General features: G+C 40.1%; 4 protein-coding genes and 1 long non-coding RNA gene across 8 annotated transcripts in view; 4 read left to right on the top strand and 1 right to left on the bottom strand.

The window, feature by feature from the left end:
• Window positions 1–1,390, top strand: part of LOC126586683 (transcription factor VOZ1-like) — a 3,002-nt gene extending 1,612 nt beyond the window's left edge. For both annotated transcript variants that reach the window (XM_050251612.1, XM_050251611.1), the window contains exons 4-5: window positions 1–297; window positions 406–1,390. The exon at window positions 1–297 is cut by the window's left edge and continues 226 nt beyond it. In XM_050251612.1, coding sequence (XP_050107569.1) covers window positions 1–297; window positions 406–959 — 851 coding nt within the window. In that variant the 3' untranslated portion in view covers window positions 960–1,390. The remainder of the gene's footprint in view (window positions 298–405) is intronic.
• A 196-nt stretch (window positions 1,391–1,586) lies between these two features.
• On the bottom strand, window positions 1,587–3,833 carry LOC126586684 (uncharacterized). The gene is made up of 2 exons (XR_007610874.1): window positions 3,729–3,833; window positions 1,587–2,662 (listed from the first exon to the last, which is right to left on the bottom strand). It is a non-coding gene; the product is annotated as an uncharacterized LOC126586684 (long non-coding RNA).
• An 8,580-nt stretch (window positions 3,834–12,413) lies between these two features.
• Window positions 12,414–71,194, top strand: LOC126585813 (cyanidin 3-O-galactoside 2''-O-xylosyltransferase FGGT1-like). 3 transcript variants are annotated; one of them, XM_050250360.1, is made up of 3 exons: window positions 12,414–13,921; window positions 54,780–55,006; window positions 71,044–71,194. In XM_050250360.1, the coding sequence occupies exon 1, from the start codon at window positions 12,477–12,479 to the stop codon at window positions 13,893–13,895; it is 1,419 nt and encodes a 472-aa protein (XP_050106317.1). In that variant the 5' UTR covers window positions 12,414–12,476; the 3' UTR covers window positions 13,896–13,921; window positions 54,780–55,006; window positions 71,044–71,194. The 3 variants fall into 3 exon arrangements, with proteins under 3 accessions (XP_050106317.1, XP_050106318.1, XP_050106316.1); XM_050250361.1 differs by lacking the exon at window positions 71,044–71,194 and adding an exon at window positions 55,495–56,309 and having other exon boundaries at window positions 54,780–55,002; XM_050250359.1 differs by lacking the exon at window positions 71,044–71,194 and adding an exon at window positions 55,495–56,309.
• On the top strand, window positions 28,297–54,937 carry LOC126585814 (cyanidin 3-O-galactoside 2''-O-xylosyltransferase FGGT1-like). The gene is made up of 2 exons (XM_050250362.1): window positions 28,297–29,825; window positions 54,773–54,937. Exon 1 carries the CDS (start codon window positions 28,388–28,390, stop codon window positions 29,804–29,806), a length of 1,419 nt encoding a protein of 472 aa, XP_050106319.1. The 5' UTR covers window positions 28,297–28,387; the 3' UTR covers window positions 29,807–29,825; window positions 54,773–54,937.
• On the top strand, window positions 68,895–71,194 carry LOC126585817 (uncharacterized). Its single transcript, XM_050250364.1, has 8 exons — window positions 68,895–69,267; window positions 69,673–69,710; window positions 69,799–69,885; window positions 70,012–70,095; window positions 70,182–70,216; window positions 70,306–70,391; window positions 70,746–70,811; window positions 70,943–71,194. The coding sequence occupies exons 1-8, from the start codon at window positions 69,201–69,203 to the stop codon at window positions 70,975–70,977; spliced, it is 498 nt and encodes a 165-aa protein (XP_050106321.1). The 5' UTR covers window positions 68,895–69,200; the 3' UTR covers window positions 70,978–71,194.
• Window positions 71,195–72,089: the final 895 nt, after the last annotated feature.

Below are 72,089 nucleotides of genomic sequence, written 5' to 3'. Positions count from 1 at the left end.
ATCTACCGAGTATTTTTACTCCGCCATCTGCTTTCTTGGGCCCAAAGTGTGCACTTTGGGATTGCCCTAGGCCTGCTCAAGGGATGGACTGGTGGCTAGACTACTGCAGTAGCTTTCATGCTGCTTTGGCATTGAATGAAGGACCACCAGGCATGGGTCCGGTCCTTAGACCTGGGGGCATAGGCCTGAAGGACGGCCTACTTTTTGCTGCTCTTAGTGCAAAGGCACAAGGAAAAAGTGTTGGTATCCCTGAGTGCGAGGGAGCGGCTACTGCCAAGTCTCCATGGAATGCACGTGGTAAGTGCATGTTAGCTGTTTTTATCCTCGTTTTGTTGTAAAATTTATTTAGAAGTCATGAGTGACTTTTGTTGTGAATTTGATCTGATCAAGTCCTTGTGATTCCAGAACTCTTTGATCTTTCGGTGCTTGAGGGTGAGGTAATCAGGGAGTGGCTCTTTTTCGATAAGCCTCGAAGAGCTTTTGAGAGCGGTAACAGAAAACAGAGGTCATTGCCAGATTACAACGGACGAGGTTGGCATGAGTCGAGGAAGCAAGTGATGAATGAGTATGGAGGGCTGAAGAGGTCTTACTATATGGATCCTCAACCATCGAACCATTTTGAGTGGCACCTTTACGAGTACGAGATCAACAAGTGCGATGCTTGTGCCTTGTACAGATTGGAGCTGAAACTTGTTGATGGGAAGAAAAATTCCAAGGGCAAACTAACCAACGATTCAGTTGCTGATCTGCAGAAGCAGATGGGAAGGCTTTCCGCCGAGTTCCCCATCGATAACAAGCGCATTGTCAAGGGCAGGGCCAAAGTTAACGCAAAGGTTGGTGTCGGAAATGTCTACCACTCTCCAAATCGAGGGGCAACCACAAATGCGACTTTTGACTACGGATCAGGTGCACCGTACGACTACCTTCTCGACGACGTCAACGGCTATTACATAACCTAACCGAAAGAACTTTGATGGGCTGGAGTAAGGAGCATGCCCATCCTTGATCTTTAGTTTCCATTACGTAGTGTGGCGGGGGTCATGCATTTCTACTATGAAGTCAAGCACATTTTTGGCTCTATAGACACAGCGCGAATAGCTCGTCGCACGGAATGCCGCCGACGCTCGAGCATACTCTAACTTCGTCACTTCGTCACTTCGTCGCACTGCATTTTTATTAGCTAATTGTGATATGATGAAGGGTGGTATTGGATGGATGAAATGAACACCATTGCCGCCAATTATACTGTGTTTGGGCTTTAAACTTTTGTTTAGACGGCATGTCGTCTTGTTGGGTACATAATATATCTATCTTATTATGCAGTTTCTATGTTGTTTGTATGTGTTTAAAACCATCCCTCAGAAATTTGTAAATGCTGATTTTACAATAATTCATTAGGCAATTACTTCCAGATAATTTTCACCTTAAACTTCCAGATAATATTTACCTTTACTTTAAATAAGACAGAGGAAATCAGAATTAGATTAAAGCAATAAAAGAAAGGAAAACTAACGAAAAGTTCAAAAAAACTTATTTTTTAATTAAAAGTCTTTTTTAAAGGTATAGTGAATAGTACCAGGAAAAAGTATAAATGTGATTTTTCGTTAAAAATAAACAGTACCGGCCAGAAATGTTTTGTTTAAACTTCCATAAAAGAAAGGCACAAATTCCTGAGAAATGACATTTTCATAACAACCTAATTTCGAGGGCAGATGAAGAGTTGAAGACTATCACAAGCGAATCAGCGTTCAAAAGCGGTCAAACCATCCTGTAACTTCGTTCCTACGTTAATATTTTTTTCTCACTAACCTGAATCTCCATTGTCAAATGTCATCCAGTTAAAATTCAACTCCCAAGTCTCTAGACCTGTAAACGGGTTGGGTTTATTGCGTTTGGGTCGGGTTGAACCCGACCCATTAAGTTAACTAGTCATCCGAACTCAACCCGTTAAGCTAACGGGTCATCCAAACCCAACCCGTTAAGCTAATGGGTCATCCGTTTTACCCATTAACACCCGTTAAGAATTATTATTATTTTTTTGCATAAAGTTTATTTTTTGTTATTAAGACTTTACTAAAATTACTAAAATATCTTCAACTAACGGGTGTTAACGGGTTTAACAGGTTGACCCAAAGTGACCCGTTATTTAACGGATTGTTAACAAGTTCACCCATTAACGACCCGACCCGTTAAGCATCTACCCAAATACAAATATTAAAGGGTTGGGTCCAAAATGGCAGGCTAAGTCTCGAACGAAAGGGGATATAAGTTTCAAATCAAGGGACTGCGTTTTGCACAGATCTGTGATGGTGGTGCTGAAGCTTTCTTGGCATATTCTACAAGAAGCTTCCCCAATCAAGTTTTTCATGTCGCTGAAGTGAAGATAAACGATAAAAGCGAGTTACAAGACTAAAAAAACTGCAGAACCTAACATTCAATAAGGTCTCCTAGAACCAGTTCCGGGTTATGGATTCCTCTTCAGGTGGTTAAGAGAACTCAAAATACCAGACACGAAATCAAACAGAGGCACTCACATGCGGCATTCAACGCTGGTGCTGTGGCCGCAGAAGGGACAGCTGAAGATGGTGTCAAGCTTGTCATTCCGCTTCTTAGGAGGCGGTTTTGCCGATGACTTCCTCTTCCCCATTGCTCAAAATGTTTTCTGCAACATCAGTATCTCGTCATTAAAGGTACCAACAAGAATGTTCCCGAATAGCAAATTTCGTTCTGAATAAAAGGAATTTGGGATTCACAAACAAGCATCTCAGCATTGTACAATGGCAAAGCATAATCCCATTCAAATAATTAAATATAAAATAAACAAATAAAGAGAATATCATAAATTATGAACAAATAATCAAATTCCACACTAAATTATATGTGCAATCTGCTATTTGCTGGCAAAAACATGCACGCAAAAATCCACCACAACAAGAACAAAAACCAAGTTTTGTCCCGCTTTGTGGAGTTTGCTGTATAAATTTTAGAACAACACTGCACTTGGTTTTGCGTCAAGTATTCCGTTAGCTTCACATACCCCATATCTTTTCTTAAAATCTCTTTCCACGCAAAAATCCCCCATTAAAAAAAAAATCAAAGCATTGGTAATAAACCAAATGTGATGCGCCATATTCCTAAACACATTTTAACCTAGACTACCAGATTTACCGTTTAGGAAAAAAAATAACAACAACAACAATAAAACATTTTCTCACTAAATAGGTCGGCTGTATGAATCCTAGAACGCCATTGTGCTCGGATTTGTACCACTTTTTTCGTTAGATCCAAGTACTCTAAGTCTTTTTTTAAAGTCTCTTTCAAAAGTTTTCCTATTCGTTTAAGATTTATTATCATAAGGATTCGACATAAGGATTCGACGTAAGATGAGAGTACTGGCTGTCGACTAAATGACAGTCTCCCCCTCCTCCTTCATCCGGGCTGGCACCGGCAATGTAAGATAAGTGTTTCAAAAAAGTTACGATCATTCTCAAAATTAATTTATTTTTCTAGTTTTATTCACAGCCGAACAAGAATCTGATAAATTTTCCATTTTCAAAATTTGAATAATATTTACCCAAAATTTATAGGATACGTAAGAAAATTATATTTTCTTTTTCCTCTTCGTTTTCTCGGGAACCAAACAGGTGTAATTTGTAAACATGCAGAAGCTAACATCAATCAAATCCCAGAAAAACGATGAAATATAATAGAGAAAGGCGAAATCTTACGGAAATCGGTGAAGAACGAGCCGACTTGGAAACTTGTTCTCTCTCTGCAGATTTCGGATTTATTGCTAAAAATAGTGTTCTTCCGACCAGACTGATAAGGGACGCTTTAATTGTGCCAAGAGAACGAAGCGGTTCAAGCGGGAATCAAAACGATGCCGTGTGGTGTTTCTTTAGTTTGGGTCCAATCGGCAGTGGGCCGCCTACCAGGCCCAATCACTACTAACTTAGAGAATATTTTTGTTCACCATCTTATTTATTACCGTTAATGAGTTTAAATTTTGAAATTTGTATGGTAGATAGACACAAATCTCAAAAGTTAAACACATTCAAATAATAATACGTAGGTTGATGAACATTAGGACCACTTGAGAGTGATGAGTAAAAATGCACCCAATAAGTAACAGATAATGTCATGTTAGCCATGAAAGACAAGCTATTTCTATTAAATTTTTCTTTCAACATAATTGAATTTTTCCTTGCAGATCTTGTTTTATATGAACCGACAAATAAAAAGAATTTTTTTGCAAAAATCAAATGGTTATTGACATCATAAGACTTATATGGTAAAACAGAAGGTTAGTTATAAGGCTTAGAAAGTTAGAAATAAAAAAAAAATAGTTTCATCAACAACTTTCAAACCCATTACATGCTAGAAACTTTAAACTCAAATTACAAATAAATAGGTGAATTTCCAAGATGGACCCTGGCCTGCCTGGATAATCCGGATAGACCGAACCCCCGTAACATTGTCTAGACTAGACCTATAAACGGGTCGGGTTTATTGGGTTTGGATCGGGTTCAACCCAACCCGTTAAGTTAACGGGTCACCGGAACCTAACTCGTTAAGCTAACGGGTCATCCGAACCCGACCCATTTCATCCGTTAACAATTATTATTATTATTATTTTGCATAAAGTTTATTTTTTGTTATTAAGACTTTACTAAAATTACTAAAATATCCTCAACTAACGGGTGCTAACGGGTCCTAACGGGTCTAACGGGTTGACCCAAAGTGACCCATTATTTAACGGGTTGTTAACGGGTTCACCAGTTAGCGACCCGACCTGTTAAGCATCCACCCAAATACAAATATTAACGGGTTGAGTCGGGTCGGATTAATGTGTTGGGTCCAAAATGCCAAGCCTAGTCTAGACCTCACTAGTGAGTACGTAATACGCATCCAATTTGTGTTTGTATTAGAAAGCATGTAACTTTGATATAGTTGTGAATGTAATTGAGAATTAGAACTAGGGTTGTTTAGAAATAGGCCTTTGAACTCCTAATTTCCAACAAAAAAACCCGTTAAATTTTACACATTCAAATAAAACTCAAATTTCAAATAATAGACTACCATGTAGACAAATATATAACCAATTATTATAATATATTTACAACTTATGCCACAAAATTTTAATTATTTAAGTAAATCTTAATACTCATTCTAACTACGATGAGCAATTAAACCCGTATTTATAGATTTCCGAATCTTCTTGAGTGTTTGAGAGTTTGGGGAGTTTGAGTGCTTGAGAGGTTTAGAGTTTCAAAGTTTCAGCGTCTGGGCGTGAAATGATTTTTGGATCATTTCTTTATCTTGGAACCTCATATTTATAGACTTTCTAAATCTTGCCTACATATGGATTTGACCTTGATTGTGGGCTGGATTAATTGACGAAAGAACCAAGACTCGATTTGTGACCCGGTTCGTAATTTGACTTCATCAATCAACCTTTGATTAAATTAAATTAAAATCAAATAATTCATTTCCACCAAGTGTTGACACATGTCCTTGATAACTCGTCCGATTTTGATGAGTCACATTCATGTGTACAAGTTGTGTACACATGGTGTATACCACGTATGCCTTGGCATGTCAAAACTTTAATGTATTGGTGAACATTTATTTCACCGAAATTTTGATGTCTAAAAAAATATAATACAAAAATGAAAGTTATCTATATTTTGTTAAAGTGAAAGTCGTGATCTAGGTGGATTAGGCGGACGCCTAGGAGGTTTAAGCGGGCGCCTAAATAGGTTTAGGTGTCATTTTTTAATTTACAATTGCTTACAAATTAATCAGATCGGTGATCAGCAGCCTATCGCATCGACATAAGTTTTTAGAGCAATGATTAAATAGATAAATGCATGATTTTGATAGATGAGAAACCTATGACATCCATATTTAATATAGGGACTATACTCATTGTAGTGCCTACATCAAGGTGGCTGCTTTGCTTTGGCCAGGCCAGTTCGATAATTGCTTTGCTTTGGCCAGGCCAGTTCGATAATTGCTTACGGCTATCGAAGAGAATCAATGCACATCTTGGCGATGCCACTGGCATTCGGCACTCCATGCGGTTCTGCACCTGTGGTTTAGAGTTTTAAGGGTTTACAGTAAAAGTTATGTTACATTGCCTATCAACTTTCGTCTGGTTTGTATTTTTGTTGCAATATAATTGCAAGATGTCAAGTAAAAAAAACAATTAACTTGCTAAAGCTCAATAGAAAAAAAAAATCAGTTGTACAAGAGAGAAATTTGGCGGGCCAACTTTGCATTCCCTTTAAGTTTGCTGACCAACTGTATTTGAAAGCCTTTACGAACTTTCATATTTATGTAACGCTTCTGAATTTGGAGGAGCCTCCGCCGTCTTCTCCGTCCGTCTGCCATCAGCCTCTGCCTTCTTCTCCCTCCGTCTGCCATGGGTATCTGAAAAACAGGTTTCTCCAGTTCTGGGAAAGTCTTACGAGAAATCTTTAGGCCATCTTCAACCAAAAGGGCTTAGCCTCGTCTAGAATTATAACCTTGCAAAATATTATTTTTAAATGAACAGTGTCAGATCATACTCATATTATCTCTAACCGAAGAGACTAAATATAGCCCCCTCAATAATTTATTAGTTTCAATTTTATAATTATTAGGTAATTTAATTAAATTACATTTGAATGTTTTTAAATCTAGCTGTTGAATTTAAATCAAGGAAAATTTTATTTGAACCCATACAACCTCACTTTACACCCAACTTAAATCTTAATTGTGAACTGTCTTCTTAGCCATACTGTGTAATTACCATCAAGTACAAGATGAAATAAACACAAAAATCAAAATTTACCAATAAACCCACATTCAATAATCACACTCTTACAATCACGCAATAATTCTTTTACGTTCTGTTTTGGTTAAAACCCTAAGATGTTGTCAAAGAGAAAAATAAGTTATGGATGATAATTTTGAAGTTTTAGATTCTTCAAATAAAGTATGAATCAATTTATGTTAATTTTTTATTTGATTTCAATGCTTTATTTTTAGGCTTTAGTGGCAGTTTTATACTGCCAGCAAATAGGCTTGAAATCAAGGATAATAAAGATGGATGATGTATTTTCTGGTATTTTGTTTCTCATGATCTAGTTTTTTCAAAGATCCATATATATGGCTAATCATCTTTACCAAGGATCACCTTGGAGACAAGTTTTAGTGGTAGTGTCACAATAAATATATGTCAGAACTGAATCTTTCTTGTTAAGAAAGAATAGCCATCACTCCAAGAGAAAATTGAAATCAAGGATTATTGAAATCAAATAATTGAACTGGGTAATTATACTTGATAAAATCTCATTGAAACAATAACTTCTTCAGAGCATCAAGTATGAAAGAAACCCACACGATAACCCAATCCAATTTTTTTGTAGTTCTCCACTAATTCAACATCTAAATCACTACACTCTGTACGATTGGAAAATGCTAAATTTATGCAAACTAAAAAATATTTTGAATACCTCAACGCTTGGGTTGGTTAGGTGAAGAAAACGAGCAATGCGAAATATGCAACAAAAAAAAAAGGATTAAACACTAGACAAATATGTAAGATATATTGTTCTCTTTACGTTTGAATGAGTTGTAGAAAACTGATTTTGTGTTTTTATTTTATCAATGGATGTAAAGATAAACTTACATATTGATTGGGTTTGTAAGGATAGTTTAGGTAGTAAATTTGGGTTTAGAGAGATGTTGATGGTTTAATTAAAATTGATATGAGTGTAGAGAGTAAATTGGGTGTAGAAATAAGTCATATGGGTTCAAATAAAATTTCCCTTAAATCAATTATTGCAACTGATGAGCTGAGGTCAAAAAAAGAGACTAAGAGGGGAGTTACATTTGGTCAGCCCGATGCTCATTTGGCCAAATAATAGCCTAGTGGGCTCCATAGGTTCGTCTGCGGTTGGAGATGAGTTTTTGAACAAATCATGCTATTTTTTTTTGCTTTTGGATCTTTAACCCTCTGCATTAGAGATGTGGGGTCCTTTGTGATGCATTGTGGTTTGGGGTCTTTATCGAAGTCGCTAGTAAATGAGTGCCAATTAGTGCTGCTTCCAATTGTAGTAAGAAACAAATTTCAACGGTAGAAATATTTTACTTTGTATAATTTGCTACAAAAATGTTATTTATATCATCTATTTGTACTAATGCTAGCTACCTTTCTCATTTTCCTTTTCCAGCTTGTCTTTTCCACTCAATTCATGCCATGTGAAATCAACTTACACATACATTTATGTATTTAATGTGTAGAGAATTTTTATTTTCTCTTTCCTAATATGCCCCTAATTAATATTTCAGATTTTAACTAAAGAATTGTTGCTTCTCATTTTTATTAAAACATTACTTTTTAAACATTTCTAATATTTTATTGTTTTTTTTGTTTAAATAATTTTTGTTTTGAAGCTCTCGCTGGAGTTGTCTTTCAATTTTATTTTCTCAAAAAAAAAAAAAGTTGTCCTTGTTCTTTTTTCAAATGCATTATTCTGTTCTTAGAATTTTTTCCCCTATAAAAAGAATATAGGAGGCCAAAGTTAACCGAGAATTGGTATAAAAAAAGAAGAAGAAAAGAAAATAGGGGAAGAAACTAAAGGATATTAAAGTGGATGATTGATTTATTACTTAAATGTTGATAAACGTACTCATTCCCAGTGGCGGATTTGCAGAGGGACCTGGGAGGTCCCAGGACCCCTTGACGACCCTAAATCGGTGCTAGAAATTTTCGGGAGACCCCTTGTACTCGAACACGAGGTCTATGCTGCTGTCCAAAAAAGGGCAGTGTTTTGGCCAATTGTTTTAAGTTTTTTTTTAAATTTTTTTTAAAGGGAGACAAAACGCCGTTGTTTGTCCATGACTGATGACTCCATATTGTTTTAATTTTAAAGCCCAGCCCCACATCTTTCCCCAGAGTTCCCTCTTTCCCCGCTGCTTTTCCCCCAATTCCCCATTCTTTGGTTCCCTCTTTCCCCCCATTTCAAAACCCTAAATTTCTAATCCCACCCAATCCCATATTATAATTACATTACTCCAATATCATACCTCCACTTGTTTCAATTCTCCACTCCACCACTATTTGGTATTCTAATATAATCTCAATTAAATTATATTAGATATTGATGGAGATTTTTAGTCTACTATTTATATGTTTTATGTTTGCATACTCATTTTATATACCGAATTGCTTATTTGCTTAGCATGTTTGAGTCCGAATGATTCATTTGTAGCTTTTGATAAAGAAAAGATGGTTCGCCTTGCTCAGATGTATCCTACAGATTTCACGGATCGAGATAAATCGGCACGTCAAGATCAACTTGATATTTATATTCATTTTGTGCGTTCTGATAATGATTTTTCTCAATTGCGGGGGATTAATGATCTTGTTAAGAAAATGGTGGAGAAAGGGTTGCATCAAACATTTGCATATGTATATTTGCTTGTTCAGTTGGTTTTGATTTTACTGGTTTCAACCGCTTCAGTGGAGAAGACATTTTCCGCTATGAATATCATTAAGGGTCAACTTCGCAACAAAATGGGAGATTAGTGGTTGAGTGACAACTTAGTTCTTTACATTGAGAAATATGTTTTTTCATGTATTGGTAATGAGGCTATCATGGAACATTTTCAGACTATGAAACCTTGTTGTGGATGCTTGAATTAGGATTTTATAGCTTGTAATGTTGTTTTGCGTATGATTTTTGAATGAAATGTATTATATTTAACTTTTCAATGTTACTTTTGTCTATAAATTTTTTGACCTTTATTATTGGGATCCCCGGAGTTTAAAATCTTAGATCCGCCAATGCTTATTCTTATTGGTGACACATCATTTAATTTGCAAATTTAGTCTTCTTAGCATTACTCAATACATAAATGTAGTGTCAAAGGCAAATGTGTGAGGAAGACAAAAAAAAAAAAAAATGCAAATGAAAATGTTACTTAGTATTCATCGTTTGATATATCCAAATATTTTTTTTTAATAAAAGAAAATGATATTATCTATACTAAGGAAGAGGGTTGGGTTTAGCCTCACAATGAGCTAGTAAAAATGTGATTCAAACTTGTATTTGACGAGAATTGAACCTAAAACATCTTACTTACAAATGAAGAAAAATATCACTACACTGTAATACTAAATGACGATATATCCAACTAATTGAATCGACAACACCATGCAAGACCGGGGACCGCTTAGAACCACTAGCTTTTTACTCCGCATCTTCTTCTGCAAGTATGCAGCTGGAACGACAGGTGCATGCGGTCCTTCATGTCCTTCAACCTCATTTAAGTCATTTAGATGCAATCATTCAATTATTAATCAAACACAATTTTTGGGATTTTTCTCAATTTTTTTGGTGGATTTCAAACTTTTTTCCACAAAAAGTTACGTCGGTAATCCTTTAATTGATTCGCGTCAGATCTCAAGTATTATTACAAACCCTAGCCCTTGCCTTTTGCTGCAAGTATGAGTAATTACCAGCCCCTTCATCGAGAAACATACTTTCGATGACATTTAATTAGGCAAGTAGTGTTATATCTGCTTTGGATTCGAACCTTTTAAGCAGTGTGGCTGTGAACCACTGGGCTGGCAATCCCATAGCAAAAGAGTTGTGCTAGCTGCTTTTGTTATCTGTTAATGTTATATTATGATAGCTGCCACTTAACTTCGTGATTTTCTCATATAGGTTTGACTGAACCCGGTCTTAAGGTCCAGCGTTCGAACGAGATCTGACGCAGGAACAACTAAGGAATTCAAGGAGACGGGGATAGAATATGAGAATCACTCAATCAAAAGTAACAGATTCCTTCGATATCGCTAATTGTGGATTCATTCAAAACAGTTAAGTCTAGCACTTGATGTAAGGAGGAGAAAACTCACTCTCTAATTGGATTAATTATAATTCACTAAATTCACTACTTCATCTTAATTAAAATCAAGGTTCTAAAAGACGTTAGATGTTAATCGGGCGGTAAGTTGGAGCCTAGCATCTAAATGGCTAGGTGGTGTAGGCGGATTTAAGTAATTAATTAATTATATATCATAGAAATAAGTATCTGTTTATACTTAAAAATATATATAATTTCATTAGTATACATAAATTGCAAAATAAAATGATATATAAATGATAAAGTATTAGAATATAAGACAAAATGTAAGGTTATCTATTTCTGTCTAAGTGAGCATCGCAACTTAAGTGAGTTTGGGCGGGCTAGGCGGATGTCTACGCGGTCTATTTTCAAACGCCTAGAAACTAATCGGGATGGTAACCAGCCGTTCAACGCCTGGATGGAGATTTTTAGAATAGTGATTAAAATAGATAAACGCATGATTTTGATATATGAGAAGCCACCCACATCCATATTTTATATCAAGACCATACTTATTCCCATGTATTACCTATAATTCAATTATCAACAACTACATGATTTGGTTTACAAAATTTTATTTAAAATTTTAATCTTCCTACCATTACTCTAGTTTGATATATCCAATAATTCACAGGAGGATATGAGGATCATCCAATCACATCCGTTTACCATACATCGTGCGGTAAAAAATTATTGTAAATGTTTTATTTAAAATTGAATATAAACAGTACTTGACAAAAATTAACTGCATGATGTACGATGAACGAATGTGATTGGAGGATTTCCGGGATTCTCTCCTCTCTCCAATAATTGAACCGACACACCCCATAGACAGGGGTCCACTAGCTATAAGCTTAGGAGATATTTTTCAATGGGACCGGTACACAAGGTGGTACACGACCACGTGTCACTAAACAAATAGTGGGATATGTGTGCTAAAAAGTTAATAACTTAAAAAATAAAAATTCCCACCATTCCTATTAAAACACTTGTGTTCTCATCACAACTAAAAATTTCTCATAAGCTTAGCTTTTGGCACTACGTCTTCTTCTGCTAGTGGTGTGTAGCTGTCGATCGGTGCATGCAGTGCTTCATGTTCTTCATTTGATTTCTGTCTAAGTGAGCGTTGCGACTTAAGTAGGTCTAGCCGGGGTAGGCTGACGCCAAGACAGTTTATTTTCAAAAGCCAAAAGATTAATCCGGACGATGACCAGCCACTTATGGCTAAACAAAGATTTTTAGAACAATGATTTAAATAGATAAATACATGATTTTGATAAATAAGAAGCCATCCATATTTTATACAAGGACCATATTTATTCCCTTGCATTATCTATAATTCAATTATCAACAACTACATGGTTTGGTTTAAAATTTTAATCTCCCTTCCATTACCCTAATTTAATATATCCAATAATTGTACCACGTCGTCTTCTGCAAGTGGTGTGCAGTTGTCGATCGGTGCATGCACAGTGCTTCATGTCCTCCATTTAAAGTGACCTGGGAAACAAATCAAAACCACAATCGATCTCAAGTATCACTACAAACCGTAGCCTTTGTCCTTTGCTTCAAGTATGAGTAATTACCAGCCATTGCCATCCCTTCACATTGCAATGTATCCATGGTTTGCCATGGGACACTTAACCCCCTACCTCCACCTCTCCAACAAGCTAGCTGAAAGAGGCCACAGAATCTCCTTCTTCGTACCAACCAAAACCCAGCAAAAATTACAAGCTTTAAACCTCCACCCTCATCTCATATCCTTCATCCCCATCACCGTCCCTCATGTCGACGGCCTTCCGCCGGGCGCCGAAACCACAAACGATGTCCCTTTCCCTTCCTACTCTCTCCTCATGACCGCCATGGACCTCACTCAACCAGCAATCCTGCAAGCAATCTGTGAACTAAACCCTGATTTTGTTTTTTTCGACTTCACGCCATGGTTGCCAAAATTATTACGTGAGCTAGGTACAGGCATTAAATCTATAAACTACATCATTATTACTCCTGCACTTGTGGGTTATGTGAGAAGCCCAGAAAGAAAAGTACTAATGGAGAAATCGGTGTTGCCGGAAGATGATCTTATCAACGATCTTATCAACCCGCCACCATCTTTTCCACCATCTTCAATCAAGCTACCAGCACACGAAGCTCGAATGCTGGCGCCATTCCTGCTGAAGGAGTTCGGCAGTGGGACGAAATTAATCGAGCGCCTAATCATCTCCTTGAACGACTGTGACGCGGTGGCTTTCAGGACTTGTAGGGAGATGGAAGGGAAGTACTGCGATTATCTTGAAACCCAATTGAGAAAGCCGGTGCTTCTCGCAGGGCCGGTGGTGCCAGAGACTCCGACTACAGAGTTGGACGAGAAGTGGGCAAAATGGCTTGAAAGTTTTGAAGCGAAAAGTGTGATATACTGTGCATTTGGAACTGAATGCGTTCTGAAAATTGATCAGCTTCAAGAATTGTTGTTGGGTTTTGAGCTCACGGGTTTACCCTTCTTCGCTGCACTGAAGCCGCCGATGGGAGTTGAAGCGGTCGAGTCAGCGTTGCCGGAAGGGTTTGAAGGGAGGGTAAAAGGAAGAGGGGTTGTGAGTTGGGGTTGGGTGCAGCAGCCATTGATATTGAAGCACCCTTCTGTGGGGTGCTTCGTGACGCATTGCGGTCCATCGTCGTTGATGGAGGGGCTGGTGAGCGATTGCCAGCTTGTTCTACTGCCGAACGTGGCGGATCAGCTAGCCATTGCAAGAGTGATGGGTCGTGATCTGAGAGTTGGAGTGGAGGTTGAGAAAGGAGAGGAAGATGGGGTTTTTACGAAGGAGGGTGTTTGCAAGGCTGTGAGAGATGTGATGGATGAGGAGAGCGAGGTGGGGAAGGAAGTGAGGAGAAACCATACAAAGTGGAGGGAGTTTCTTTCCAGTAAAGGCCTTGAGAACTCCTACATTGACAGTTTTGTGGAGAAGCTGCATGCGCTGCTTGGCTTAAATAAGTAAAGTTTGATAGAGTATAAGTATTGAAGGTTAAGAGTGTGCCCCCTTGTACTGAGATTATAAGCTTTTGATTGGTTAGGTGGTTAGATAAGTTTGTTCTAAGAGAAGTATAAACACTACATCCCATGTATTACTTGGTTGTTAAGAAAACATAATAAGAATATTCAGTTCCCTCAATTTCCCTGTCTTTTTCTCTCTAAAGTTCTGAGCTCTTTCTCTCTCTGTGTTCATCAAGATCTTCATCATATATTGGTTAACATGGTATTGATTGCCTTCGTAGCTTACGAGTGATCTTTCGAACCTTTTCTCTGCTTCCGCTCACCAAGATTTGGTATTAATCGCGGCTTTTGCCACTGCAATTCAGCTCGTCTTCTTGAAACCCTCTCAATCTAGGGTATGGTTGATCTTGATATTTGTGGAATTTGATACTTAAATTTGTTGTATATTTCTTTTGTTGTAATTACAAAGGAAACTGATACATATAACAGCAAGGTAAAGGAATGGCACACATGCCACCTTTGGCCCGAGTATTAAGGCTGAATAAACAAAGGAACACTCTTCCTCAAAGGAAGGTTACAGCAGGCTGAGGTAAACAACACTCTTCCTCAAAATAAGGAAGATTACAGCAGGCTGGGGTTACATGAAAGATACAACAAATTAAACACAATGGTTTCAAGGGGTCGTAACCTCCTGGAATTAAGGGTTGACTTTGCACTTCATTAACACTGATTTATATTTCCAATACTCCCCCTCAAGCTGGATCAAGGGGATTGATTGATCCAAGCTTGCACAATAAACGTTGAAACTGAGCAGTGCCCAATGCCTTAGTAAAAAGATCCGCTTGTTGATCATGGCTTCGTGTAAAAACAGTCTGAATAACCTTGGATTGGACTTGAGCTTGAACATAATGACAGTCCACCCCGATGTCTTTAGTGCGTTCATGGAAGATGGGGTTGGATGTAATATGCATTGCTGCTTGATTGTCGCACATGAGAGACATCGGTGTGCTGTTAGAGATTCCCAAATCACCAAGGAGACCTTTTAGCAATATGAGTTCACATGCAGATGATGCCATGGCTCTGTATTCAGCCTCGGCACTCGAGCGAGCGATGACTGACTGTTTTTTGCTCTTCCAAGTGACGAGGTTTCCTCCTGTAAACGTACAATAACCTGTGGTTGTTTTGCGATCCAAGGCATTTCCTGCCCAATCAACGTCAGTGTAGGCTTGAATATTTGTGGAACCATTTTTCTCCATGAGGATACCACGTCCAATTGAACCCTTAATATATCGTAATATGCACTTGATAACATTAAGGTGTTTGACAGTAGGAGAATGCATAAATTTGCTCACTAAACTCACTACATGGGTGATGTCAAGACGAGTAATGGTGAGATAAATTAACTTGCCCATCAACCTCTGATAATAGCTAACATTTGTGAGCAGCTCACCTCCCATATCTACCTTAAACTTGCAATCCAAGGGAGTAAAGGCTGGTTTACAGTCAAGCATATTTGAGTCATGGAGAAAATCCATCACATACTTCCGTTGATTTAAGAAAAAACCCTTGGAAAAGGTAGCCATCTCGATACCAAGGAAATATTTCAACCTACCAAGATCCTTGATGGCAAACTGTTTATGGAGGGCCTTTTTTAGAGAAGTAATCTCATCCATATTATCACCTGTGATAATTAGATTGTCAACATAAATCAAGACGACCAATATTCCAGCTAACCTAATGCGAACAAATAGTGAAGAGTCGGTAGTGAAGAGTCGGCATTGCTGCTTGTGAATCCCACTTTCTCCAACACTGAACTTAGTTTTGAATACCAAGCACGCGGGGACTATTTTAAACCATATATCGTTTTGTGCAGTTTGCAAACAACCCATTCAGTGGAGGCTTGAGGATGGCCTAAAGGCAATTGCATGTAGACCTCATCTTCAAGTTCTCCATGTAGAAACGCATTTTTAACATCCATTTGAAATAGAGACCATCCAAAGTTAACTGCCACAGAGAGAAGAACTTGCACAGTGTTCATCTTGGCTACTGGAGCAAACGTTTCTTTGTAGTCCACCCCAAACGTTTGGGTGAAGCCGCGAGCCACTAATCTGGCTTTATGTCTCTCGAATGACCCATCTGAATTGAACTTATCTTTGTAGATCCAATGACATCCAACGACTTTCTTACCTTAGGGAAGGTTAACAATGCTCCAACTATGATTTTCATGTAGTGCTTTTAACTCTTCAGCCATAGCTTGTTGCCATTCTTGGTGCATGTTTGCTTCTTGAAAATTTGTAGGCTCACGGTGTATAGAGATAACACCAAGGAAAGCAACATGTGATGGTGAGTATTTATGATATGTTAGGATATCAGAGATTGGATGACGCACATCAAAGGTCACATAGTCAATAAATTTGGCAGGAGGTTGTCGAGTACGTGAAGGATTTCGTCAAATGTAAGGTTGTGATGCAGGGACTCCAGCAACATCATGTGACTCATAAGAGTCATGATTTTGATCAGAGAAGTGAGGTAAGTCACTAAACTCAGGCAGTGACTTAGTCGAAAGACATGTCGGTGCTACTGAATGTATGATGGGCTGTGAGTCAGAATCACACTTGGTGGCATCATATTCTTCAGAGCTAGGAGTTGGCAGCGGAAAAATATCAAGCAATAACTCCCCCTGACATGAACTTTTATCCTTTGTGAAGTAAGGAGAGTCCTCTTCAAACTTGACATCTCTTGACATAACAACTTTGTTAGTAATAGGATTAAAACATTCGTAACCTCTTTTAGTGGAAGAATAACCCATAAAAATACATTTAACAACCCTAGGGTCCAACTTATCACGATGAGGAGTTTGTATGTGAACAAAACAAATACTCCCAAATACCCTTAAATGTGATAGATCAATAGGATGCCTCTTGAGAATTTCATAAGGAGATTTGAACTCCAAAACTCAACTAGGAAGTCGATTAATAAGATAAGTTGCAGTGAGAACACCTTGAGACCAAAAACGTTTGGGAATGTTCATATGAATCATGAGTGCACGAGTTTTCTCGAGAAGATCTCTATTTTTTCTTTCGGCCACCCCATTTTGTTGAGGTGTGCCAACACAACTAGTTTGGTGAAGAATGCCATGAGTGCTCAAGTATTGAGTCATGATGCTAGATATGTATTCGGTGCCATTATCCGATCTTAGTATTTGAATTTTTGAATCAAATTGAGCGATGACAAATTTGTGAAAATCTTGAAACATGTTAGCAACCTCACTTTTAAACTTCAATAATATAGCCAAGTGGTTCTAGTGAAATTATCAACAAACGTCACAAAATATTTATTGCCATTAAAGGATTCGAGAATAGGACCCCAAACATCCGAGAATTTCAAAAGGCTTACTAGCTCTAGACAAAGAAGAACTAAAAAGCAACCTAGCAAATTTTGAAAAATGACAAGTATCACACTTGATATGTGTTTGACACAAGCAAGGGAATAACTTACACAAAATAGGCTCGGATGGGTGTGCTAAACGTTGATGCCACAATTGAGGGTCTTGAGGATGGCTTGAACTAACTTGTAACCCCCCTGAGAGGCCATTTAGAAAAAAACCTTCACCAATCGTCTTCTTGGTGGCTATGTCCTAAAATATCACATTTTGAGGTGAGAAAATTGCACGACAATTTAGGGCTTTGGTGATTTTTCCTACAGACATAAGTTGAAATAGGAATGAGGGTACAAAAAGTGCAGTGGACTCAACTTTGTTGGAGATTAAATGAACTTTCCCACTACCTAGTACAAATACCCATTTCCCATTAGCCACAGACACCTTGGATGACATGTTTTTAAACTCACTCAAGTTTTCAATTTGATTTTTCATGTGATCGGTGGCACCGGAGTTTATAATCCAACAATCATGCACAAAACTAGTACTTAGAGCAGTTGTAAAGGCATTGAGAGTACTTGAAGAGTTTTCATGTGGAACACCCTTGGCTAGAAAACCAGCAAATTTCCTGAAGAGGGCAGTGTGCTTCTCGGTTCCTCCTTTTGAAGCTTCTTCACTTTCACCATTCTCATTTTTCCTTGAAAGATATGTTGCAAATTTGTTCAACAACGTGGTTAGATTGGAAGTGAAATCCAACACATTATTAGTGGAAATGGAGGCAGCATTTGCAGCATGATTGGCTATGTAAGGTGAGCTTTGAGATGCCTTGAAAAATCCCTTGTTGTCCTTGTTGAATTTAGGTTTCAACTCAGGATGAAGGACCTAACATCTATCCTTGGTATGTCATATTCCCAGAAGCCCAATGGTAACACAATGTTCACATTTCAAATCCGAATGTTTTCCTTTGTAACTTTTGGCCTCAACTGACCAGTGGCTCGAAGCAAAGGCTCGAGACTCCTGCATGGATGCTTTTGTGTCCAACTTCATGACTCGTCTCTTAACCTCTTCACGTTGGATTATGGCACACACGTTGGAAAAAGAAGGAAGTTCTGGATTCATCAAGATGTGACTTCTAAGATCTTCATAGTCTGGGCTCAAACTAACAAGCAGCTGGAAGATTTTATCTTCCTCAGCTCATTTTACTAACACAACAACGTCTGTGGTATGAGGACGATAGACGTCAAGTTCATTCCACATTGTGGTGAGATCACCAAGGTGTTGCACAAATGATTTGGCCTTCTGTTTGTGACTTTCAACATCTCTTTTGAGCTGGAAGATTCGGGATGAATTGTTTTGATTCCCGTACATCTCTTTTACTTGCTTCCACAAATGTTGCGAAGAATCTAAGTAACCGAAGATTTCTGCAATCTTCCTCTCCATCGAGTTTAGCAACCATGACATGACCAATTGGTCTTTGCATAACTAAGCTTCATAAGTTGCAGACGTGATCTTAGGAGCTTGAATGACTCCATTGATGTAACCGAGCTTAGCCCTTCCACTTAAAGCCAAAGTGACTGCTCATGATCACGAAAGATAATTAAACTCGTTCAACAAGATTGAACTAAGCCTTTGATTTGGGTTGATATCAACCTTTGAAAAACTTGTTGTAGGAGAAGAAAGTGAGCTTTCTACCTTTTGAGTTACTGAAGTATCTTCCGCCATTTTTGTTGGCTGAGGATATCAGAAGAACAGATATACAGAGACATGCCTTAACAAGGACACTGCTATAATACCATGTGGAATTTAATACTTAAATTTGTTGTATATTTCTTGTGTTGTAATTACAAAGGAAACTAATACATATAACAACAAGGGAAAGGAATGGCACACACGCCACCTTTGGCCCGAGAATTAAGGCTGAATAAACAAGGGAACACTCTTCCTCAAAATAAGGAAGGTTACAGCAGGTTGGGGTAAACAACACTCTTCCTCAAAATAAGGAAATTTACAGCAAGCTGGGGTTACATGAAAGATACAACAGATTAAACACAATGGTTTATAGGGGTCGTAACCTCCTGGAATTAAGTAGACCTGGTATTCGTGTCGTGTTTTCCGTGTTCGTGTCGTTTTCGTGTCATATCCAATATCTTAACGGGTCATGTCGTGTAACACCCGTTAAAATAAACGGGTAAATTGACCCGACCCGATAATATTAACAGGTAATATGACCCGAGCCGTTACCCGTTAAGGAAAAAATATTTTAAACCAATAAATAATCAAATGAAAAACATAATACTAAATAAGTATATACATACCATATTGTCACATCCAAAACATAAAAACGCATTTTTCTTTTAAGTATATTTTCACTTACCTAAAGTCTTTAATAGTTTTTAAATTAATGTAGAGGTGTAAAAAAATATAGAAAAAATATATAACGCTCGTAATGACAAGCTTTACAACTTTCATGAAGAGCTTAACTTTGAAATTCACCACTATAATCATATAAATCATAGATCAAAATTTAATCGTTGATTGTTGTTTACATTTACGCTTCATTGTTCTCATCAAATTTTATTTTTTCAGATTCTCTTTTTTGAAAACTTGATCCATTAAAGGATGCAGGAAGATGAATGGTTTAGATCGTTGATATTATATTCAGAGTTTTACCGTTAGTGAAAATATTGCTTGATGTTTATAAAGTTTCTACAAACTATACGACATCAACTTATATTTCAGTTAACCGTAAATATCGAAACGTGATATCAAAGATCTGAACCGTTCATCTTCTAACATCCGCCAGATGATCATGTTTTCAAAAAAGAAAAAATTTTAAAATGAAATTCAGTAAGATGAATAAAGCGTAAATGGCAATCGACGGTTAAATATAAATTTAAGGTTTATGAATTATAGTGTTGGATTTCAAAGCTGACCCTTTTATGAAAGTTGTAAAGTTTGTCATTATGAGTGATTGTATATTTTTTTTACATTTTTTATGAAACACCCCAACCCCATTTTTTATTTAAAAATGGTTTTTGGACCTAAATTGGTGAGCCCAAGGGGCCCACCCCTTTTATTTTGTCCCCCGTATCTCTTTCTGTCCTTTAGCTCTCTCCCTTCTTCTCTCCCTCTCGGCACATCTCTCTCCCTCTCACCTGTGTCCTTCCTCCCTGCAAACCCTCACTTCCACACCACATCAATGAAGACGACAGCACCCATCACCATCACTCAGATCCTCCCTTCTTTCTTGCCCCTCTCCGAGCTCACTCTCTCTCTTTTTCACACTGTGCATAGTCACGGTGCACTTGAATTTCGACGAGGTAAGTCGAAAACACCCTTCAATCTTCCTTCCTAGTAGTCTAGAAGGCTTAGTGGTTGTCAAAATGTGATTTTAATGAAGGTTTGGACACGAAAATACGTCGGGGAGACTTCCCCAGATTTCCGGCGAGGAACCCGCCACTTTTGAGGCAATTTCCGGTCAAACCACGGCGATTTGGCCAGCGTGCAAGGTATCAATCTCTTCCTCTCACTGAGAACTACAACTTTCCTTTTTGTTTCACTCAATTTCATTGAGTATTGAAGAAGTTATATCCATTTGAATCTTACCCAGTTTCCGGCGAGTCCGACAGATTTTGAGGTATTTTCCGGCCAAAACATGGTGATTTAGACGTCGTGTGAGGTACCATTCTCTTCGTCTCTTCAAGGGCTACAACTTTCGTTTTTGTCTCACTTAATTTCGTTGAGTAGTGATAAAGTTATGGCCGTTTAAAGTGGGGTGGTTTTCCGGCCGATTTTCCAGCTTTCTCTCCATTGGGTCCGGCGACCCACCAAACCGTCGCCCGGGACGGATCGGAATCTATCCCTACGTCCCGTAGCGGAAAGGACCACTAGGTAAGTACAAAACCATTAAACGTATATATATTGAAAAACAACTTCATAGTATAAAGTCATCCATCATCTATACTATAAAGAGGTGTTCGAAACATGTTCTAAATATCATATCGTCATCCATCAGATATTCTATAAGAACACGGGTTATAGGAAAAATAGTAATAATTCAAAGTAGCATCAGTAAGCATGTTATCTCACAAAACGTTTCATAAAACGTAATCATCAAATCATACCTTTCATGTATGCATTTCTACTATAAAACATGCATTTTAGAAGGGGTCCACTCACAGTACTTAGCCGCCGAAGAGCCACGCAAACTAACGAACAAGAAACGTCACCAATAATTGCCCCTAAGCACATAAAGGGTCCAATTAATAAAACTCTATTTTAACAATTGAATTTGGGAAAATAGACATTGGAAATGGATTTAGAACGTCGAATTACCCTAAGAAGGGTCCCGGACGAAAACCCGAAAAGTCAACCCTAAAGTCAACGTTGACCGGGGGTCAACGGTCAAATTAGGTCTAACAGGTTTTAGGCTTGAAATCTGGATTAAGGTTTAGGTTTAGGTTTAGGTTAAATAGGATTATGATCTATTGGGTTTTGGAATTCTAAAGTTTTTGGGTTAAAAGGGTTTAGGGTGAAGAAATGTGGTTTGGGCCTAAGCCCAAACACACACACGCACCACAACTACACACACACACGGCATGCATACACACACACACACCCACGACACATGCACAACACACTCACACACACCACACACATACACCACACAACCCACACACACACCTAGCCCAAAACACATACAACTAAAAGAGTTGGGCTCGGCAGGGAAGGCCCAAAGGGCTTGGGTTTGGTGGGTTGCCGGACCCAATGGGAGAGAAAACCGGAAAATCGGCCGGAAAACCACCCCACTTTAAACGGCCATAACTTTATCACTACTCAACGAAATTAAGCGAGACAAAAACGAAAGTTGTAGCCCTTGAAGAGAAAAAGAAAATGGTATCTCACACAACGTCTAAATCGCCGTGGTTTGGCCGGAAAATGCCTCGAAATATTTCTGACTCGCCGAAAACTGGGTAAGATTCAAATGGATATAACTTCTTCAATACTCAATGAAATTGAGTGAAACAAAAAAGAAAGTTGTAGTTCTCAGTGAGACGAAGAGATTGATACCTTGCACGACAGCCAACTTGCCGTATTTTGGCCGAAAATTGCCTCGAAAGTGGCGGGTTCCTCGCCGGAAATCTGGGGAAGTCTCCCGGACGTATTTTCGTGTCGAAACCTTCATCAAAATCACATTTTAACAACCACTAAGCCTTCTAGACTACTAGGAAGGAAGATTGAAGGGTGTTTTTGACTTACCTCGTCAGAATTCAAGTGCACCGTGACTGTGCACAGTGTGAAGAAAAGAGAGAGTGAGCTCGGAGAGAAGCAAGAGAGAAGGGAGGATCTGAGTGATGGTGATGGGTGCTGTTGTCTTCATTGATGTGGTGTGGAAGTGAGGGTTTGCAGGGAGGAAGGACACGGGTGAGAGAGAGAGATGTGCCGAGAGGGAGAGAAGAAGGGAGAGAGCTAAAGGAGAGAAAGAGATACCGGGGGACAAAATAAAAGGGGTGGGCCCCTTAGGCTCACCAATTTAGGTCCAAAAACCATTTTTAAATAAAAAATGAGGTTGGGGTGTTTCAATCTACCACCCTTATAAAAATATTTCGTCCCCGAAATTTAAAACAACTTGCTACACTGAAAAACTCGAAAATAGGGAAAATGATATATATATATATATATATATATATATACGTAATGAAGAAATCAAGTCAGAGCGGTTGCACAAAAGGGAAAAGGCCTTCTCGTTGCGATCGGGTTGCAATGATTCCATCTTTCGTGCCTCCAGGCTCATACCTTCTTTCCCCATCAGTGTAAAAATAGAAAACATACTTTAATAAAATATAAAGTCAAAAACGCAAAAGAGCTTAAGGCCAAAAGTAAGAACGTAAAATAAGATAACACCAAAATAGATGAGTACTAACATATAGATCGAAAGCTCGAGCTACACTTAAAAATTGAAAACGGAAATATTTCCCCCAAAACATTTGTAACTTCGAAAATAAATAACTAGTAACAGAAGTTAAAATATTTATACTGAAAATCCAAAACTGAAAAATGAGAGTGGGTCCCGCCTAAGCATACAAAACGTCACGCACTTCGAGAACAGATATGTCTTTGGGTCGAGTCCCAAGAATAGTGAATATGTAACAATTGCCGTAGACGGATCTTCCTGCCCACTTGCTTAACAAACCCAAAGAATAAGTTATCGATACAACAGTCGGCCGCCCGTGATATCGATCACACATTTGTTGTCTCGATAAGCAAGCAGTAATTTCCTAAGGGTGCACAATTTCACACATCGTATGTTCGATCCTCCGAATACCAGTTCACAAAATTCCTATCAACTAAGGTTGCCTGTAGAAGCTTTCGTACCATGTCGCAAAAGTGTCGTACCCAAACCAAACGAAACAAAAATTGTCGTCGTCAAAACTCTAATTAGCACCAAGGATTCTATTCTTCTCAGTTCCTCCAAATGTGACCAACTACTCCAGTGTTTCACCAGTAAAGAACCTTTTTGAAAACTGTACCTTGAGATTCAAGAGAAGTGGCTACCATGTTAGTAGTAGACCCAAAAGCTCGAGTCAAGCAAGTAGAAAACGAGAAGTCACCTTTCCCAACAAGCAGTATCTCTTGGGAACTGTTGTAATGCTCAATCCACCTCTCCATTTTTGCTGAGTTGCAGATTTCAAGTCAAACAAGATTAATGCTAGTGGAAAGAAGAATGATTCTCGAGTGATCAATCTAAAAACCTCGTCATAGTACACACATTTCAAAAGAAATGTAGAGATTATCTGATTCTCGCCTCGACCGTGCTGTAGTTCCATTCCAAAGTGCACCAAACAAATCTATTAGAAGTGTTTCGACAACCATGTACTCATAACAATAAGGTTAGGAAGTGAAGCAGTGGAAAGATGCGTTGAAATGAACACATATCGTTGGAAAATAACCGATGTGATGCCTATGAATTATAGTAAGATGGTGATACAATATGCTGACCTTATGTACTAAAACCTTCAACCAACTCTTACTAAAAGACTGCTCAAACCTCACGTCCACGTGCTCTTGAATTGAAGGATCCTGGTGAGAGATAGTGGAAAGCTACGTTGAGGCGAACACATCACATCATCGAAAAGGTCTACCAGAGTAAGATATGATGGTTATGAATTGTAGCAAGATAATGAGTGGTGACCATTCAATTCAGCGTGAAGATAGTGATGCAATCTGCTAATCATCTGTACCACAATCTTCACCGGTCTCTTACCAAAAGACAACTCAAACTTCACACCCACGAGGAACTCTTTCTGGTAAGTCTAGTAAGCTTGTGAAAACGTTATGCTCCTATCGTTCCTGTCCGAATTGACATGAACTGGGTGCACACTTTCGCCGAAATAATCGATCGTGAATTTTTCACTGATTGAGCGAGAAACAATGTCAAGAAGGCTGAAAGAACACTCAAGAATTTGAGGGCCAAAACAAGTCCATTAAAATCTAGAGTACAAGATATCGAGATTTGAACCAGAAACATTGCCAAAAACCTTTTTTTTTTTTTTTTTTTACACCCTCCGTGTAATGTCCCGGCATAATCCAGTTCTACCTTGAGAAACGAACAAATGAAGGAAGGTGAACATGCAGAAATAAAAAAAATCACTGTTTATGATTATTTGGTTAATCATCACAGTAAGATTGACGGGTTTCTTAGCCAACAAGGAAATAGATCTAAGCTCAAGAATAGTTAAAAACTGTTAATAAGATTTGACGAGGCCAAAGACATTTCGACATTCACAATGCTTTGTGAGAGCTGTTTCAAAGTTCAAAAATTAAACATAGAACCTCTGAATCAACAGAATGACGAAAAAGAAAGATACAAAACAGCCTGAGTACGCATGCAGTGACAGGATTGGCTGCCTTAAAATGATGCCCTTGAGCAAACTAAAGCTCAATGAGTCTAGAGAAGTTCAGAGCAAAGCTCAATCTTCGTACAATGATGAATATGGTAGAGTCTCAATCCATTACACTGAAAATTACAAGGCTGAACAGTTAATGTACAATAGCACTAGTCAGTTGATCTATAAGCAAGAGGCTAAATTCACCTTTACCGAAAAGTGCGTGGAAAAAGAGTTAGGGTTTACCATCGAGTATCAGACCCAAGTGAAATTCAAGAAGTTTGTTTATCCAAATAAGTCTGGATTTTCATCATCCAAGTCAAACTACAATAACAACAAGAATCGTAACTCCATTTTGGGAAATTGATGAGAACGTCTGTTACCGAGGAGTTTCCCAAGCAAAGCAATTAATGTGAACGAAGTCAACACTCGAAGAATTTGATGTATAGCTAACGGTCAAAGGTTAGTGAACTTGACTTCGTCGTTGGAATAAGCAAGAAGGTTATCGATAGAACAATCATTGAAGATTCATTCTAAAGATTCACACGAATATCCTCAGTGGAAACGAGTCCGAGAACATTGATTTGCTCCCACCAACTACCACCTACTAATCGTCGTCACCACTAGCACTTACTCGCTTATTTAACACGCACTTTGAATGTTTCGAGCAATTTCCAAGAGATATGACTCCGCCCGCCATTCCTAGGGAACGCATGGTGCAGAGTGATATCATTGCTTCAGATCTCCAGAGGTCTTAACCAATTCGTACCACCATGATTTTTCTGTTTCCCAAGATTTCGATGTAAAGCCGACTCCGCCCGCAATTCCTAGGGAATGCATGTTGTAAAGTGGCATCGCCATTTTGGATCTACAGTTGGTCTTGACCAGATTTCCTCAAACTGATATTTCTAAAACACACCGTTTCCAAGTAACACCGACTTTGCCTGTCATTCCCAGGTAATACACGTTGCAGAGTATCGATCCGAAGTTAAAAGTCGTCCAACAAATCAAACACGTCACCGATGAGGCACAATCCCGACACGAGTTCTTGTATTTCAACCAAAATGTGACAATTCAAATAGAGAAAGGTTCACACAACTGCGCCAAATGGCACCAAATCTAGAAGTCCTGACACCCAAATGATGTCAAAACTGACACTTTACGAGAATAGAAAAGAATCCTAAGTATGCTCTGAACAAATCACGCTCTGATACCAATCTGACACGTCCCGATCCCGATATTTCCCCGAGTATCAGGATAGGCACGTGCTGGCCGACACCCGAGGGTGACGAAAGCTATTTATTGAGTGCAATTGCTGAAAACAAGAAATAGATAAGGTATATAAATATAAAAGAATAAAGAATATGCATTTAAGGAACGTGTTCAGAGCATACGACTAACTAGAATACTAAAAGAAATAATATAAAATTGAATGAATAAAAGAATGGGTCCCACACCAAGAGGACTCGAATATGCCGATGCGGAAGTTCCTTGATGCCGGAATTGTATGCCTCGATTCTAAGTCCTAAAGGGGCCGCAAAACAAACATGAGTAGACCAAGTTGATATATATATAATAAAACAGTTATCAACGTACTAACCCCCATGTTTTATGAAAACACATATATAATGTTAAATATAGGTTTTCCGGAACCTAGCATGCCGTGCAATGTCTCAAATCATAACTCATATATAACAAGTTATGATTTGAGACATTACACGGCATGCTAGGTTTCGGAAAACCTATGTTTAACATTATATATGTGTTTTCATAAAACCTGGGGGTTAGTACGTTGATAACTGTTTTATTATATATATATCAACTTGGTCCACTCATGTTTGTTTTGCGCCCCCTTCAGGACTTAGAATCGAGGCATACAATTACGGCATAAAGGCACTTCCGCATCGGCATATTCGAGTCCTCTTGGTGTGGGACCCATTCTTTCATTCATTCAATTTTATATTATTTCTTTTAGTATTCTAGTTAGTCGTATGCTCTGAACACGTTCCTTAAATGCATATTCTTTATTCTTTTATATTTATATACCTTATTTATTCCTTGTTTTCAACAATTGCACTCAATAAATGGCTTTCGTCACCCTCGGGTGTCGGCCAGCACGTGCCTATCCTGATATTCGGGGAAATATCGGGATCGGGCGTGTCATTTTACATTTCTACAATAATTTTTATTAATTTTATTAATTTTTCCCTCAAATAAAAAACATTATTCATAAAGGTTTGGAAAATTTTAAAAATTTAAATGATAATGTAAGTGTAACTATTATCTACTTGTGGAGGAATAATGATGAATCACGAGTGTTTATATATTCTTTCACATTTTTTATACTTGTAAGTATGTCTTCTTAGTTCTTACCTATACAAATACTATATTAGTTTATTTTAATTTTGGACAACAACATGTTAAGTAAAATTTATCCTAGTAATGATAATAAGGAACTCTCATAATAAAAATAAATAATGACTTAAACTTTTTTTTTAAAACTTATATAGAATAATAATACAAAACTATAAATTTAATATAGAATATATTGTATATATTAAAATGGCTATTGTATTTTATAATAAATTTTTAGTAATTAAACTTTAAAATTATCAAAATAAATATTTTCTTAACGGGTCGAAACCGGTTACCCATGTGTTACATGCGTGTATACCCCGTTAAGAACCCGTTATTAACGGGTAACCCGATAATGATCCGATAAGTTATCGTATTGACCCGAAACTCGTTATTTTCGTGTCGTTTTCATGTCGTGTCAGAAACTGCCGGGTCTAGAATTAGGGTTGACTTAGCACTCGAATTACCTAAATTGACACTTCCAATTGCAGTTTCAACTTCAGGAAGATCCTGGGGATCATCCAATTACATCCATTTAAGATACATCGTACGATCAGAAATTATTATAATTTTTTTTATTTAAAATTAAATATAAACAGTACCCGACAAAAATACGATATACGATGATTGAATGATTTTCGGAATGCTGTCCACTCTCCAATAATTGAACCGACACATCCCATAGACGGGGTCCACTAGCTATAAGCTTAGCTTTTGGCACTACGTCTTCTTCTGCAAGTGGTGTGCAGCTGTCAATCGGTGCTTGCAGTGCTTCTTCATCTTCTTCATTTAAATTGACCTAGGAAACAAATCAAAACCACAATCGATCTCAAGTATTATCACAAACCGTAGCCTTTGTTTCCCTTTGCTGCAAGTATGAGTAGTTACCAGCCATTGCCATACCTTCACATTGCAATGTATCCATGGTTTGCCATGGGACACTTAACCTCCTACCTCCACCTCTCCAACAAGCTAGCTGAAAGAGGCCACAGAATCTCCTTCTTCGTACCAACCAAAACCCAGCAAAAATTACAAGCTTTAAACCTCCACCCTCATCTCATATCCTTCATCCCCATCACCGTCCCTCACGTCGACGGCCTTCCGCCGGGCGCTGAAACCACAAACGATGTCCCTATCCCTTCCTACTCTCTCATTATGGCCGCCATGGACCTCACACAGCCAGCAATCCTGCAAGCAATCTGTGAACTAAACCCTGATTTTGTTTTCTTCGACTTCACGCCATGGTTGCCAAAACTATTACGTGAGCTAGGTACAGGCATTAAATCTATAAACTACATCATTATTAGTCCTGCATTTGTGGGTTATGTGAGAAGCCCAGAAAGAAAAGTACTAATGGAGAAATCGGTGTTGACGGAAGATGATCTTATCTACGATCTTGTCAACCCGCCGCCATCTTTTCCACCATCTTCAATCAAGCTACCAGCACACGAAGCTCGAATGCTGGCGCCATTCCTGCTGAAGGAGTTCGGCAGCGGGACGAAATTCATCGAGCGCCAAATGATCTCCTTGAACGACTGCGACGCGGCGGCTTTCAGGACTTGTAGGGAGATGGAAGGGAAGTACTGCGATTATCTTGAAACCCAATTGAGAAAACCGGTGCTTCTCGCAGGGCCGTTGGTGCCAGAGACCCCGACTACAGAGTTGGACGAGAAGTGGGCAAAATGGCTTGAAAGGTTCGAAGCGAAAAGCGTGATATATTGTGCGTTTGGAACTGAATGCGTTCTGAAAATTGATCAGTTTCAAGAATTGTTGTTGGGTTTTGAGCTCACGGGTTTACCCTTCTTCGCTGCACTGAAGCCGCCGATGGGAGTTGAAGCGATCGAGTCAGCGTTGCCGGAAGGGTTTGAAGGGAGGGTAAAAGGAAGAGGGGTTGTGAGTTGGGGTTGGGTGCAGCAGCCATTGATGTTGAAGCACCCTTCTGTGGGGTGCTTCGTGACGCATTGCGGTTCATCGTCGTTGATGGAGGGGCTGGTGAGCGAGTGCCAGCTTGTTCTGCTGCCGAACGTGGCGGATCAGCTAGCCATTGCAAGAGTGATGGGTCGTGATCTGAGAGTTGGAGTGGAGGTTGAGAAGGGAGAGGAAGATGGGGTTTTTACGAAGGAGGGTGTTTGGAAGGCTGTGAGAGATGTGATGGATGCGGAGAGCGAGGTGGGGAAGGAAGTGAGGAGAAACCATGCAAAGTTGAGGGAGTTTCTTTCCAGTAAAGGCCTTGAGAACTCCTACATTGACAGTTTTGTGGAGAAGCTGCATGCGCTGCTTGGCTTAAATAAGTAAAGTTTAATAGAGTATAAGTGTTGAAGATTAGGGATCTGGAGAAACTCAAGATTCTAGAGAGAAATTAGAGAGAGAGAATATCTAGAGAGAGATTGGATTTGTTGTAAAATGGTTTTCTCATTACATCAGTTACAAAGTACACAGTGTATATATATACACATAAAATACATAATAATGCTGACTAAGCATTTTACACAACTAATTCTAACAAGCCAAAACTTAACAGTTAAGCTAAGTATCTGAGAGTATTATTCTAATGTATTGTGTACATGATTAATAGCTGGTCCTTCACTATCTTTAACACACCCCCTCAAGCTGAAGGGAGGAGAACAAACTGAAAGCTTGTGACTGAGAGTAGCAAATCTGTCTGCATGTAAGGACTTGGTAAAGATATCAGCAATCTGAAAAAGACTAGCAACATGATGAATACTGATGTGACCTTGAAGAACCTTCTCTCGGATGTAATGATAATCAATCTCGACATGTTTGGTTCGGGCATGAAAAACTGGGTTCTTGGCTAAAGCAATTGCACTCAGATTATCACAACAAATCACAGGTGGTTGTAGAAGAGGAAAAGAAATATCCTGCAAGATCTTGCACACCCAGGTAATCTCAGAAGCAGTATTGGCTAAAGACCGATACTCTGCTTCAGTAGAAGAGCGGGCCACAGTGGTTTGTTTCTTGGCACTCCAAGAGATCAAATTGGGACCTAAGAAAACACAGTAGCCACTAGTAGATCGGCGGTCTACCGGACAACCTGCCCAATCAGCATCAGACCAAGCTGTGAGGCACTGTTTTCCTGGTTTGAACCATAAGCCGGAGGCAATGGTACCCTTTAGATACCGTAAAATCCTCTTGACCGCTTGTAGATGGATAGTTCTAGGAGTATGCATATGTTGACAAACCTGATTTACTGCAAAAGCCAGATCAGGACGTGTCCAAGTCAAGTACTGAAGTGCACCAACAGTGGACCTATAAGTTGTAGGATCTGGAAGAATAGAGCCAGAACTGTCTAACTTGGCTGAACTCACTGGAGTAGAGCAGGGTTTGACACCAAGCATGTCGGTTTTCTTTAGTAAATCCAAGGCATATTTGGATTGATTAAGAAAGAGACCGGTAGGGGATCTGTGAACTTCAATGCCAAGGAAGTAATGAATATCACCCAAATCTTTGACAGGAAACAAAGATTGGAGTTGAAAAATGATGGACTGACAGACCATGGGGGAGCTCCCAGTGATGATTATATCATCCACATAGACTAGGATAAAGGTGATAGTAGAATCTCTCTTGATAAAAAGACTAGTATAAGAGGATGAAGAGATAAAACCCAATGAAAGAATAGCACTGTAAAAGGCTTCATACCAGGCCCTGGGCGCCTGTTTGAGGCCATAAAGCGATCGCTTCAGTTTACAAACGTGATGAGGTTGAGATTGATCAATAAACCCAGGAGGTTGCACCATGTAGACATCCTCTTTGAGATAGCCATGGAGAAATGCATTACTCACATCTAACTGATGAATAAACCAATTATATGTGACTGCAATAGACAGGAGAATGCGAATAGTAGTCGGTTTAGCTACTGGGCTAAACGTCTCAGAGAAATCAAGACCTTCCTGTTGATGAAATCCCTTGGCGACAAGCCGAGCTTTGTACCTTTCTATAGAACCATCAACCTTGTGTTTAAGATCTACTTCATTGCTGCCAACCAGTGGGAGTGATAGCATTGGAGTGCAGTGTGACCTTTCTTGCCACAGATTTGACAAAAGATTGGCCCTCTAGGATTAGCTTGACCATTATCAGTCCTGTAGTAACAATTTGGTGCAGTATGCCCTCTTCTAGAACATATTTAACACTCTGGAGACACAGCAGACTTGTAGTTTGTGTTACCAGTCCATCCACTTCCTTGCTTGAAACCATTTTCACCAGAAAAGTTGTTTGAACCACTATAGTAATTCTGAGATCCCTTGTTGTTATCAGTCAAACCATTAGAGCCATAAGATTTGTTACCAAAGTTGGAATAAGATCTTGAATTGCTGCTGTTGTTATTTCCATTAAACCTTCTGTTATTATTAAAACCAGATCTCTGTTGAAAAGATCTACTTCCATTCCCAGCAAAACCAGAACCACCATTAAAACCTCCTTGATATCTTTGTGAATTAGAACTTTCTCCTTGCTCGAAATTCTGAAAACTACCTTGAGGTCCTCTTGCATTTGACGATTCACCATTCATATACATTGCTGACATTGTTCCAGCAAGAGTATTCATCTTTGTTTCAAGTGCAGCTTCAACACCCATCAACTGAGCTCGAAAATCTTTCAGAGAAATGAAAGTATCTCTTGCAAGAATTACAGTCTTGATAACTTCAAACTCTGGTGGTAGACCTGACAAAACAGCAATCATTAAATCATTCTCAGTAATTCTCTCCCCTGCAGAAATTAGTTGATCTTTGATCACCTTCAGCCTTAACAGAAACTTGTCAACAGAATCATTCCCTTTCTGTGCAGTATGAAATTCAGTTTTCAACTGATTTATTCGCACAACAGAAACAGAAGCAAATCTTTCCTGCAAATTTTCCCATGCTTCTTGAGCAGTCTTGCATCCGATTACATGATCCATAACCTCATCACTTAATGTAGCAACAAGTAAACTGAGCAAAGCCAAATCTTTTTGAACCCACTGTTTGTAGGCCATTGAGATCTCATTTGTAACCCCACCTTCAGATGTAATACAATATTTTGGCGGACACTGTGACTCTCCATTGAAGAAATCAAACAAATCATAACCCTTTAAAACATATGAGAATTGATAGCTCCATTTGACAAAATTATCTTCTTGCAACTTTACAGTAATCAGTCCAAGTAACCCTTCAATCTTGACAAAATTTGCAGCCATTGTAACACACGGAGTAATAGACAAAAAACTACTTCTGAAACTTGATTATCAAAGAACAAAATAGTATACTAATGGCTTCGGCCTTTCTATGAAGTGACACAATTACAATCTTTCAACTTTTCAATGTATCAACCTTCCAATCTTTATCAAACAATCAGACTTCGAACATCAAACTTTCTTAAGCAAACAACTATCAGATTCAAACAATTGGCATTGGCCTTCATATCACTTGTACATTTCACTGAGGCAATATATCAAACACATCATATGCAACAAATTTCAAGCACCAAAATGAATCAAAGATCGAGAATACCAGCAACCCAGAAATGAAAATGAATTCATCAGCAAGAACCCCGAAATCTTAGTTGTAACAACGCCCTCAGAGTATGCAGCTTCAGCGGAAAACACCAAACAGATCGTCCTGAGCGATTGATACCATTTTAACAGAACTAAGGAATGGTTCTATGAAGAACAACAAACTGAAGAATGAATGCGAAAAGAGAGAGAGAAAGAATGAAAAATATTTTGTGTATTGATCTTTTAGAGAGAGAATGAATTATTACAAACTGTGTTGTATTTCAGACTTTATACACGGGATCTCATCTTAGCTAGGAAGCTATCTCACTAACTAACTAACTGACTTTCTATTTGAGTTGGCAGCTATCTAACCATTGAAAAACTGACTTGATCTATCATGCCATTCTAGCCGTTGGATCTCTTATCATTCCCCCTCAATCGTGGCTTGGGCACAAAGCCTAAGATTGTAACAATGCTTGAGAAATGTTGGACTATGTAGGCCTTTTGTAAGTACATCGGCTGTTTGATCTTCTGTTGGGATGTAAACAACCTCCAAATCCCCTTGTTGAACTCTCTCCCTTATAAAGTGAAAATCCGTGTCAAGATGTTTAATTCGAGAATGAAACACTGGATTTGCACTGAGTGCAATGATGGACAAATTATCACAATAAATCGTAGGTGGCAATGGCAAAAATACTTCCAAATCCTTCAATATTCCCCTCACCCAAGCAACATCAGCTGCAGTGTGAGCAAGGGCCTTATATTATGCTTCCGTGGAGCTTCTTGACACTGAACTTTGCTTCTTGGATTGCCAAGACACAGGATTATTGCCCAAATATACCACATAACCTGTGATTGAACGGCGAGTGTTAAGATCTGCTGCCCAATCTGCATCTGAAAATGCAGTTAATGTTGTCACTGTGTCAGCAGAATATAGTATTCCATAAGTCAAAGTCCCTTGTAGGTATCTTAGTATGCGTTTCACTGCTCCATAGTGCATTTCTGTAGGGGAATTCATGAATTGACATACTGTGTTAACAGCATATGCAATATCTGGCCTAGTGAAGGTCAGGTATTGTAATGAACCAACAAGACTTCTATAAAGAGAGGGATCGGTCATGAGAAGACCATCTGAAATAAGCATTTGATCATGTGGTTTACAGGGAGTATTAGCAGGCTTACATGAGTCCATACCTGCCTTATGAATCAAATCCTTTATATATTTGGCTTGATTCACAAAAATGTCCCCATTTGACTTGTAAGCAATATGCAATCCCAGAAAATATGTCAATTGTCCCATGTCCTTGAGCTCAAATACTTCAGACAATTCATCAATCACTTTCTGGACGTTAAGAGAATTTGAGCCTGTAAGGATTATATCATCGACATATAGGAGAAGAATGACAATATCATTGCCATCTTTCTTAGTGAATAGGCTTGTATCAGAAGCAGAAGGCTGAAAATTCATTGCTGCCAGATAGGAAGTGAACTTCGAATTCCATGCTCTTGGGGCCTGCTTTAATCCGTACAGGGACTTGATTAGTTTACACACATACGTAGGATGAGATGCATCAACAAATCCCTGTGGTTGCTTCATATAAATGTCTTCTTGTAAGTCACCATGCAGAAAAGCATTTTTGATGTCAAGTTGCCTAAGCTTCCAATTATTGGTTGCAGCTAAGGCTAATACTATCCTCACAGTAGTGTGTCTCACTACTGGACTAAAAGTCTCTAAGTAATCCACACCTTGCTCTTAAGAATATCCTTGAGCCACCAATCTGGCCTTGTATCTTGAAACACTTCCATTTGAATTTTTCTTCACTTTATACACCCACTTGCTACCAACAATGGATATGTCATTGGGAGGAGGTACCAAAATCCATGTGCCTTGACTCCTAAGAGAGTCATACTTGTTGATGCACAAAATCAGCGAAGACTTTGGTACAACAGAAAGTGTCAGGTTTTGTGACCTTCGCTTGGTTGCTTGGTTGCTTCAGTCACTAGTGAGGATAAGTACGTAAATGAATAGAGACAGAGAAGCAAACACAGGATGTACGTGGTTCACCCAGATTGGCTACGTCCACGGAGTAGAGGAGTTCTTATTAGTAGTGAAGGGCTTACACAAGTACAAAGGATCAAGCTCTCAATTTAGTGAGTTCTTGTGAATGATTTAACACAAAATGGCATTAGGCAATATTGTGGGGGAATGACCCCTATTTATAGAAAAACTTGTAGCTTTGTCACATTGACATGTGTCATGTTATGATTGGTTCTTGATGTTGACACGTGCTGCGCTCTGATTGGCTTCTAATCTTGACACGTGTCGAGTAGTGATTGGCCTCCTGGTCGGAGGGGAACTCTTCTGGGTCCTTGACAGTATAGCGTTGGCCGGTGCTCGGTAGTTTCGGGATTGGTCAAGTATGGTACAAACAGTGCTCCCCTAAGTTCCCGAGTGAGGGAAACTCCTCGGTTGGGGACTTGCAAGATCCAATCCCTTGAGTAATCACGAAACTTCTAAGTACCGAAGTGTGGTCTGATCTTCATCTGCCCTTCTCTGGAAGTACCTTTCCTCCATCCGGGAATGGTGTACTTAGCTGATGTTGACGCACAAGGTAATGTATCAATTTCACTTGAAGCTTAGTTGTAGTTTCGGGCTTAGTCAAGTGTGATACAAACCCTATAGTAGGAGTCCCCCAAGTCGCCGAGCTAGGAGATCTGCCGAAAGAGGTGACAGACAAGGTAAGCAGTCAAACTTCCAAGTAAGCAACCCAGGATCAGAGGTTTGACGTCAGCTTCCGGTTGATTGTTCTCATTCTCCTTGTCTCTCATTCAACTGCCAGGATAAGGAGAAGCAAATGGATAAGAGATGATATGAGATACTTTTGCTTTTGAAGAAGTAACTTTCCACAGGCTTATTCTTGAACTGTGCTGGAGGGTTTTCTGGTGCCCTTCAGAGTATAAGGCCGACTCAAAAATTTGAGGGTCAAAACAAGTCCATCAAATCTAGAGTACGTTCGACCTTGATGATATGGGATACTTTTGCTGTTGACGGAATAATGAATGTGGTATGGAAAGGTGTCGTGCTGTAGTGATCTGTTTCAGCTCACCGTTGAACCTTCTGCTTCAATCTTTTGCATGGCAGAAGTGGTGTGCAACCTTTGCATTTAAATGGTCCTTCAGAACATTCCTTCATAGTGACTCATCCACGCTTGGCAGCTTCAGTGTAAAGAGCCAATATCTGATCAACTGTCATGAGGTATTTGCCGGTGGAATTCGTGACCTTGACAGCAGTTGAGGATGAGTACTCGAGAGCAATGCTAAGTAAGCAACCAGGCAAAAGGCTCCAGGCAGTCAGTTCCAAATTGGAGGTTTGATTTCAGGTTCCGACTGACTGCTCTCTTTCTCCTTGTCCTGCAGGTGTGGACAAGGACAAAGACAAAGACAGGGAGAAAGCATGATATGGGATACTCTTGCTTTCGACCCTGATGATATGAGATACTCTTGTTCTTGGTGTGGCTTATTTGCTGAGGTATTATCGGGGGGAAATAAATCTGAGTATTTCGAGAGGTTATGTTGAGGGTGCCTTTTCGAATGTGAGAAAGGGTTGAGCATTTTTGCAGGTTTGCCTGTCCGTTGAGGAGGGAGGTCAATGTATATAGGGATTTCCCAATAACAAGTAGTAATGCTATTCCTTTACCCTTCTTGGTCACAGCAATGTAGTGGGAGCTGCCAGCTTCACGTGTTTTAATTTTGTCAGAGCACTTTGAAAAAGTGGTATGTGGTATCTGGAAAGCTGATATTACGTGTGGAGATTACAGACAAGCTTTATCTAAGGAAATCTGGCTCTCGAAGTTCTGAGAGTTGTGCCTCTTCGGTTTTCGAACAAGCAATCCCGTCGAGGATCTGACTCTCGAGATTCGGAAAGCGGTGCTACTCCGGTTTTTGAGAAAGTAATTATGTTGGGAGTCTTTTCTCGAATGTGAGTAAAGGTTGGTCGTTCTTGCCAACCTGTCTTGCCACAAAACACGGAGGTCGACACACATAGGGACTTTCCAGTTGTCAAGCAGTGGTGCTGTTCCTTTACCCTTATGGGTAATAGTAGGGTAGCTGGCACTTCGAAATTCTCGTGCTTAAACTTTGTCAGAGATCTTTGACAAAGTTATATGTGGTACCCGAGGAGTTGATGGTGCATATGGAGAGCGGTGATTGATCAGTAAGATTCACGTGCTTTCTACTTCACCATAAATCTTCGACAGAGTGCCCGTAATTTCCGCAAAGCTGATTGTGCATGTGACAGGTGCTGACGAGGCTGAAAAAGCAGGTGCTTCTTCGATTTCTGAGATCGGCCCTCGTGGTCTCTGAGCAGCCCAGCTTTTGAGAAAGCAAACGCCTCTTCGATTTCTGAGATCGGCCCTCGTGGTCTCTGAGCAGTCCAGCTTTTGAGAAAGCAAACGCCTCTTCGATTTCTGAGATCGGCCCTCGTGGTCTCTGAGCAGTCCAGCTTTTGAGAAAGCAAACGCCTCTTCGATTTCTGAAGCTCCGTCGAGTGCAGAGTTTTATAGAGGCTGGCATTAAGTTCCACAGCACACTTGAATCTCTACCAGTAGAAGCTCATTTCTTGCACTTCTAAGATCTTGATTTGTCTGACCTCTTCCTTCTTCAACACATTTGAAAATGTCTGGACCCTCCGACCGTCGTTTTGACTTGAACCTTGGAGAAGAGACAGCCATGCCTTCTCCAGACAACATATGGCGCCCATCCTTCATATCCCCTACTGGTCCTCTTACCGTTGGGGATTCTGTGATGAAGAATGATATGACCGCTGCAGTGGTGGCCAGGAACCTTCTCACTCCCAAAGATAACAGACTACTTTCCAAACGGTCTGATGAGTTGGCTGTTAAGGACTCTCTGGCTCTTAGTGTTCAGTGTGCAGGTTCTGTGTCTAATATGGCCCAACGCCTATTTGCTAGAACCCGCCAAGTTGAATCATTGGCTGCTGAAGTGATGAGTCTCAAACAGGAGATTAGAGGGCTCAAGCATGAGAATAAGCAGTTGCACCGGCTCGCCCATGACTATGCTACAAACATGAAGAGGAAGCTTGACCAGATGAAGGAATCTGATGGTAAGGTTTTACTTGATCATCAGCGGTTTGTGGGTTTGTTCCAAAGGCATTTATTGCCTTCGTCCTCTGGGGCTGTACCTGGTAATGAAGCTTCAAATGATGAACCTCCAATGCCTCCTCCTTCTGGGGTTTTGTCAAGTACTGAGGCTCCGAATAACCACCCTCCGGTGCTTTCTCTTTCTGGGGCTCTACCGACTGCTGAGACTTCCCCTAAGCAACCTTTGTGAAGGCTCCCTTTTGTTTGTTTATTTTGACTCATGTATATGTACATATTTGTGGCTTATCGAAAATATTAATAAATAAGCTTTGCTTCATTTCAACATATTGTGTTAAATACACCAAAGCCTTCTTCATAAAGTTCTTTGAATTTTTGCTTTTGTTGAAACCTGTATTGTTGAAGCTTTGTGAGTGAAGCATGTAGTTTGAGGTAGTGTTCCCTTAATTTCCCGAGTGAGGAAAACTTCTCGGTTGGAGACTTGAAAAATCCAAGTCACTGAGTAGTCACGAACTTTTGAGTACCAAGGCGTAGTAGCATATGGTGGGAGTCCCCCAAGTCTCTAGTCGAGGGAGTTGACGAATGAGGTGTCTTGCTAATAGTCCATGTCGTAAGTACCAAAACTTCATTCTTTTGTTTTCTAAGTGGTAGCCCCGGACTTTTTCTTCATAGATTTTGTTTATGAAGGTTGCTAGGCCCGAATAAGTGGAATTGCAGAAGGTGTAACCGTTGGTGCATTAACATCATAATGGAAGCATCACAATGATGGAAGCATCACAATGATGAAAGCATCATAATGATGAAAACACCATAATGATGAAACATCATAATGATGTTTCTTTGGTGGAATTGTTTTTCATTTCCCCTAACAACCGGAATTGTTTTTCAACATAACACCATCATCTGTAGGTCGAATCACAAAGTTGTCTTCATGAAAGTTGTTCGTTAATTCCTTAACTACAACATATCCAAATTGGAGAGCCATCGGAGCAGTACAACTCCAGAAATCCAGGTATGATGAGTGACTGTTTATCATTTGTCTGTCAACCCGTCAGATTTGTTGTGAGCTTTGAAACTCTATTTTCTATTGCTCAGATCAGCATGCTTTCTTCATTGAAGTTGTTCCTCAGCTTGTGAACTACAACATATCCAAATTTGAGATCCCTCGGAGCTGTATAACTCAAGAAACTCAGGTATGATGAATGACTTGTTATTATTTTTCTGTCAACCCGTCAGATTTGTTGTGAGCTTCGAAACTCCATTTTCTCTTGTTCAGATCGGTATGCTTTCTTCATTGAAGTTGTTCCTCAGCTTGTGAACTACAACATATCCAAATTTGAGATCCCTCGGAGCTGTATAACTCAAGAAACTCAGGTATGATGAATGACTGGTTATTATTTTTCTGTCAACCCGTCAGATTTGTTGTGAGCTTCGAAACTCCATTTTCTCTTGTTCAGATCGGTATGCTTTCTTCATTGAAGTTGTTCCTCAGCTTGTGAACTACAACATATCCAAATTTGAGATCCCTCGGAGCTGTATAACTCAAGAAATTCAGGTATGATGAATGACTGGTTATTATTTGTCTGTCAACCCGTCAGATTTGTTGTGAGCTTCGAAACTCCATTTTCTCTTGTTCAGATCGGTATGCTTTCTTCATTGAAGTTGTTCCTCAGCTTGTGAACTACAACATATCCAAATTTGAGATCCCTCGGAGCTGTATAACTCAAGAAATTCAGGTATGATGAATGACTGGTTATTATTTGTCTGTCAACCCGTCAGATTTGTTGTGAGCTTCGAAACTCCATTTTCTCTTGTTCAGATCGGTATGCTTTCTTCATTGAAGTTGTTCCTCATCGACTCTTTCATAACATATCAAAAATTCAGGATGAACTAACGGTTAAATATTTCCAGATCTTCGAAACATCACAACAGCTTCGAAATCTGCAAGAAGCCGACTATCATGTTTGGAGCTTCAACACTTTAATTTCCGTCGCTCAAACAGAAATGGTTCCTTCTTGAAAGTTGTTCATATGCTCAAGAACTATAGGGTGTCCAAAATTCAGCTCCATTGGAGAAGAGCAGAGGTTGCAGAAATTTGATAGATGAAAGGAGGCGGAAGAGGGAGAGAGAGAAAAAGTCTCCTGGGTTGGATTTCTATTTTGGGGCAGATTCCAATTTTTGTAGCACCTTCATTATTGATGAATTGCTTGTACTTTTGTCCATTATGAAATTTGGGACTTTGGCTTGTTGTTGGATCTATTATAATATGTTTGAGAACATATATAAGTGAATAAATAAGAAGGAAAATTTTGGGCCCTTGTGGGTGTAAAACAAAAAATGTTTATGTTTACCCAAGTGTTTTTGTACAAGTTCAAGGGCATCTTGGGTTTTGTGAACAAAATTTGTTTATTTGGAGCAAGGTTTTGTGTTGAAGCTTTGTAGGTGAAGCTTTGGTGTTGAAGCTTTGTGGGTGAAGCTTTGGAGGTGAAGCTTTTCGGGTGAAGCTTGTTGGGTGAAGCTTTTTAGGTGAAGCTTTGTGGGTGAAGCTTTTTAGGTGAAGCTTTTCGGGTGAAGCTTTTTGGGTGAAGCTTTTTAGGTGAAGCTTTTCGGGTGAAGCTTTTTGGGTGAAGCTTTTTAGGTGAAGCTTTGATGGTGAAGCTTTTTGGGTGAAGCTTTTTAGGTGAAGCTTTTTGGGTGAAGCTTTTTAGGTGAAGCTTTGATGGTGAAGCTTTTTGGGTGAAGCTTTTTAGGTGAAGCTTTGTGGGTGAAGCTTTGTGGGTGAAGCTTTGATGGTGAAAGTATGTAGAGGGAGCTTTCTAGGTGAAGATTTTTTAGGTGAAGCTTTGTGGGTGAAGCTTTTTAGGTGAAGCTTTGTGGGTGAAGCTTTGGAGGTGAAGCTTTTCGGGTGAAGCTTTTTAGGTGAAGCTTTGGAGGTGAAGCTTTTCGGGTGAAGCTTTTTGGATGAAGCTGTTTTTTTTTTTTTTTTTTTTTTTTTGGCGCTTGACACGGTCTTCATTTGCTTGTTTTGTAGTGACTGTGGAAGACGGATTGCTTTCTGATTGAGAAGGGTTCCGGCATCGCTTGCTATGAATGTAAAAGAGTGAGGGCTGAGTTGGCTAAATTACCTCTTTATTGAATTCATTGCCAAATGGCCTTCATTACATAGGATGCCAAACGGCTATAGCTCAACACTTGTACATCGTGAGTCTATTTGTAGTAGTACTTCAAGTGATCAGCGTTCCATGGATGGCCAAGGGTCTTGCCATCGGAGCTTCTAAGTGTGTAAGAGCCAGGGCGACTGATGCCAATGACTTCATACGGTCCATCCCAGTTTGGACTAAGTGTGCCTTCACTCGGGACTCTGTCGCAGAGTAATCTTTTCTTTAAGACCCAGTCTCCTATTTTGAAAGAACGAGGCTTGACCCTAGAGTCATAATAGTTGGAGATGCGCTGCTTGTAGGCGACATTCCTCAAGTGAGCTTGGTTTCTGTGTTCCTCGACTAAATCCAAGTTGAGGGTGAGTTGTTTGTCATTTTCACTTTGAATGTAGTTCTGGACTCGGAATGTTGCTTGCTCGAGCTCAACAGGGACAACCGCCTCTGTGCCAAAGGCAAGTGAGAATGGAGTTTCTCCTGTTGAAGTCCGATATGAAGTGCGATATGACCAAAGAACTTGGGGTACAAATTCTGGCCAACAGCCTTTAGCTTTGTCCAAGCTGGTTTTCAAAGTGCGCTTGATTATTTTGTTGATGGCCTCAACTTGTCCATTAGACTGGGGATGAGCTGGAGAGGCAAAGCATAAGTTGATGTTGAACTTAGAGCAGAACAACCTGAACTTCTTGTTGTCGAACTGTCGCCCATTGTCAGTGACTATCGCATTGGGAATGCCGAATCTACAAAGGATGTTCTTCCACACGAAGTCTTCTATCTTTGCCTCAGTAATGGTTGCCAAGGGTTCTACTTCGGCCCACTTTGTGAAGTAGTCCACTGCAACGACTGCGTAACAGACTTTGCCCTTCCCTGCCGGCATTGGGCCGATCAAATCAAGTCCCCACTGGGCGAAGGGCCAAGGGCTGATCATAGGAGTAAGAGGCTCTGGAGGGGAATGAGGAATAGCCGCATATCGTTGACATTTGTCACATGAGCGGGATACTTTGATGGCATCCTGGTGGAGTGTTGGCCAGTAATATCCTTGGCGAAAAGTCTTGTGTGCTAGGGACCGAGATCCAGCATGATCTCCACAGACTCCCTCATGTATTTCCCGAAGGACGATTTCCGCCTCGGCAGGCGTAAGACACCTTAAGTATGGCAGGCTAAAACCTCGCTTATAGAGTTGATCATTGATGATCAGGTAGCGGGTAGACTTGTATCGAATTTGCTTAGCCTGGACTTTATCATTTGGGAGGGTGCCATGAGCAAGGAAATTATAGATCGGGGTGATCCAACTATCCCCCCGTTGTAAGTTGCATACTTCTGCGGCCATGGTGCTTGGTGTTGCCAACAGTTCGACATGAATTTTTCTTCCAATCTTGTCTTCCACAGCTGAGGCGAGGCGAGCCAGGGCGTCTGCATGACTGTTTGCCGCTCGAGGAACTTGGGTGATCTGGTAGTGGAAGTGCTTGAGCAAAAGTTGTGTTTGCGCAAGATATGCTGCCATGGAGCTGTCCTTAGCATCAAAGTTGTTGGTAACCTGGTTGACCACTAATTGGGAGTCACTGAAAATATCAATTTGTTTAACCCCGAGGTGTTTGGCCAAACGTAATCCTGCTAGAAGGGCTTCATACTCGGCCTCATTGTTTGATGCCTTGAATTTGAAACGAAGAGCATACTCCATTGCTACTTTGTCGGGCGTAGTCAAGACTAGTCCCGCTCCACAGCCCTGTTGGTTGGATGAGCCATCAACATACAGACTCCATGCTGAGGTCGTTGATTCTACCTTCTGAGCTTCCGGGGGTAATGAAGCCACTGCTTCAGGTGTAGAAGCAATGTCAACCGGATATGTGAAGTCGGCAATGAAGTCTGCCACTGCTTGGCCCTTCTCAGCTGGCTTTGGTTGGTAGGAGATGTCAAACTCACCCAACGCTATTGCCCATTTGATCATTCGCCCTGAAGTGTCAGGACTTTGGAGTATCTGTCGAAGAGGATAATTGGTAAGCACGATGATGGAGTGCGCTTGGAAGTAAGGGCGGAGTTTTCGAGCAGACATGACCAATGCCAGAGCCAATTTCTCAATGTTAGAGTACCGTGTCTCCGCATCTTGTAAGGCTTTGCTAGCGTAGTAGACAGGTCGCTCAATATTCCCATCCTTTCGAATGAGAACGGAACTTACGGCTGAAGCTGATACCGATAGGTAGATAATGAGAATGTCTCCTACCTCGGGCTTGGAGAGTAGAGGGGCTTTACTCATGTACTCCTTGAGGTTTTTGAATGCCTCGGCACATTCATCAGTCCATGTAATGTACTTCCTACTTCCCTTAAGTGCTTTAAAAAAGGGAGCACATTTGTCTGTGGCCTTAGAAATGAACCTGGTTAAGGCTGCCACCTTGCCGGTAAGGCTCTGGATGTCCTTTGAAGTTACCGGTTCCTTCATGTCGAGGATTGCTTTGATCTTCTCGGGATTAGCTTCAATGCCTCGTTGGCTAATCATGAAACCTAAGAATTTGCCAGAGCCTACGCCGAAGGCACATTTGTTGGGGTTTAACCTCATTCGATACCTCTTCAAAATAGTGAAAGTTTCATATAGGTTGGTGATGTGTTGGTCAGCATGTTTGCTCTTGACCAACATATCATCAACGTAAACTTCCATGCTCTTCCCAATCTGCTCGGCGAACATTGAGTTGACTAGTCTCTGATAAGTCGCTCCTGCATTCTTTAGGCCGAAAGGCATGACTTTGTAGCAGTATAGTCCTCTGTCGGTAGTGAAGACTGTGTGTTCTTGATCCGAAGGGTTCATGAGGATTTGGTTGTATCCTGAGTAAGCATCCATGAAGCTCAGGAGTTCACACCCGGCCGTAGAGTCTATAAGTCTGTCAATAAGAGGAAGAGGGAAACTATCTTTCGGACACCCTTTGTTTAGGTCGGTGTAGTCAACACACATTCTCCACAAGACCTTTTGAAGCAAAAGACTTTCTTTGGTCGGATTTTTCTTAACAAGGACCACATTTGCTACCCATGTCGGGTAATTGACTTCGCGGACAAAGCCTATGCCTTTGAGTTTTTCAACTTCTGCTTTCATTGCCTCGTATCGTTCAGCGTCATAAGATCTTCGCTTCTGTCTCACCGGCTTGATCTTGGGGTCAATACTCAAACGATGACAGATGACATCGGGAGAGATGCCTGGCATGTCCTCGTATGACCAGGCGAAGACTTCAGTGTTCTCTTTCAAAAAAGATATCAATGCTAACCGAAGGGGTGGTGACAATGTGGTGCCAATCTTCACCATGCGATCTGGATAATCTCTTGAGATAGGTACCTTCTCCAACTCTTCAGCAGGTTGGGCTTGCTGGGTGAAAGAGTCATCTCGAGGATCATCGGGTTGATTGTTGCTATCAGGAAGATCCAAGTTCGCTTCATCTAGGCTGGTCTTTGTGACTTGGTCATGTACAGACAGGGTTTCCTTGGGTCCGGGCAAGTGTTGTTGCTTAACTGAAGTGTTGTAACATGATCGTGCACTAAGCTGATCTCCTCTGATGTAGCCGTTGCCATGGGGGGTTGGAAATTTCATCAACAGCATATGCGTGGATACCATAGCCTTGAGATCATTGATGCCTGTGCGCCCAAAGATGACATTGTATGCCGTTGGGCAGTCAACCACTAGGAAGTTAGTGGTAATGGTAGCCGTGTAAGGGCCTGTACCAATAGTAAAGGGTAAATGTATGCTCCCTAAGGGTTGCACGATATCACCGGAGAAGCTTATCAGAGGAGAAATCGAGCGATCGAGCAAGTGTTCAGCTACACTGAGTGCCCTGAAAGCTTCGGCAAACATGATATTGACCGAAGCCCCTGTGTCTACGAGGATTCGTCGAACATCAAAGTTGGCTATGTGAGCCTCCACGATCAATGGGTCGTTATGAGGGTAGATGATGCCTCTTTCTTCCTCAGGGTAGAAACATATCGGATCCCAGTTAGGCTTTTGATACTTCCCTCCCCTGATGTCTTCCACGTGAAACACTTGGTGACCAGGCCTCAGAATTCGTTCACTGTTTTTCATGGCCCTATTGGAAGATTCAGATATGGGTGTGCCGCCGCTTATGGAATATATGACATTCACCTGGCGTTGGTTACGGTTATCCCTTTGAGGGTGAAGGAGGAATTGATCAATTTTTCCTTCTTGTGCCAAAGCTTCAATACGATCACGGAGGATGATACATTTCTCGCTATCATGGCCGTTATGCTCATGGTAGCAACAAAACATGCCCGCGTTATTCGGGGGCGTGTAATCTGGGTGCCTCGGCTTTGGCTTTGGTATCAGGTGAGCTATGCTGGGGTAAATGGCCGCGCATGTGGCATTCAAGGGCGTGTATGTCTCATACCTTGGGGTAGGGGGTATCTTGACGCGGGTTTGACCCACTGCATTGACTGCCTGGGGGCGAGCGTTATTGTGGCGATACCCTTGGTTATCGGGATAGTGTCCCTTACTCTTTTTACTGAAATGAGAGTGGTGAGGATGGAAATCCTTCCTCTTGCCTTGAAATTGATATGTCTGTTGATTCGGCGAAGCATTATGCAAGGCATGGGGAGGTGCCACTGCTGTTTGGAAAGTCGAGGTCTTCTCATTTAGGTGAGTCTGGCTTCCACCTCCCACTTGTTGATAAAGGATGGTTGTAGGGGGTTTCTCCTGATATGTCTTTGCCTCGGCGGAGGCATGGTTATAAGCCTGCGCCATCACCTCAGAGTAAGTCTTCCAAGTATTGGCATTGATCATGTATTTAAAGAAACAATCACGTAGGCCTGCCGTGAAGGCTTTGAGGGCAGTCTTGTCGTCTGCCTCGGCACACCGGGAGTATTCATGGCTGAAGCGGCCAGCATACATACGTAATGACTCGTCTGGCTTCTGGCGGATAGTGTACAGGTCATCTGCAGAGTGCAAGCGATCGGTTTGGAAAATGTGTTGGGAAACAAATAGTTTCCTCAATTCCTCAAATGAGTCTACCGTCTCAGGTGTAAGACGACAATACCAATTTAGAGCTCCACTAGAGAGGGTGGAGGGGAAGAGAAGACATCGCTCTTCGTCGGTGTGCATCCGGTATGCCATGGTGGACTCAAAGAGGTTAAGGTGCTCAATCGGGTCCTCTTTTCCAGTATAAAGTTGCAAGCCAAGCTTTTGCTTTGTCTTTGCTTGAAGGGGGGTGTTGAGGATCCTCCTTGTAAGAGGGCCAGGCCTGGGTTGGTTCCAGTCAGGTATTTCAGCCTGACGTTCAGCCTTCAACTTGTTTACTTCCTCAAGAAGTTGTAGGACAAGGGGGTCCTGAGCGGAGTTATGTGTCACTGGAGCTTTCTTTCGTAAATCTCCATCTCCTATTGGAATTAGGAAGGTTTGATCAAGGGCATGTGATTTTTCCCTGGACTCGCTGTACTGGCTTCCAGGGTATGTCTGTCGGAACACCTCTGAGTCCCCTGTACCCTCATGTCTCTCTAGGACTTGTTGCCCCTTCCCCAAATTGGTGGCCGGCTTGGGCCGTGGCAGGGGACCGAGTCTCTCAGAAATCCTTGGGTCATTGATCTTTGAGCTTATATGGATGGAATTCTCTCGACGTTGCTTCAGGAAATCCCGACAATCGCGAAAGACGGCTTTCGATCCTTCTGCCCCTTCAGCAAAGAGGTGTCTCCCTCCACTTCTCATGGTTCGGGTCGAAGCAACTGGGTTAAGAGAAGCCTCATGTTGATTATCAAGTCGAGGGGTAATCTGTTCCCTATCAGGGATATCTATGTCGAATGCATGTGACCCTCCATGTTGGAGGGCACCCAGTTGATGGTTGACTTCCACGGGGGCAACAAGCTCTCCCACGGGGGCAACAAGCTCGCGTGTCTGAGCTTGCCTAGCTTTGTGGAGTGTCTCGAAGAGCTTCTCATATTGCTCCTGGAGGACCTCATTCCTCATTGCTATCTTGTTGTTCTGAGCTTCCAACTCATCGACTTTAGCTTGAAGAAGAACTCGTTTTCCTTCCTTCTTTCGTTGTTTCGCACTATGTGCAAGGGGGGTGTCATTCTGTGTGCTGTGGCTTCCTTCGCTTCCCATGTTGGAGAGGGATGCCTGATCAAAAGAAAGTGTACGAATGATAGAAACCAGCTTGACACAGCTGAAGAGAGTAGGAATAAGTGTCGTTTCCCACAGACGGCGCCAAATGTTGATGCACAAAATCAGCGAAGACTTTGGTACAACAGAAAGTGTCAGGTTTTGTGACCTTCGCTTGGTTGCTTGGTTGCTTCAGTCACTAGTGAGGATAAGTACGTAAATGAATAGAGACAGAGAAGCAAACACAGGATGTACGTGGTTCACCCAGATTGGCTACGTCCACGGAGTAGAGGAGTTCTTATTAGTAGTGAAGGGCTTACACAAGTACAAAGGATCAAGCTCTCAATTTAGTGAGTTCTTGTGAATGATTTAACACAAAATGGCATTAGGCAATATTGTGGGGGAATGACCCCTATTTATAGAAAAACTTGTAGCTTTGTCACATTGACATGTGTCATGTTATGATTGGTTCTTGATGTTGACACGTGCTGCGCTCTGATTGGCTTCTAATCTTGACACGTGTCGAGTAGTGATTGGCCTCCTGGTCGGAGGGGAACTCTTCTGGGTCCTTGACAGTATAGCGTTGGCCGGTGCTCGGTAGTTTCGGGATTGGTCAAGTATGGTACAAACAATACTCATCTTGCATCGCTTGTTGCCATTGAGGCATTGAAGCAGCTTTCCGAAATGTAGTTGGTTCTGATACATCAGCTATTGTAGACAAAAAACTATAGCCTCCCACAAACTGATCTTCTGTAGTTATTTGCAGAGTTTGTAACTCAGGAAATGATGCTATAAAAGCATTATAATTCCGTCTTTGAATGGTGCCACTCTTCAATCTTGTAACCATTTGATGCATCGAACAAGAATTATTCACACCAGTAGAATTGTCAGTATGAACATTTGTTTCAATTTGTGATGATATTGGTAAAGTTACCTGAAGTTGAGAAGCTGATTGGACAGGCAACATTGATGATGTACCAGAGTGATGATGAGGAGAATTTGGAACTGTTGAACTGGGTACTGTGTTTTGCTGTGAATTGTCATGTGATTCCCTTGACTGATCTGTACTATCACTATATCTGTGTGATGTAGACAAACTTGGAATTGCAGACTGACTTTCAGTACTTTGAGAATCTGATAACACTGTGTTTTCTTTTTGTATTCTATATTCACCATCATGTACATCAAGATGTCTAGAACTGGGAATAGGAACCTGAATAACTACATGACCTTGAGTGGACTGTTGAGAACGACTATGATCAATGTCCTTGTTGACAGACTGTCGTTTGAAAGGATATGTATCTTCATCATGTATAACATGCCTTGAGATTATAAATTTCCCAGTATGTATATCATAGCAAATCACTCCTTTATATCCTACTGCAAAACCAAGAAAAACAAACTGACTTGATCTATTCTGCAGCTTATTTGCATTGTAAGGTCTTAGATATGGATATACTGCAGTTCCAAATATTTTAAGATTGTGAATTGTAGGATTTTCACCAAAAAGCAGTTGATAAGGTGATCTATTGTCAAGACTTTTACATGACATTCTGTTGATTAAGAATGCAGCATATGAACAAGCATGATACCAAAAACTAGCCGGAATGGAAGCATCTGTCATTAAGCTTAAGGCTGTTTCAACCAAGTGCCTATGTTTCCTCTCAGCAATGCCATTCTGTTGAGGTGTATAAGGACATGACACCTGATGTATAACACCTTTTTTATCTAAGAAACTCTTCATCATTCTATTCACATATTCTCCACCACCATCTGTTTGTAAGCATTTGATTGAACTATGAAACTGAGTATGAACAAAGGCATGAAATTTGACAAAGATTTGGAACACATCTGATTTATTCATCATAGGAAAAATCCATACAAACCTTGAGTAATCATCTATAAAACTCACATAATATCTATACCCTTCTATGGACTTATGAGCAGATGGACCCCAAACATCAGAGTGTATCTTTTCAAACATAGAAGTAGTTCTAACTTGTTTTACAGAAAATGGTAACTGACACATTTTTCCAGAAATACAAGCTGAACAAAGAGATTGAGAAGAATCATTATTCACTAATATTCCTGCATGCTTTAACATTGTAGACAACACTTCCTCAGATGGATGTCCCAGCCTTCTATGCCACACTGAAATCCTTACTTTTTTCCCAAGAAATGCAGCACAATTCTCTAATTTTGCAGCAAAGGAACTTCTGAAAACTGAGACTGGTATCTTGAATAATTCTCCATCATCACTCTTTCCTTGGTACAGAATCACCCGAGTTGCCTTGTCCTGTATAAAAAATACCAAATCATCACAAATAAACCAGCATCCATTATCTCTACATAGCTTCTTAACTGATAACAGATTCATTGTAATTAGTGGGACATGCAACACATTATTCAACAAAAATGTATGTGTATCAGTAATGAGTTTAGATGCACCAATATTCTTGACACTCAAACCTGCTCCATTGCCTATAGTGATTTTAGCTTCACCATTATAAGGAGTGACATGATTGATGTGATCAAGATTGGCTGTCATGTGATGAGTTGCACCTGTGTCCACCACCCATGTATCTGCATTTGAAAACCCATGGACATTTTGAGCCTCTTGCATTGTAGTTGAAGTCTGAGCAGACATTCCCATAGGTGATTGATTCAAGGTTTGAGGTGGAGGAGGTCCTTGATACGAGTAGTTGTTCCTGTGATAGCATTGGAGTGCAGTGTGACCTTTCTTGCCACAGATTTGACAAAAGATTGGCCCTCTAGGATTAGCTTGACCATTATCAGTCCTGTAGTAACAATTTGGTGCAGTATGCCCTCTTCTAGAACATATTTGACACTCTGAAGACACAGCAGACTTGTAGTTTGTGTTACCAGTCCATCCACTTCCTTGCTTGAAACCATTTTCACCAGAAAAGTTGTTTGAACCACTATAGTAATTCTGAGATCCCTTGTTGTTATCAGTCAAACCATTAGAGCCATAAGATTTGTTACCAAAGTTGGAATAAGATCTTGAATTGCTGCTGTTGTTATTTCCATTAAACCTTCTGTTATTATTAAAACCAGATCTCTGTTGAAAAGATCTACCTCCATTCCCAGCAAAACCAGAACCACCATTAAAACCTCCTTGATATCTTTGTGAATTAGAACTTTCTCGGACAACCTGCCCAATCAGCATCAGACCAAGCTGTGAGGCACTGTTTTCCTGGTTTGAACCATAAGCCGGAGGCAATGGTACCCTTTAGATACCGTAAAATCCTCTTGACCGCTTGTAGATGGATAGTTCTAGGAGTATGCATATGTTGACAAACCTGATTTACTGCAAAAGCCAGATCAGGACGTGTCCAAGTCAAGTACTGAAGTGCACCAACAGTGGACCTATAAGTTGTAGGATCTGGAAGAATAGAGCCAGAACTGTCTAACTTGGCTGAACTCACTGGAGTAGAGCAGGGTTTGACACCAAGCATGTCGGTTTTCTTTAGTAAATCCAAGGCATATTTGGATTGATTAAGAAAGAGACCGGTAGGGGATCTGTGAACTTCAATGCCAAGGAAGTAATGAATATCACCCAAATCTTTGACAGGAAACAAAGATTGGAGTTGAGAAATGATGGACTGACAGACCATGGGGGAGCTCCCAGTGATGATTATATCATCCACATAGACTAGGATAAAGGTGATAGTAGAATCTCTCTTGATAAAAAGACTAGTATAAGAGGATGAAGAGATAAAACCCAATGAAAGAATAGCACTGTAAAAGGCTTCATACCAGGCCCTAGGCGCCTGTTTGAGGCCATAAAGCGATCGCTTCAGTTTACAAACGTGATGAGGTTGAGATTGATCAATAAACCCAGGAGGTTGCACCATGTAGACATCCTCTTTGAGATAGCCATGGAGAAATGCATTACTCACATCTAACTGATGAATAAACCAATTATATGTGACTGCAATAGACAGGAGAATGCGAATAGTAGTCGGTTTAGCTACTGGGCTAAACGTCTCGGAGAAATCAAGACCTTCCTGTTGATGAAATCCCTTGGCGACAAGCCGAGCTTTGTACCTTTCTATAGAACCATCAGCCTTGTGTTTAAGTTTAAATACCCATTTGCAGCCAACCAAATTATATTGAGGATTAGGGGGTACTAGTTCCCAAGTACCTGTGGACTGTAAAGCTTGATACTCATCCTTCATTGCTGCCAACCAGTGGGAGTTTTTAGAAGCTTGGAGATAAGTGGTGGGTGTAGAAGGAATAACTGTGAGAGAGTCAACAGTCGAAGGAAGAGAATGCTTGGTGGCAGTGAACACTTTAGGTTTGTGTATGCCAACCTTGGCCCGTGTAATCATGGGATGATTGTTAACAGGGAGATAAACTAAAGGAGGAGTAGCTGTAGGGTGAGTAGGGGATGCTAAAAGTGGAGAAGGCACAGTAGTAGGTGAGAGTGAAGTAGGAAATGAAGTTGGTAAGACAGTGGCAGGAGATAAGGGGGAGGCATGGGGTAGATGTGATGAAGAAGAGACCGGTATGGTAAAGGAAATGGGAGAGTCTGAAGGTGTAGTAGTTGAGATGAGGGAAAGAGTAGGAGAAAAAGTACATTGCTTGAAAGGAAAGCAAGCTTCATCGAAGACAACATGTCGTGAAATGTATAACTTGTTAGTAACCGGATCAAAACATCTGTACCCACTGTGATGCATACTATACCCCAAAAATACACAGAGTTTACTCTTTGTGTCCAGTTTATGAGAACTATAGGGTTGTAACCAAGGATAACAGGCACAACCGAAAGTCTTCAGAACATGATATTTAGGCGGTGCTTTGAACATTAATTCCCAGGGGCAAGAGGAAAACTGAGATGGCAGTCTATTGATGAGATACACTGCGGTTTGAAATGCTTCAACCCAAAACTTAGAGGGCAAACCACTGTGAGATAACAAAGTCCTTCCCATTTCCACAACATGTCGATGTTTCCGCTCAGCGCACCCATTCTGCTCGGGAGTGTGAGGACAGCTCAATTGATGGACTATACCGTGAGCATTAAGAAAACCTTGTAAAATAGAGCTGAGAAACTCACCCCCTGAATCAGATCTCAGGCACTGAATCTTGCAATCAAACCAATTCTGAATTTTTAATACAAAAGTTTGAAGAACAGAACACACATCAGATTTGAAGTACAACGGATATAACCAACTATATTTGGTGAAATCATCAACAAGAATGAGATAGTATATATATCCAGTACATGAAGGAGTGGGGGAAGGACCCCATACATCAGCATGAATGATATGAAATGGCCTAGTGGATGTACAAGGCAAAACAGAAAATGGGAGTCTAGAGGCCTTCCCCAATTGACAATCAGAACAAAAGGATTGTTTATGTACTGAACCAACAATAGGGAGATTACTGTGCTTGACAACCTTATTTAACACTATAGAAGAAGGATGTCCAAGCCTTCTGTGCCATATATGGATGTCTGCTTTAGCTATCATGAGGGCATGAGGTGAAATAGCAATGCCAGATACGCCATTAGATGCATTCCAATAGAAGGGATAAAGACCTCCTTCACTGGGGCCCTGGAAAAGCGTCCTCCCAGTTCTTAGATCCTTGACATAGAATCCAAAAGGATCAAATGTCAGAGAACACCAATTGTCATGAACAAAACGATAGACTGAGAGCAAATTATGAGAAGCTTTAGGAACTAAAAGAACATTATTCAGTTTAAACGCAGCATTGGCAGTTCGAAGAAGTGCAGATCCAGTGTGAGAAATGTAGAGACCTTTACCATCACCGACGAACAGTTGTTCAGTACCAGTGTACGGAATTGCTGAGTTGAGAGATGCTGGATCAGGAGTGACATGATGTGAAGCACCACTATCAGTGAGCCAATAGCTTGGGGAAGAGGAACCAGTCATAGCAGACATGCCAACAGGAGTGTTGGTGAAGGCCTGAGAGTGCTGAGACGTAAATTGTGAAAGTTGACCACAAGAAATAGCAAGATGACCATGTTGATGACATAGTTGACATGGATTAGGACGTCCAGAGAAAAATGAGGATGATCGATTCTGATTTGGAGCAGGACCAAGGACACCACCAGAATTGCTATGAGCGCCAAAATTACCATTCCGATTAGCTCCAAAATAACGATTCGGATTAGGTCCAAAACTACCATTTTGATTAGCCCCACAATGACGATTCTGATTAGATCGATTGCGATACTGAGACTTTCCTCGAGAATTTCCGCGAAAGGAATTAGAGACAGATGGATGTGGCTGTGCTGTATAGGCATGAAAAGGAGCGGAGGAGGAAGATGATCGAGTCTTGCGTTTTTGAAGAGAAATTTCTTTACTGAGAAGAAGGCCGTGAAGTTCATCAGCATTGACATCTTCAGATCGCGTCTCAATTGAATCAATAAACGATTCATACTCATCCGGCAAACCAGAAAGAATATACGCAACAAGATCCTTCTCAGATATCGGCTCACCAGCCGCGGCCAGTTTGTCAGAGATTTCTTTGATGGAGTTGAGATAGTCGGTCAATGAAGAATCACCTTTCTGAATATTCTGAATCTTGGAGCGAAGACTGTGGACATGAGTGCGCGAAGCACCAGCAAATCGACGCTCAAGAGACTGCCAAAGAGACCGCGAATCTTCCATCCCAATCGTCAGTGGAAGAAGATCCTCAGCAAGTGTAGAATTGATCCAGATTGTCAAAATCTGATCTCGTTCACACCAAGCTTAATAATCGGGGTTGAGAATCCGAGAACCAGAGGAGTTACGAACAAATTCCAGTGGACAAGGATCTTCGCCATTGATGAGCCCTAGAAGCTTGAAGCGTTTCAGAACAGGAAGAAACAGACTGCGCCAGGTAATGTAATTCTGACGATTGAGCTTAGTTGGAACCATGCCAGCAACATTCTGAACAGTAATAGATGCAATCGGAGTGAGGAGAGAGGGAGCCGGGGCAGAAGAAGTTGCAGGAGAAGGAGAATCAGAAGGATTCGTGGTGGTCGCCATGGAAATAGTAGACAAGATACAGAAAAGAAAAAGGTAAGATCTGTTTGGGAGGTAAGAAAAGGCGAGAAAATTCACGGAAGCAAGGATCGAAGTCGTGAGACGAAGGCGATTGATACCATGTTGAAGATTAGGGATCTGGAGAAACTCAAGATTCTAGAGAGAAATTAGAGAGAGAGAATATCTAGAGAGAGATTGGATTTGTTGTAAAATGGTTTTCTCATTACATCAGTTACAAAGTACACAGTGTATATATATACACATAAAATACATAATAATGCTGACTAAGCATTTTACACAACTAATTCTAACAAGCCAAAACTTAACAGTTAAGCTAAGTATCTGAGAGTATTATTCTAATGTATTGTGTACATGATTAATAGCTGGTCCTTCACTATCTTTAACAATAAGTACTCAAGGTTAAGAGTGTGCCCTCTCAATCAGTAAAGGGCTTGCGAACTCCTACATTTTCTTTTTTTTTCGTGTCGATTTCTCTTGTTCTGGATCTTCAAACACTGTAATTGTTCAACTCCCAATTGTTTCAGCCAAAGAACAGAAGAAGGTTGAAGCCCGCAAATGATCAACTTGAAGCAAAACAAAGTCATGCTGCTGTTAGAATTTTATTGTTAATGGAAAAATGATGTAGGTAAAATACCCATTGGATTTTTTAAAGAAACTTTAACAAAAAACTCCCGGTACTGTTTACTTTAACGAAAAATCATATTTTTACACTAAAAAGTCAATCATGGTACTATTTATTTTACCATTTATTTTGTCATTATCGTTAAAACTCAAAGTTTTTAAGCCATTTTTATTAATTTTTTTTAAAAAAACTTTTTAGTGACTTTTGGAATACTTGCTGTGTAAAACATTCATTGGGCAATTTGACAATTGAAGTGCCTATCCATTAGAGGCGTAATTTTATTCGGCTTTTTTTAAAAGCAGTGTACAAAAGTAAGATTTTTTGTATTTTTTATTTTATTCGGTTTTATGCTGGTCGTATTTGGTGTAAGAGCTACTTTTTATTCTTCTCAAAGAAACTGACTTAGGCATCGGAGATCCATTGGCCTAACCCCTCACCTCGTGGGCGCGTGAGGTTTAGATCCTTGATCAAATGTGTTAATTGTTTTGCAGGTGCATTTTCGTCAAGACTGAAGATGACCGAAATTTGCATCGACAAAACTCTTGTTCTTCCTACCCCTAATCCATGAGTACTTGGACAGTCCCCAGCTCAATAATATAGCAATCCATTTGCACCCCCAATTCAAACTTGTCAGTTATGCAATGCTAAAGGACATATTGCTCCATTTTGTGGTTCCAAACCTTCTGAGAGATCTCGTTGTCACATATATGGCAAAAATAACTACTGTTTCTACAATGACAAAAGACCCAATTATGTTGGCTCTCGTTCTCAGTCCAATTATGCATAGATGTCATCTTCATATGGTCAATCTTATTCAATGCCAGGATATTCAATGTCATCCCAACAATATCAATCTCAGCAACCATCTATACAGGCTATGCATACTGCAATGACAAATTTCTCTCCACCATCCACTTCTCAACAACCTCCACACGTGTGGCTTACTAATTCAGGAGCAACCAACCACTTGACTGCAGACTTGTCTAATCTCTATTTAGCATAACTTTATCCTATTAATGAGGCTATTCAAACTGTAAATGATGAAGGTTTGCAAGTGTCCCATATTGGTAAAGCTGTTATTACTTTAGTCTAAAATAGGGAGAAAAATTGCACTGTAAAAATGTGCAGTGTTTGTGATTGAATTTCATTTTATTTACGAGGCTGTCACTAGCATGCCCTTAGCTTTAGTCTAAAGTAGGGGGAGAAATTGCACTGTACGAATATGCAATGTTTGTGTCCGAATTTCACTTTATTTATGAGGCTGCCACTAGCCTGCCTTCAGCCCAGTTTTACTTCATTTACAAAATTGCCACTTAGCTTAAGAACGGTTTTATTTATTCCTTGACAACAGATTTTGCCAATAATGAAAGATATTGGATCAATCATATATCTATCGAGAAACTAATCTCAATGGTGGAGTTGGTGGTCTACTTTCAAAATTTGTTAATTTAAGTAAAGCAACATATTATGTAATTTTTTTTTCATCAACATCAAACAGAGGGTATGTTTTACAATTTTTCCAGCCAGCCCATCAACATCAAAAGGAGCAATCACTTTGTTTGTACTAGGGGTGGGCACGGGCCGGGCCGGGCCCAAATTTGAAGGAACCTGGCCCTATCCGTTATAAATTGTAACGGGCCGGGCCGAGCCGGGTAGAGAGATTTTGGATTTTAGAACCGAACCTAACCCGGCCCGTTTCAAACGGGCCGGTCCGGAGCGGGTCCACGGGTCCAAATCCTTTTTTTTTTTCAAAAATACATTTTTATAAAACTGCACTGCAGTGCACAGCAGCACAAACGTTTTCAAAAATTACATGAGCTGCTTCATGCTTCAAGCTTCTTCATAGACAGATTACAGGAGCTATTCCAAATCCAAAAAAAACATAAACATTAAAACCGAAATAACATCCGTATTAACATCTGCAATGACATCAAACGTCCAAAATGATGAGGTGATACATTATGGTCAAAGAAATTGCAATACCGAAATGAGAACTGCAGTCTCAGCTCCTTGTACATCCTTGAAGGTAACATATGCAATTTGTGACCGCTCAGTATCACTACATGATCTTTCAATAAGACAGATTCAGACAAAGATAATGAAAGACAATAAATCCATTAAACTAAGTCAATCATCAAACCTCATCATTTCGACATAAACAATATCACCAGAAAAAGAAAAGAAGTCCTTTATGTCTCTCTCACTTGCACACAAGGAAAGATTGTTGACTTTGATGGTTGTTACCTGCAACAGAATGATAACATGAATCTTTTATCCAAACATCCAACACTGAAAAACAACAAACTCAATATGAATCAGATGGAAAAATTAACACACACGGCTAAAGATTAATTTTTTAAGTAAAAGTGTAAAACTAATAGAGAAGTAGCTTGTTCTTATTTTGCATGTTGCAGCAATTGTCTTTTATTGGTGTAGCAGAGCAATGAAAGCACCAAACACAGATTTCCAGTGATAAAGCTCTTTATCCTGTCTATTGGATCTAAAACCCATACATAATCTGCATACTTGTCTTTACATCTCCACCCATTTTCTTCTCCATAACTCCATCATATCTTCTCCAATAGCACAAAATCTAGATATTCAAAATTCATACACTAGCAGCAAACCAAATTCGAAACTCATACACTAGCAGCAAACCAAATTCGAAACTCATACACAAGCAGCAAATCAAGAACCCAAAGTCCCAAAATCTAGAAAACCCTAATTTATTTTTCAATCCTAATCCTGAAAATTGAATACCTTTTGTGAGATAGACCGTCAGGTGGTGGTCGGAGTTGAGAGGAGCTGGTGGTGGTGGTCAAAGTCGACTTCAGACGGGAGAGAGCTCAGCTATCGAGATTCGAGAGGGAGTATGAGAATCGAGAGGGAGGAGAGTCAATCAGTTTGAGAGAGAGAGATCGAGAAAGAGGAGAGTCACTGAGTCTGAGAATCGACGATCTGATTCGAGAGGGAGAACCGAGCTATGGAGATTCAGTCTGGGATGGAGAGATTGAGAAATGGAGAAGGTGAATTGACAGAAATGTGTGTGTGAATTGTTTGTGCATGCGTGTGTGAGAATTGAACGGTGGAGAGTTAACCTCCACTATTAGATGGTGGATACGGTCCGGGTAGGGGCCCCGTGTCCTCAGAAATTTGTAACCGCCCCGCCCCGTTTTTGTATATAAAATATATGGAACCGCCCCGAGCCTGGATTGAACCGCTAGGACCTGCCCCGCCCCGCAGGTCCAGGACCCGTTTGCCCACCCCTAGTTTGTACCATACTTAGGGCATTCGTATTTATATCTCGTATAAATACTCGAGGTACTCAAATGTAATTATGTAATAAAGGAATGGGCAAATATATAATAAGTGATTAGCTCTTATTCTATAAAAGGGACTCCTCACCCTCACAAGAAAGGAGGCCAATTCTTAAGCCTCATCATCCCCTCAAACCTCTCAGATTGAGAAGAGCTATCTCACCTTCAGAAGCTCTCTCTCTCCCTCTTTATACATCTTAGAGAAATACAATATCAGTGTGGACGTAGCCCAAACATTGGGGTGAACCATGATACATCTTGTGTTCTTTATTTTCTTGCAGATTCACGGTCTGATTTACGTTGTTCCAAAACCCCTCCGGTTTTGTGCATCAACATTTGGCGCCGTCTGTGGGAATCAACACAAAAAGCTTTGTCGGTTCTCTTTCATGTTTTCATCTCAGCACCGTGAAACCTCACCACAATATCCACTGTGAATCTGCAGAAACACCAAACCAAAATCCCAATCCCATCTTTCTCTCTCTCTCTAGAAACCCAGAAATGGGTAAGCAGAACAGACATATACTTTAGCTCTCTCTCTCAGCTTTCTCCATTAAAACCATTCAACATTCTCTCTCTTAACTTTTTTAGAGAGAGAAAGTGGAAAAAGATCGAAACTTTTTTGGGTTTACTGAGATGCTTCGTTCAGAAGGGTCCGACGGGAGAAGATACGAACAGGTCAGTAGTGAGTTAACTCGCCGAGTCGGTGAAGGCGATTTCTGAGTAGCAAAGATCTGGTTCCGCCTCCACCAAGCAGCAAAGATCTTGGCCTCTGCTGAGTTAGTGTTACTTTCTGTCACATTGCTGCTGTGATGACATCTCATTTTTCCAGGGTACGAATGACTTACCTGTAAAGCCAACTCAACCGCAGAGAGCTGCATCTTTAACTCGGTTTCGCGATAAGAGAAAATAACGCTGTTTTGATAAGAGAATCAGTTACACTCAGTAGGAAGCTATCTTCCACAAATGACTATTCATTGCTCCTACAGTTCCGAGCCAGAGGAGGAAGATTCAGCCTTCAATACGTGTTTTTGGATCTGGGTTTCCTTCCCCTAAGGGAATATTTAAGAGGGTATTCTACTCCAGCACTTTTGAAGGCGCAGAGAAGCATGTTGGAGCTTTCGTTTCTGAATCTCAATCACCCTAGCTTGTCAGTAAAGGCTGCAAGCTTTTTGGATCTGGGTTTCCTTCCCCTAAGGGAATCTTCAAGAGGGTATTCTACTCTAGCACTTTTGAATGCGCATAGAAACATGTTGGAGCTTTCGTTTCTGAATCTCGATCACCCTAGCTTGTCAGTAAAGGCTGCAAGCTAATTGGATACGGCTCTACACCAGATTGGCCGATGAGATCAGGACCGTCGTCAGATCCAACGGTAGAAAAATAACGATGGGCACGATAGAGCAAATGCCGTTGATGAAATCTGTGGTCCACAAAACGTCCAGAATCTCCCCAGTTCTCTCTCTCACAAACCACGAACCAAAAAATCCTCTCTCTGAAAAGATCAAGAACCCCAGCACAATCTCTTTCTCTGAGTTGCAGAGACCTTCGTCGGTGACGCTCACCTCTTTCAACGACGACGTTTCAATAGCCAGGGCGAGCTTGCTCGATGGATATAATCTCCCAATTACAGGGACAAGTGAACACAATTGCTTCTCTTACCTTCAATACCTTTGGGACACTATAAAAGGATTCTTTGACACGCCCCGACCTTGATATTCCCCGAATACTAGGATAGACACGTGCTGGCCGACACCCGAGGGTGACAAAAGCCATTAATTAATACAAAAGCTAAGAATAAGAAATAAATAAGAGTTAGAAATTTAAAATACAATGAATTAATAATTTAGGAACATGTTCAGAACATACAACTAAACCTAATCATTAAAACGAATTTAGATAAATTGAATGAATAAAGAAGTGGGTCCTACATCAAGAGGATTCAAAGATACTGTTGCGGAAGTATCTTGATGCCAGGATTAGATGCCTTGATCCTAAGTCCTGAATAGGGGCGCAAAACAAAGGTGAGTGGACCAAGTTTATATATACAATAATAATAAAACAATTATCAACATATCAACCCCCAAAGTTTAATAGTGAAAACTACTAGCATAGTAAGTGAAGGATTTAATAAAAATCCTAGCATGCCAAAATATCTCAAAAGTCATATCGCGGAATAACGTCGCAGAAATCAAAACAATAAACGTCTAATAAATTGTCTTGTAAACACGGTGTGCTGCTAGAAAGATCACTGAATAAATATAACTCTCGACCTAATGTCTGCTCCGTGGTCTCTGCACCCGTAGCCAGAGATTACCAACTCCCAGCCCAATACCTTCTCCATGTCCCTCAGCCCGTAGCAAGGGATTATTTCTCCCAGCCTAAATGCCAACACCAAATCCTCGCCCTAGGCGACATAGTGTCCTCTAGGTACGCACAAATAGTTACACCTCTCATAAATAACCACTTCATAGTATAAAGTCATCCATCGTCTATACTATAAAGAGGGGTTTCTAAAACATGTTCTAGCATCCTATCGTCATCCATCAGATAGTCTACCAGTTCATGGTTTATATAGAAAATACGATATATCAAAATATAACTCAATATAGGCCAACAATTGATTCCTCACCAAAAACATGAGACGAAAATCAATATATTTAATAAACAAGCTTCACATAAATCAAATCATAAACTCGTAGGCATGCTAATCATTTATGCAATTAAATTATAAAATTGTGTAATTTTAGAAGGGGTCCACTCACAGTACTTAGCCGCAAAAAACTGCGCCACTAGCGAAGACGGAAGCGTCACAATAATTGCCCCTGAGCACATAAATAGCACATTTAGTCAAACTTTATTCAAACGATTGAATTTGGGAAAAACGAACATTGGAAACGGGTTCAGGACGTCAAATTACCCTAAGAAGGGTCCCGGACGAAAACCCGAAAAGTCAACCTTAAAGTCAACGTTGACCGGGGTCAACGGTCAAACTAGGTCAAATGGGTTTTAGGCTTGAATCTGGATTAGGGTTTAGGTTTAGGTTAAATAGGGTTAGGACCTATTGGGTTTTGGGTTTTGGGTCTTAAGGTTTTTGGTTAAAAAGGGTTAGGGTGAAAAGAGGTGGTTTGGGCTTAACCCCAAACCCACACTTACACACACACCGGCCCACAAACACACACCTACACAACACATACATACACACCACACATGCACAATACATGCACACACACCACACATGCACAACACATGCACACACACACCACACATGCACGGACACACACACACACACATATACACCACACAACCCTCACACACACACACGGGCCCAAAGGCCTCACAACCAAAAAGGGTTGGGCTCGGCAGGGAAGGCCCAAAGGCCTTGGGTTTGGTGGGTCGCCGGACCTAATGAGAGAGAAAGCCAGAAATCGACCAGAAACTGCACAACCTCTAAATGGCCATAACTTTGTCAATACTTAACGAAATCAAGTGAAACAAGAACGAAAGTTGTAGTTCTCGAATAGACGAAGAGAATGGAACCTCATACGACGTCTAACTCGCCGTGTTTTGGCCTACAACGAGAGAGAGAAAACTGCAAAGGTTTCTCTAGTCGCTGGGATTCCAAAAATATAATTTTTGGGTTCGATTTTATGAGGGAGTTAAGGTGAGGGCTAGGTGAAGCTCTCGATGCTGAGAGATAGAGAATGAGAGTGGTATACGGGAAAGGGAAGAAGAAGAGGAAGAAAGAGAGAAGAGGGATGAGAGAAATGTGGGCTCCAGGACAAAGTCAAGGGGGTGGGCCCCTTGGGCTGACCAATTTAGGTCCAAACAATTATTTTAAAATAAATGGTGTTGGGGTGTTTCATTCTCCTCCAGTCCGACTTTCACCAAATTACCCAGAACCACCTGCTAATCCTACCGATGATTCTATTGATTTTGCCCAACAACCCAAGCTCATGGGCGCAGCTCTTGTTAAGGCTGCTAAGCAACGCATTCGTGCACACAGCTCCTCCTTCAAATCTCTCAATCAAGTGGGCGGCGATGAGACTTCTTCCGTTCAATCCCTGTTCAATGGCTTCTTCCAAACCGAGTCTTGGCAGAGGAACTGAGGCCTCGAGAAGGAACTCGAACAACTCGACTCGAAGCTCCAACGAGTTGTTGACGAACGACGTGTTCGGCGGAGGGAAAGAGAGAGGGATTCCAAGAGTTTCGAACGACTTGAAAGACGCACTGTCGACGTTTCAGCAGACATTCGTCGTTTCCGACGCCACCAAACCCGATTACCCGAGTTATGAAGCGGATGCGCTGAGTCAAGCCGGAGAGTTTTATACTTAGAACTACATATTTGTACAGTTGAATGATAATCATGTGATATGGGTCATCTTTTCAAGAAATGAAAAGAAAAAGCAAAGGATGTCTGGAGAAAGCAAAGCCAAAATAAGACGTAGTGGAAAGAAAAGAGAAAAAAAGCAAAGGATGTCTGTAGAAAACAAAAGCAAAAAAAAAAAAGATGCAGTGAACAAAGAGAAAAGCAAAAGCAAAAGAGCAATGTGCAAGCGGTCACCAATGAGTCTTATTCGTTGGTTCAAGCGAGGTAAGCTTCAAAGTTGCAAAGAAAACACAAAAGCAAAAGAAAGGTGCGGTGGAAAAGAGAAAAGCAAAAGCAAGGAATAAACACCCCACCAGAATGGTGTGATCTACTTTTCTTGTTTTTGAATGATGTGATTTATTTTTCTTATCTTTTAGAGACATCTGTATAAACCCCATCAAAGGGTAATAAAAAAAACGAAAATAATGGGCTGGAAAATAAAGGGCTGGAATGTTATGTGGAGAGCCAAGGCCCATATGCCCAAAAGGCCCTATGACTCCAAAATTATTCGGCAGCCTGCCGCTATTATCACCAACTAGGTGATCAAAAGTACGCCTAGTACTCCAAAATTATTCGGCAGCCTGCCGCTATTATCACCCACTAGGTGATCAAAAGTACGTCCAGTACTCCAAAGTTATACATGAGCATTACTCATGTCAATCATACATAAACATTCATAAGCATCACTCATGTTAATCATACATAAACATTCATGACCATCATTCATGTCAACATCCATGAGCATCACTCATGTCAATCAACATAAACATTTATGAGCAACACTCATGTAAATCAACTTCAAAAGCTTCATTTACATAAGCTCCAGCTTCAAAACTTCACTTGCAAAGCTTCACCTACAAAGTTTCAGTGCAGGGTATACAAATACCGCCTCCGAACAACCACCATTCCAGCCCATACATGGTTCAAATTTGAAGTCTCCAGCCAACAGACCCTATTGACTAAAGACTTGGGGGACTACACTATGTACCATATATTGGGCCTCATAAAAAAAAATACTTGGGGGACTTAGCCCATTATTTATGTACTGAAGAGCGAGCCCTTATTCTATAAAAGGGACTCCCTCACCATCATTAGAGAGCATCGCCGCCAGCTGAGCAACTGCATCGCCGCGAGCATCACTCATAACCCATTATTCATGTACTGAGGAGCGAGCCCTTATTCTATAAAAGGGACTCCATCACCATCATTAGAGAGCATCGCCGCCTACTGAGCAACCGCCTCGCCGTGAGCATCAACTCTAGCCCATATTTATGTATTGAGGAGCGAGCCCTTATTCTATAAAAGGGACTCCCTCACCTTCAACGCCACAAGCTGAGCCAACCAAGGCAACGTAAGCCACAAATCGAGCAGCCTCGCAACATATGCTACTTCTAGTTGAGCATCATTTCAGATTGAGCACCACCTCATATCGAGTATCAGTTCAAGACAACATTTAGTTACTTCGGCCCACACACGGACTGAATTTCAAGTCTCCAGCCAAAAGACCTTCTTGACTGAAGACTTGGGGGACTACTGTTTGTACCATATTTAGGGCCTCCGTATTTAGATCTCATATAAATACTTGGGGGACTCAAATGTAATTATGTAATAAAGGAAGGGGCAAATATGTAATAAGTGAGGAGCCCTTATTCTATAAAATGGACTCATCATCCTCACAAGAGAGGAGGCCAATTCTTAAGCCTCCTCATCCCCTCAAACCTCTCAGATTGAGAAGAGCTCTCTCACCTTCAAAAACTCTCTCTTTCTCCCTCTTCATACATCTCAGAGAAATACAATATCAGTGTGGACGTAGCCCAAACATTGGGGTGAACCACGATACATCTTGTGTTCTTTATTTTCTTGCAGATTCACGGTCGGATTTACGTTGTTCCAAGACCCATCCGGTTTTGTGCATCAACACACATCATTGTATTTCTATCTCCTTTCTTTTGAGTGTGATATCTTATTACGTGTACAATGATGTAAATTCATCTCTTTATATAAAGGTTTTTCATCCGACACTCACAAAAAGCTAACTTACCTTATTTACAAAGTCTTCATGTAAACAGTAATATTGCAATTATCAGCTTTCAAATTCTGCATTTGGGCCATCCACTATATTTACGACATTAAAAATAAGGAATTTTAACGAAAAGCTCCCGGTACTATTTATTTTAACGAAAAATCATGTTTTTATACTAAAAAGTCAATCATTGTGCTATTCACTTTACCTTTTATTTTATCCTTATCGTTAAAACTCAAAGTTTTCAAACCTTTTTCATTAACTTTCCTTTAAAAATAAAATCTTCACACTTCAATCATTATTTAATCCTCTAAACCTTCATCTAAATCTTCGCACTTTTATTTTTTTGTTAGATTGTGAGCCATGGCCACATCAACAATTCGGGTTGATAATTTAAGAATTAATATTTTATAATCTAATATTATATATTAGATGTGGCCCTCCCATGTTCCAATCATCCTAAATAAATAACATAACATGGTAAAATTCTAGAATATTGTATTAAAAAGTTGTATAAACAGTAAAGACTTTAATTATGAGGCTTAAATTTTTCAGGTCTACAGATTGTTTTAAAACCGGAGCGAAAGTCCATTTTCTTCATGCGCACAGATTGTTTTAACGTGGGTTGCAGTGCTACAAAGAGGGAGATGGGCGTTGATTGGCAGCGAGGGGAAGGGAGAGGGAGGAGTGAGGCTTGCGAAGGGGTGGGGTTGGATTGATTTGTCCTCGTCAAATCAAGGGTTGGTGTCGGGATTGAGGGGTGGGTCGAAAGTGGGTATGGTTGTGAGGGATGGCAGAGACAGAGGTCATGGAGTTGGGCGTGGGAATTCCACAAATCAAGGGATGCTGTCAGTGGGTGTTAATATCAGCAATGAGCAATACTGGGATATGAGTTCTCTCAACCTTTTGATTAATTTTTTATATTTTGGCTTTTTATATAAGCTATGTAAATGTTTAATTTCCATTTGAAAACTTGGGGAATTCTAGGTATATTGTTTATGGCAGAAGCTCAGTCTCAAACCCCTCAAACGATCTCTCGATTTCTTCTCCTCGCCCGTTGTGAACTCCCTCCTCCCAACCCTGAGAGGTACTGTCGTTGCCTTTACTTTCTATAATTTTTGGGGTTCGTGAAATTATTGAGTTGAATGTAGTTCTTTTTTTTGTTTGAAAATTCGTGTTTTAATTGCTGCTCACTCTTTTTTTTTTCTTGCAGTAAAAGCCTTCACATGAGCCACAAGGTTACTGAAATTATAGAGTTGAAATTGTTAGTGTTTTTCTTTTGTTTTTTTTTAAATTTTTTTGTGAATTATAAGCTTTGTGAAGTTATTGATTTGAAGAATGTTGTTTTGGAATGAAAATTTTGATTTGAATTATTAGATAAGCATGGAGTATGTAGGAATTCAACCCACGGCTAGCCAAAAACCGCCTCGCCGGCCTGAGTCTAGTGCACCGGGAAGTGGTTCTGAATGGCCTTCCGATTCTCTTGCCCTCACATGTATTATTTGTTCTAATTGAAATTTCAAATAAGCATTTAGAAGTAGGGAAGTTATAGCTTATTGTTTTGTGGAAGTTAAGTCTATCTGGGTATTCTATATTGCCACTGTAACATGCTTAAGCTATTTTGTTGGTTGTAATATCATGTGTGTCATGAAGATTCTAAGGAAATGCAGATGGGAGGAGCTCAAAACGCTTTGGTTATTGGTCCATCTGCACCAAGGGCACAGTGAGTAGTGGACTCTATGTTGTCTTAAGGAGATTTCTGCTTATTTCTCCATTTGTTACGGATGAGTGGATGCCTATGATTAAGTGAAAGTGAAATCTAAGAGGTTTTTTGTTGTTATTGTTGGGAATTATGCATTGAGGGTGGAAATTGTTTGAAAGTAATAACATATTGTCAATTTAAACTCCTCCTAAGAATTACTGTTTCTAAATTAAATGAATGCCTCTGGGATGTGATCGTTATATAGATGATTAAGTATCTCATTGAATGTGGATTTATCCGTCATGGTATGAATCTAAGAATTTATTGATTCAAATCTCGAAATTATTGTGACAGTATTAATGTATCATGTAGAATGAGGTGGGATTACTAATAAAAGATAGAACTTTAGCTTATGATAAACAACATTTGGGATTCCCAGTTGGCTTACTTCAAATTATCAAATATTTTACCATCAGCTAAAGTTCTATCTTTTATCATAATCCCACCTCATTCTACATGATATATTAATACTCTCACTGTAATTTCGAGAGTTGAATTGAGATGTCAGATTCATACTTTAACGGGTACATTCACATTTGATGAGATATTTAAATTATCTATATAACGACATCATCCCAGAGGCATTTATTTAATTAGGAAACAATGATTCTTAAGAGGAGTTTAAATTGACAATATATTATTACCTTCATACAATTTTCACCCTCAATGCATAATTCCGTCATCACCATGTAACTCATTGGACACTCTTCGCAAAGAGAAATTTTTATCATATTCTTTATGCAATTGTCACTCTTCTAGAGTTTACATTTGGATTCTGTTCTTTTTTCTGATGTGATGGGGTTTAGTAACTTTCAATATTTTTCGACTCTTTTTAATCTGCAAAATCAAATTACCCATGGAATTTATAACTTGCAATCAGTTTCTTTTTAGCTGAAAATCATATTAATAGATTCTTTATTTAGTTGGTCCAATCTGTAACAGATGAGATTGTTTTGTTTGATGTTTCAATCAAAATTTGATCTTTTTTGTGTGTGAAATTATAATGGAATCACAAATCAAGTATATCTTAAGATTCTTGGTTGCATACTCACCTTCCCACAACTATTATATTGTCTCTTGATTGGATGGATTTTTATAATTTCCTGGATCTATTGTTGCAATGCTTTTTATAATTTCATGGATCTATCCATTTTGTTCGTTCATGATTATGTTTAATTCTTTTCATGTTAAATATGTCTTATTCATGTAGTTAAGGCTGATGCATTCAAGTCCTGCAGCAACGCACATGCATATTTACTAGTTAATACAATAATTGAACCACTAAATTTAAATTATGTGTTATACGTTCCCAAGTTAACTCAGAATTCACTATCTATGCATAAAGTCTGCTTTAGACAACAATTGTTGGCTCATCTTTGATGCACTTTGTTTGTACCATACTTGACCAATCCCGAAACTACTGAGCACCGATCAACGTTATACCGTCAAGGACCCAGAAGAGTTTCCCTCCAACCAGGAGGTCAATCACATCACGACACGTGTCGACATCAGAAGCCAATCATAGTGTGACACGTGTCAACATCAAAAGCCAATCACAACACGACACGTGTCAATGTCAGAATGAAACTATAAACTCTCTTCTATAAATAGAGATCATTCTCTCACAATATTTTCTAATGTCATTTGTACTAAATCATTCACTAGTACTCATTAAATGAGAGCTTGAACCTACGTACTTGTGTAAACCCTTCACAATTAATGAGAACTCCTATACTTCGTGGACATAGCCAATCTGGATGAACCACGTACATCTTGTGTTTGCTTCCCTGTCCTTATCCATTTACATATTTATCCACATTAGTGACCGGAGCAATCTAGCGAAGGTCACAAACTTGACACTTTCTGTTGTACCAAAGTCCTCACCGATTTTATGCATCAACACAATTAGTTTCTGAATTTAGGACAAGGCCACAGAGAGGATTCTCTACAAAGGGTTGTGCAGAAATGGACTATATCCCATCCCACTTGCTTCATCCAATTCTGTAACAACCAAATCCACGTCACTAGCTCAAACACATCTTGGTCAACTTGTTCTTTCATCCACTTGGCATGGTAGATTAGGACATCCATCAAATAATGTTGTGTATCAGATGTTGAATAAAGCTCATTTACAACATTAAAACACAAATGTAATAACCAAAATCCACATCCCGTTTGTTTTATAAACTTATGGTGAACAGTAAAAAATACATTAGGCTCATTAACATGGAGTTAACAAATTACAGGTCAAGAATTTAACGTGGTCAACCATGTCCAAAATATTTTTGAAATAAGTTGGAGTGAGGAGTTGAAATGTCCAAAATAATCCTGAAATAGGTTGGAGTGAGGAGTTAAAATGTTAAAAAAAAAAAAAAAAACCTTGAAAATAGGTTATGTGATTTGCATAGGACGATTAAAATATAAAAAAATTTGAAGTGTACAGTTAAAATTTTGAAATGTCAATAACGGTACGAGACTAAAAGTCAATAAAACCGAAAGCAGAGTACATATTAAAGACGGATTTCCCTCCATAACACGCCGCTCACAAACCCCTTTGTCCTTCGATATTCCTGGGACGACTCGACTAGGGTTTTTCGATTTCACAGTGGAATTTTATCGAAACTCCAGCCCCCAAATCATCGCCATAATCCACCAAAATTTCCGATTCTTTTTGGTGCCGAGTTTGAACCGGAATTATCCTGTGCCGTTCCTCTTCTGTTTGAATTCAGACGATGGGAAGGGGGAAGTACAAGAGCAAGCCCACCGGCCATCGGCAGTTCTCCACTCCCGAAGATCTTCGTAAGACAAACACTCCTTAATTTTTATCTTTTTTTTTTGTATTTTATTTTATTGAGTAACCAGTTTGTTGTTTAAATTTTGCTTTCCCTCCAACTATCTGGGGTTTTCTCGGTAACCAAACAGAGGATTATGGCTCTTGGGCTCGTTGAATTGACAAATTGTACTGGTGTTTTTTACCAAGTTGTGTTTTATGAGTGATTGAATTGAAATTATTAGACTTTTGATTGTTGGTTTGTTTGATATTACAATTTTTTTAGAACATGAAAATGATTTGACTTTGAATTTAGGTAATTGATAAGAATTTTGATTGCCTTGGTTTGTTTGTTTGATTCGCAGAAGTGATTAAAATTCTTGTCAAAATTAAGCAATTCTGACATCTTTGTTGTTGTATATATAAATTTGCAGTTGCTGGTACCTCTAGCCGTCCGCGGACTTTTTCGAAGGTTTGTCCCTCTCACACTCACATACTATATGGTGATACGAAACTATTGATTTTTCGGTTTAAGAAAGTTAATTTGTTGTTTTCCTTAGCGGGAAGCTGAGCGTGATGAAGTTGAAGTAGATTTCGTGGCAAGTTCCGAAGAGGAGTCTGGAGATGAATCCGAAGGACATGAGGAGGTTAGTGAACATGAACTGTCATCTATGTAGAAAGTTTTTGTACTTTTTTGGTTGGTTTATACTGTTTTTATGAGTAAGTAATAAATGTGAACCTTTTTTTTTTGTGTTGCCAAATAATGTTATCAGAAGAAGAAGGGGATCCAAGGGATTATTGAGATTGAAAATCCGAATTTGGTAAAGCCGAAGACCGTGAAAGCTCGAGACATTGATGTAAGTTCTGCAATTTACTTTGACAATAGCTGTGAATTCTGATGGTGAATTTTGTGAAAGAGTAATATTTGTTATTTTCTCTACAGATGGGAAGGACAACTGAACTCTCAAGGCGTGAAAGGTTCGTCTGTGGAATATAAGTTCTATTCGTATTTCTTCTTTTATCCTAATCGGTTTTGACATCCTCAATTTTTGTTCATTTGTTTTCAGAGAAGAATTGGAGAAACAGAGAGCCCGCGAGAGATATATGAGGCTGCAAGAACAGGGAAAAACTGAACAAGCAAGGAAAGATTTAGGTATTTTGTCGTGATTATTATTTGCCAAGAGTACCTATTAGTATCTCTCTCATCACGTGACACATTCACATGATGGGAGAGATACTAATGAGGGGATATACAACCGGTTACATGTTAGAATCTCTGATTCAGTACACGGTTGTTAGCTGACATATGGATTGGCTTGCAGCTTGCCTTGTAATTTTTGTTGTCGAGTTACAATCTCATCAATATTTTTTGCTGCACATTTTACTGCTGAAGTCTTGTTAGATATGGGTTCTTTAGAGAAGAACAAGAGGCTCCTATGGGCTGGATTTGCACTTTCACCGCTATAGCTTCGAATTTCTTATTGATATCATTTTGTTGATCATGCAGAGCGTTTAGCGCTTATACGAGAGCAAAGGGCGGAAGCTGCTGAAAAGAGAGAAGAAGAAAAGGCTGGTAATGTTTCTGAGACCAGCACAACTTATTGCTTGTTTCTTCGTTCCGTTTTTTCATTTTTTTTTTCGTGTCGATTTCGCTTTGTTCTGGATCTTCAAGGACTGTAATTGTTCAACTCCCAATTGTTTCAGCCAAAGAACAGAAGAAGGTTGAAGGCCGCAAATGATCAACTTGAAGCAAAACAAAGTCATGCTGCTGTTAGAATTTTATTGTTAATGGAAAAATTATGTAGGTAAAACCCCATTGGATTTTTAAACCTTTTGGTCACTTTTGGAATATTTACTGTGTAAAACATTCATTGGGCAATTTGAGAATTGTAGTGCCTATCCATTGGATGCGTAATTTTATTCGGCTTTTTTTAAAAGCAGTTTACAAAGTAAGAATTTTTGTATATTTTTTTATTCGGTTTTATGCTGGTTTTATTGGGGGTAAGAGCTATTCTAATTAGCAGACTTGCAAAAAATGTTCATATTCTCAAAAGGGAATAGCATGGCAATTGCTCGCCACGTAGCATGACGTCATTTTTACAATTACTTGTCCCTTTCCGATAATATTAATGTTATCGATCATACGTTGTTTATATATAGCTCGTTTGGAAGTGTTTTTAAAATGATTGAATATGTTTTTGGTGAAATTGTTTTGGTTCTAAAATCATTTTAAGTACTTTTGAAGAAGCATCAAATATGTATTTTTTTACAAAAAGCATTAAAGTGTTTTTTTCAGATTCAATTGAATTTTTACTTTAATTATTTTAAAAGCGTTTTAAACGAATTCTTTCTTGTCGATATTGGGTAGCCGGTCCAACCTAGTTCATCAGATGCGAGAGTGAGCCACTGTTCAATTGGACAGGTGGCAAACGACGGAATATATAAGAGAAAAAGCACTCTTCCCTCCTGGGCAAAGCCAGAAACACAAACAAAACCGACTCAGCAGCCATGACTGAACCCAAACCCGATACACCTCAAAACGTTCCTCCTTCCGAGATTAACCACAACGCCCATACTAGCAAACCCAGCAGTAGTTTCTCGGGCCAAAAGGTCCGCTTCCCGAACCCGCCCGACCCTGAAATCCCAGACGCGGCGACGCTTCGTGAGCAGTGGAAGTTCGCCATCAGGCAGTACAGCAAATGGTACTCTCACGCCTGGGGCACCGCCATTCTCGCTGGAGCTTCCTTTTTCGCCCTCGGTTGGTTCATCAAGGGCGGTAATCCTCTGCCCTCCGTCGGCCGCCACGACGATCCTCCTCCTCCTCCCGACAAATCCGAGGAAGCTCGACGCC

This window comes from Malus sylvestris, chromosome 10 (assembly GCF_916048215.2).
Source record: "Malus sylvestris chromosome 10, drMalSylv7.2, whole genome shotgun sequence".
NCBI classification, from domain to species: domain Eukaryota; kingdom Viridiplantae; phylum Streptophyta; class Magnoliopsida; order Rosales; family Rosaceae; genus Malus; species Malus sylvestris.
The sequence above is the reverse complement of the archived record's forward strand: the minus strand, read 5'-3'. Positions and strand labels throughout refer to the sequence as shown.

What these genes read in the sequence shown, in the direction of transcription:
- LOC126585813 (XM_050250360.1), top strand. Translation starts at nt 12,477, where the DNA reads ATGAGTAATTACCAGCCATTGCCATCCCTTCACATTGCAATGTATCCA.
- LOC126585814 (XM_050250362.1), top strand. Translation starts at nt 28,388, where the DNA reads ATGAGTAGTTACCAGCCATTGCCATACCTTCACATTGCAATGTATCCA.
- LOC126585817 (XM_050250364.1), top strand. Translation starts at nt 69,201, where the DNA reads ATGGGAAGGGGGAAGTACAAGAGCAAGCCCACCGGCCATCGGCAGTTC. An exon ending in TGAAAGCTCGAGACATTGAT is followed by an intron (nt 70,096 to 70,181) that starts GTAAGTTCTGCA and finishes TTTTCTCTACAG; the next exon opens with ATGGGAAGGACAACTGAACT. An exon ending in ACAAGCAAGGAAAGATTTAG is followed by an intron (nt 70,392 to 70,745) that starts GTATTTTGTCGT and finishes TTGATCATGCAG; the next exon opens with AGCGTTTAGCGCTTATACGA.